General features: G+C 43.3%; 1 pseudogene; it reads left to right on the forward strand.

Moving 5' to 3' along the window:
• The first annotated feature begins 24698 nt into the window (after positions 1–24698).
• LOC121556950 lies at positions 24699–32042 on the forward strand (annotated as a pseudogene).
• The last annotated feature ends 40047 nt before the right edge of the window (positions 32043–72089 follow it).

Below are 72089 nucleotides of genomic sequence, written 5' to 3' on the forward strand. Positions count from 1 at the left end.
CGGGTGCTTGGTGAGAATTCGTCGGTGAGTGTATAATCCGCCTTTACCATCCGTCCTACTGGCGAATGTGCAATCATTGGAGAATAAACTGGATGAGCTTCTTTCGAGACTATCCTACCAAACTGTAATATCTTATGTTTCACTGAGTCGTGGCTGAACGAGGACATGGATAACATACAATTGGCTAAGTTTTCTGTGCATCGGCAAGACAGAACAGCAACCTCCGGTAAGACGAGGGGTGGTGGTCTGGTGAACAATCTCTAATATTATGGAAGTCTCAAGGTTTTGCTCACCTGAGGTAGAGTAACTCATGATAAGCTGTAGCCCACACTATTTATCAAGAGAGTTTTCATCTATATTTTTCATAGCTGTCTATTTAACACCACAAACTGATGCAGGCACTAAGACCACACTCAATGAGCTGTATAAGGCCACGGGCCGTGCCGGACTGGAGACACGCACCATTGGTCTGGTGCGGGGAGCAGGCACGGGCCGTACCGGACTGGAGACACGCACCATTGGTCTGGTGCGGGGAGCAGGCACGGGCCGTACCGGACTGGAGACACGCACCATTGGTCTGGTGCGGGGAGCAGGCACGGGCCGTACCGGATTGGAGACACGCACCATTGGTCTGGTGCGGGGAGCAGGCACGGGCCGTACTGGACTGGAGACACGCACCACTGGTCTGGTGCGGGGAGCAGGCACGGGCCGTACTGGACTGGAGACACGCACCACTGGTTTGGTGCGGGGAGCAGGCACGGGCCGTACCGGACTGGAGACACCCACCACTGGTTTGGTGCGAGGAGCAGGCACGGGCTGTGCCGGCCTGAATACCCGCACCACTGGTTTGGTGCGAGGAGCAGGCATTGGCCGTACCGGACTGGAAACACGCACCATGGGTCTGTGAAGGCACCCTGGCGGCACAGTGCGCAACGCCGGCGCATAGCCTGGTGCCTGCACGTTCACACGCTCCTCAAAGCGAGCGCGGGGAGTTGGCTCTGCTCTGCAACCTGGCCTCGCCAGCCTCTGCTCTAAGTACTGAGCTCTCTGCTGCTGAAGGGTTAACTCCTCTCTCAGCTCCTCCTGTTGCCTGGCCAACTCCTCTCTCAGTGCATCCACTGACTCCTTCTCCCTGTGAGCCTCCTGTAGCGCCTCCCTCTGAAGGGAGAACTCCTGCTCCCTCTGAGCTAACAGCCCCCGCAATGTGGTGGTCTCCTCTCTCAGACTGCTGAGCTGCAGGTCTTGGAGGGCCTCTACTATAGCGGCCTCCTCCTCCTCCACAGTCAGCCTTTTCACGGCCTACTGCTGCTTTGTCGACCACCTCGTGTGCCCCCCAAAAAAAATGTCTTGGGGTTGCCTCTCGGGCCTCCGTCGTCGTGCACTTCGGATTCGCCATTTATCCTCCGTCTGCTCCCATGGAAGGTGATCCAAACCTGCCTGGATCTCCTCCCATGTCCATGATCCTTTTCCGTCTAATATCTCCTCCCATGTCCATAATGTCTGGTCCTCTTGTTCACGCTGCTTGGTCTGTTGGTGGTGGGATCTTCTGTCACGTTCGTTGATGAACGGGTCTGACCAAGGTGCGGCGTTGTATGCGTACATGTTTAATTAAGAAGTAAACACACGACAAAACAACAAAAGCAACACAACGTGAAGTTCTAATGGGCTAAACATAAACAAGCCAAACCAGAAACAAGATCCCACAACTAAAGGTAGGCAAAATGGCTGCCTAAGTATGGTCCCCAATCAGAGACAACGACCGACAGCTGCCTCTGATTGGGAACCACACCCGGCCAACATAGATATAGATAACATAGATCTACACATAGATATTCACACCCTGACCAAACCAACTAAAGATCTCTATGTCAGGGCGTGACATTCATAAATGTGGCATAACTGTGTGACATAACCACCAATGTCAAATGTGGCATAACCCACTATGTCAAATATGACAAACCTGTGCTTTATAAACGGTGGCATAAGCACCGCTTAATAAAGGCTTTATAAATCATATTAAATTGAGGGGTTCGATTCCCGGGACCACCTATACATAAAAATGTATGCACGCATTACTGTAAGTCGCTTTGGCTAAAAGCATCTGCTAAATTGTATATATTAGATTTATCACTCTAAAACATTTCTAGGTTGGCCCAACCTCTTTCCCTCATGGGTGCATAGCCAATATTGGACCTGACCTCAACTTTCCCCAAAATGCTGTGCTGCAGGATGCCACACACAAATCAGTTTAAATGTTTTGCCTAATTCTGCTACCTAGCTAGCCAACAAAATGTAGCTAGCTAGCAGGCTCAGCTAAATAACAATCCCCCTAGAAACAGCCACGTCTCATAGTCACTGTAAGGTTCTGTATTTATTTTCTTAGTCAACCTTGTGTTCTTGAACGTAGCCCTGTTTCTTTGTGTTCTTGAACGTAGCCTTGTCTTTCATTTTTGTTCATTGATTTCACCTGTGTTTGTTACTCACCTGGTCTCATTAGCTCCTTATTTACTTCAGTTCATTCTGTTTGTGTCTTGTGAGGTATTGTTCGTTTTGACTCTACTAAGCCTTTTCCTAGCTTGTTTGTGAGAACCAGTTATAGCCTTCAGTCCTAGTTTGATTCACCTGCCTGTTTGCCTACCGGTTGTGAAGGCGAAATAAACACCTGCCGCGCTCTGCGCGTGAATCTACACCTTTTTCTCCCTGAGTATTCATTACAGATATCCTCATGTGCATCAGAATCTTCTCTTGAAATGCACAGATTGTTTGTAGCTTAAAGAATTGTGGCGTAAGGCGTCGTTATTTCTCGCTTAAAACAAAAAAGTGATTGTGGTAATTTGGTAATTATTCATTACAGTCACGTCATGAGATTTGTAAATGAAAGAGGAATATAATAATACAAATTGAATTGAGTTTCCCATCTCCCCATTTAGATTATTTCTGGTGCAGTACAGAAATGCCCTTATCCAGATGGTGTGACAAAGGCATTTCCTAACAGACCTGCTAACTTTCTTTGTTTTTACTTTTAAGGTTAACCAACATGCAGTACCTCCAGCAGGCAGAGAGTCAAGAACCATTCGTCCGGCAGCTCAGGAACAAGCTACACTATTCACAGCCATGTGTAATATTCAATGTAATTGCATTGCTGGACTTTTTTAAACGTAATGTACACTGCTCAAAAAAATTAAGGGAACACTAAAATAACACATCCTAGATCTGAATGAATGAAATAATCTTATTAACTACTTTTTTCTTTACATAGTTGAATGTGCTGACAACAAAATCACACAAAAATTATCAATGGAAATCTAATTTATCAACCCATGGAGGTCTGGATTTGGAGTCATCCTCAAAATTAAAGTGGAAAACCACACTACAGGCTGATCCAACTTTGATGTAATGTCCTTAAAACAAGTCAAAATGAGGCTCAGTAGTGTGTGTGGCCTCCACGTGCCTGTATGACCTCCCTACAACACCTGGGCATGCTCCTGATGAAGTGGCGGATGGTCTCCTGAGGGATCTCCTCCCAGACCTGGACTAAAGCATCCGCTAACTCCTGGACAGTCTGTGGTGCAACGTGGCATTGGTGGATGGAGCGAGACATGATGTCCCAGATGTGCTCAATTGGATTCAGGTCTGGGGAACAACGGGCCAGTCCATAGCATCAATGCCTTCCTCTTGCAGGAACTGCTGACACACTCCAGCCACATGAGGTCTAGCATTGTCTTGCATTAGGAGGAACCCAGGGCCAACCGCACCAGCATATGGTCTCACAAGGGGTCTGAGGATCTCATCTCGGTACCTAACGGCAGTCAGGCTACCTCTGGCGAGCACATGGAGGGCTGTGCGGCCCCCCAAAGAAATGCCACCCCACACCATGACTGACCCACCGCCAAACCGGTCATGCTGGAGGATGTTGCAGGCAGCAGAACGTTCTCCACGGCGTCTCCAGTCTCTGTCACGTCTGTCACATGTGCTCAGTGTGAACCTGCTTTCATCTGTGAAGAGCACAGGGCGCCAGTGGCGAATTTGCCAATCTTGGTGTTCTCTGGCAAATGCCAAACGTCCTGCACGGTGTTGGGCTGAAAGCACAACCCCCACCTGTGGAAGTCGGGCCCTCATACCACCCTCATGGAGTCTGTTTCTGACCGTTTGAGCAGACACATGCACATTTGTGGCCTGCTGGAGGTCATTTTGCAGGGCTCTGGCAGTGCTCCGCCTGCTCCTCCTTGCACAAAGGCGGAGGTAGCAGTCCTGCTGCTGGGTTGTTGCCCTCCTACGGCCTCCTCCACATCTCCTGATGTACTGGCCTGTCTCCTGGTAGCGCCTCCATGCTCTGGACACTACGCTGACAGACACAGCAAACCTTCTTGCCACAGCTCGCATTTATGTGCCATCCTGGATGAGCTGCACTACCTGAGCCACTTGTGTGGGTTGTAGACTCCGTCTCATGCTACCACTAGAGTGAAAGCACCGTCAGCATTCAAAAGTGACCAAAACATCAGCCAGAAAGCATAGGAACTGAGAAGTGGTCTGTGGTCACCACCTGCAAAACCAGTCCTTTATTGGGGGTGTCTTGCTAATTGCCTATAATTTCCACCTGTTGTCTATTCCATTTGCACAACAGCATGTGAAATGTATTGTCAATCAGTGTTGCTTCCTAAGTGGACAGTTTGATTTCACAGAAGTGTGATTGACTTGGAGTTACATTGTGTTGTTTAAGTGTTCCCTTTATTTTTTTGAGCAGTGTATTTTTAGTTTTAAAAATGTAAAAATAAAAGGCAATGTATGGTTTAAACTTGTTTTTAATGTTTATTTGTTTTAGCTATTAGTGATAATTCCCTAAGTGTTAATGCATTTGTGTTTACATCATTAAGTCTATATGTATGTGCTATGAATTACCAAAGGTGTCTGACTTTAAAGTAAGTACAGCGTCATGCGATATTGAGTCTTTATGGATGTGTTATGAATGACCGAAGGTGTATCACTTCAAACAAAGTATTACAGGACACTACTGTCAGCTTCCTGCTTCTCCTGTTTGTATCCTGGCCTCTAGAGGTCAGCTGTGTTCCCCTCTGCCTTTGTTCTTCCTCATGTGTCCTCATTAGTTTGATCCAGGTCACCTGTGCCTTGTTTTCCCTTTAGTATTTTAGCTGTGTGTTTTCCCCTTGTTTCTCACTTGGTTATTGCGTCCTGACTATGTGTCTCCTGCTTTGTCCCACCGTGTCAGTCCTAGTAAGTTGTTCGAAGTTATCTTTAGTTTGTTTTTCTCCCCTCGTGGAGTTGTTTTGTTTTGCCTCCTGTTTTGGAACATTAAATCTACTTGCCTGAGTATTGCCTTGGGTGTTTCATTTGGGTCCTACAACATCTCCTCTGTGGCTAAGGGTAGTACCCCCAGCTCTACACATCTGAGACCGGAGTTCGAGCCCGGCTTGTGACAGAATAACCAAGTCAATCATGGACCCAGAAACACTCAGTTCCCAGGACCTGTTGGCGGTGATCACTCGACATGAGGCTTCTTTCCAGCGCCATGAAGCCGTTCTCAGCCGACAAGAGGAGCTGATGGCTAGTCATTCTCAACTCTTGGCCGAAATGATGAGTGCCCTTCGCCAGCTCTTTGAACGCCTCCCTGGTCCTCTCCCTTCCCCCAGGTCACCCCCAGTGACGACAGGCCTTCTCGGTTGGCGGAGCCCCGACTACCACCTCCCAAGCCCTTTTCTGGGGATCCAAGCTCTTGCCAGGGTTTCCTCACCCAATGCTCCCTCACCTTCGAGCTCCAACCCTCAAGTTTTCCCACAGACCGTTCCAAGATTGCCTACATCACTACCCTTCTTTCAGAAAGGGCGCTCGCCTGGGCTTCTGCGGTGTGGCAGTCCCAGGAGGCCTGTTGTGACTCCCACGCTGCATTTGTAGAAGAGTTCAAGCGGGTGTTCGATCATCCTGTCAGTGGGCGGGAGGCTTCCAAGCGCCTACTGTCTCTCCGTCAGGGCCCCGAAGCACGGCAGATTTTGCCATTGATTTCCGGACCATAGCAGCAAGGAGCCGGATGGAATGATGAAGCGCTGAGGGTCTGCTTTCAGGGAGGGTTATCTGAGCCCCTTCAAGATGAGTTAGCCACCCGAGAACCAGCTGGAGATCTCGAGTCCCCTCATAGCCTTGGCCATCCGCCTGGACAATCGTCTAAGAGAGCGGAGAACGGCTCGCCGTCAGGTGTCTCAGTCCCAAGTTCCTCTGAGCAGCTCTGTTTCTCCTGTTTGGACTCCGTCATTCAGAGCTGCCCCGGCTCCTGAACTGCCCCAGGATTCCCCGGAGAGCATGCAGTTAGGCCGTTCCAGGCTTTCTCCCAACGAAAGGGAACGTCGCATGAGGGAGCGTCGGTGCCTCTACTGCGGGGTTGCCGGCCACTTCCGCTCCACTTGCCCCGAGCTTTGGGAAACGCCTGTCCCCGCCCAGCTACAGGAGGGTTGTGATGGGGAAAATTAGAGCTCCTCCTACTAACGCGGTCCTAGCTATTCCAGCCACTCTGTCCTGGGAGGGCCACCAGCATCGGGTCCAGGCTATGATCGATTCCGGTGCCGCAGGTGATTTTATGGATGTAACCTTGGCTAAGGAACTTAAGATCCCTACCCAACTACTTCCTCAACCCCAGGCAGTTACAGCCTTAGATGGCAGACCTCTGGAACCAGGAAAGGTTACTGAGGCGACTCAGTCCCTGCGACTTACCATCTCTCAACACCAGCAGGAGGAGACCTTCTATCTCATTGACTCTCCCGAGTATCCTATTATCCTGGGTCACCCTTGGCTATGCAGACATAATCCCCAGATCGACTGGCCTACTGGCACCATTCTAAGCTGGGGTCCCACTTGCCAACTCACCTGCATGCTTCAGAGTCCCTCAGCCCCTAGTACCCAGTTTCAAGAGTCTGTTGACGTCTCCCGAGTCCCCAGTGTTTACCATCGGTTCAAGGCAGTGTTCAGCAAGGCCCGGGCTACTGCCTTACCGCCTCATCGCACGTATGACTGTGCCATTGATCTACTCCCTGGGTGCTGCCCTCCTAGAGGTCGGATCTTTCCTTGTCCTCCCCGAGCACGCAGCTATGGACACCTACATTAAGGAGTCCTTGGCAGCCGGCCTCATCTATGCCTCTACTTCCCCGGCTGGGGCGGGCTTCTTTTTTGTTGAAAAGAAAGACGGGGGTCTTAGGCCTTGTATTGATTACCGGGACTCAACAAGATCACGGTTCGAATCGATACCCCCTTCCTCTCATGGCCACTGCTTTTGAGCTGCTTCAAGGGGCTTCCATTTTTACTAAGCTGGATCTCCGCAATGCTTACCATCTCGTGCGGATCCGGCCAGGAGACGAATGGAAGACGGCGTTCAACACGCCCACGGGGCACTATGAATATCGGGTGATGCCGTTCGGGCTCACCAATGCCCCCGCAGTATTCCAAGCCCTGATTAATGATGTTCTCCGGGATATGCTTAATCTGTTCGTCTTCGTGTACCTGGACGATATCCTCATCTTCTCGAGGTCACTGAAGGAGCATGAGGGGCATGTTAGCCGGGTTCTCCAGAGGCTCCTTGACAATCACCTCTACGTTAAGCCTGAGAAGTGTGAATTTCATGTTTCTCAGACTCAGTTTCTCGGGTTTATTGTCACTCCCGGGCACCTAGAGATGGATCCCAAAAAGGTCAAGGCGGTCCACGATTGGCCCACACCTGCCACGGTCAAGGAGGTTCAACGGTTCATTGGCTTTTCTAACTTCTATCGGAAGTTCATCAAGAATTTCAGCTCGGTGGTAGCCCCCTTGACGACGCTTACCAAGGGAGGAGGGACCAAGATTCACTGGGGTCCGGAAGCAGCAGGGGCCTTCGAGGATCTCAAGCGCCGCTTCACTTCTGCTCCGATTCTGGTGACCCCTGACCCAGAAAGACCTTTCGTGGTGGGAGGTGGACGCCTCAGAAGTGGGGGGTAGGAGCCGTCCTGTCACAGAGGGGTGCGGATGGGAGATTACACCCTTGTGCCTTCATGTCTCGCCGCCTGTCTGAGGCCGAGCGCAACTACCACGTGGGGGATCTAGAGTTGCTTGCGGTAAAACTGGCCTTGGAGGAGTGGCGCCATTGGCTTGAGGGGCTCAGCACCCTTTCCAGGTTCTCACAGACCACAAGAACCTGGAATATCTCCAACAGGCTAAGCGGATGAACCCTCGGCAAGCACGATGGTCTCTTTTCTTTAATCGATTCCAGTTCCTCCTGACTTACCGACCTGGCACCAAGAACGTCAAGCCGGATGCTCTGTCTCGAGTCTATTCTCCCGAGGTACAAGAGAAGCCCTTGGCATCGATTATTCCGAGGTCTAGGATCGTAGCACCTCTTCAGTGGGAACTAGAAAGAGGGGTACGAGAAGCTCTTGTCCAGGAGCCCGATCCAGGCGGTGGTCCTGCCGGTCGCCTGTCGTTCCTCTCTCTGTTCGGGCCCGCGTCTTGCAGTGGGGTCATGAGTCGCCCTTGACATGCCATCCAGGCAGTGCTCGCACACTGGAGTTCCTCCGACGGCGGTTTTGGTGGCCGTCCATCAAGAAGGACGTGCAGGTCTATGTTGAGGCCTGCCCTGTGTGCAACCAGGGAAAGTCGACACGCCAGCGACCCCAGGGACTGCTCCATCCCTTACCTGTTCCTCGAAGGCCATGGTCACACCTTTCTCTGGACTTTGTTACGGGACTTCCTCTATCCCAGGGCAACACCGTCATCCTAGTGGTGGTAGACCGGTTCTCTAAGGCTGCCCGGTTTATTCCCCTGCCCAAGCTGCCCTCGGCCAAGGAGACTGCTGAGCTCCTCATGAACCATGTCTTCCGGATATTTGGTATTCCCCTGGACGTGGTCTCTGACCGAGGTCCCCAATTCTCGTCCCGGTTTTGGGGGGGCCTTCTGCAGGCTTGTTGGGGCCACAGCCAGCCTATCGTCGGGGTTCCATCCAGAGTCTAATGGCCAAACGGAACGGATTAATCAGGATCTGGAGACCACCCTGCGGTGTATGGCGGCCAGTAATCCCACGTCTTGGGCCACCTATATCATTTGGGCTGAATATGCCCACAACACCCTCCAGTCCTCAGCCACCGGATTGTCCCCATTCGAATGCCAGTTCGGTTACAACCCTCCATTATTTCCAGAGGAGGAGGCGCAGGTTGGTGTTCCCTCGGCCCAGCGCTTTGTCCAACGCTGTAGGCGGACCTGGAAGAAGGCCAGGCGTGCCCTCCTTCGGACCTCCCAGAGATACCAAAGTCAGGCTAATCGCCACCGCGGACGGCCCCTAGTTTCCGAGCTGGTCAGAGAGTTTGGTTGGCCACTAAGAACCTGCCCCTCCGGGTCGAATCCAAGAAGCTTTCCCAGAGATACATCGGCCCTTTCCGCATTGCTAGAAAGGTTAACCCTGTGTCTTATCGTTTGGTTCTCCCTCGCTCCCTTCGTATTAACCCCACTTTCCATGTTTCACTTATTAAACCTGTCTTGTCTTCTCCCTTTGCCCCCCCACGCAGACCCCCGCCACCTCCCAGGATTATTGACGGCCAGCCAGCCTACACAGTCCGGGCCGGATACTGGACTCCCGGAGGGTCCAGAACTCTCTGCAGTATCTGGTGGACTGGGAGGGCTACGGGCCAGAGGAGCGCTCCTGGGTTCCAGCCAGGGACATCCTGGATCCAGGGTTGGTCCGAGATTTTCGCACCCTGAGGCCAGGGTGTTCTGGAAGGAACGTCAGGAGTCGTTCCTAGAGGAGGGGGTCCTGTCAGCTTCCTGCTTCTCCTGTTTGTATCCTGGCCTCTAGAGGTCAGCTGTGTTCCCCTCTGCCTTTGTTCTTCCTCATGTGTCCTCATTAGTTTGATCCAGGTCACCTGTGCCTTGTTTTCCCTTTAGTATTTTAGCTGTGTGTTTTCCCCTTGTTTCTCACTTGGTTATTGCGTCCTGACTATGTGTCTCCTGCTTTGTCCCACCGTGTCAGTCCTAGTAAGTTGTTCGAAGTTATCTTTAGTTTGTTTTTCTCCCCTCGTGGAGTTGTTTTGTTTTGCCTCCTGTTTTGGAACATTAAATCTACTTGCCTGGAGTATTGCCTTGGGTGTTTCATTTGGGTCCTACAACATCTCCTCTGTGGCTAAGGGGTAGTACCCCCAGCTCTACACATCTGAGACCGGAGTTCGAGCCCGGCTTGTGACAACTACATAGTGTACACAAATCGGTTATTAAAGTTCTGCTGATTTATGAAGGACAGCCACAGAGTCATAACTATGGTTATTCCCTGCCCATTTCCACAATTTATCTTCTTAAAATGTTATTCCAAACCTAACCCTAACTAATGAAGACCAAGTTTGATGAGTTGGTCCACCAGACCTTCCGCACATTTGGGCGGAAGTGTCTGGGAACGAGATTAGGTATCATGTGACTAACATGACTTCACTTTAGAGCCATCCTTCAGCACAACCTTCAGCACAACATGTCACCCTTTATAAAGCACATTATTATATCATATTCAACATAAGTGGGTTATGTCACATTTGACATTTATGATTATGTCACACAGTTATGCCACATTTATGAACCCTTTATAAAGCATGACATACGGTTATAGATGTTTGTAACAGATTAATGTAGGGCTTATGAAGGCATTATGAAGGCTGTATGAAGCCTTTATATGCTGAAAATCATTTAAAGCGGGAACCAATTTCCTTTAATAAAGTTTATATCATCATTACTTACGCTGTTTCCTGAGTGAAAACATGACAGATACATGCACAGGACTTTGCGTATAAAATTCAGATCAAGTGCTTGGGTACAAACCAGTTTCAAAGATCTCCTTACAGTAGTCTTATACACACAGTCATCATCTCTGCTGAGGCAATTTACATCACCCACAGAGCAGATTACAGAGATGCATTTATAATTATCTCTCTCTCTCTCTCTCTCTCTCTCTCTCTCTCTCTCTCTCTCTCTCTCTCTCTCTCTCTCTCTCTCTCTCTCTCTCTCTCTCTCTCTCTTCTCTCTCTCTCTCTCTCTCTACACACACACACACACATGCACACCCTCTTCTTCACAGATCCTCTGCTGCCGCACGGCAGGCGGTGCCGGAGTGCCAAGTCTAGGTCCAAAGGACTACCCCCAAGCCATAAGACTCCTGAACAGCTAATCATGGCTACCCAGACTATTTGCACTGCCCCCCCCACCCCATCTTTTTACGCTGCTGCTACTCTGTTAATTGTTTATGCATGGTCGCTTTGACTCTACCCACATGTGCATATTACCTACTACTACCTCAACTGTCCGGTGCCCCCGCGCATTGACTCTGCACCGGTACCCCCCTGTATATATAGCCTCCCTACTGTTATTTTATTTTACTTCTGCTCTTTTTATCTCAACACTTTTTTGTTGTTGTTTTATTTTAATTTTTTATTAAAAATAAATGCACTGTTGGTTAAGGGCTGTAAGTAAGCATTTCACTGTAATGTCTGCACCTGTTGTATTCGGCGCATGTGGCCAATAAAATTTGATTTGATATGATTTGAGATCCTCACTAACAAATTAGCATTACATTATTCTGATCAAACCAGCTCACTTGAATGATGAGCCCCATACAGCAAAATTGAAGCAGACTTTTGTCCAAAAACCCTCCATCTAAGATCCCGTTATCTTTAGTCTACAAATAAGGAAATCCAGAATTCCATGCTTTTCTTGTGTAGAAACCCCCACCAGTACTCTATCCTCTGGTTGGCTGTACTTGCACCTTCCAAGTAGCCGTCAATGGTTTCATCTTGGTGATTGATTCGGAGGAAACGCTGAAAGTTTCGCACATGGCCATTTTCAGTTCCAAATCTCTCCTCACAACTCTTGGACAAGCAATAAGGCCTGATGGGGTGTGGTATATGGCAAATATACCACGGCTAAGGCACAACGAAATATACCACGACTGTTCTTAGACACGATGGATTGCCTGGAGTGCCTGGATGCAGCCCTTAGCTGTGGTATAGTGGGCATATAGCACAAACCCCTGAGGTGCCTTATTGCTATTATAAACTGGTTACCAACATAAACATAACAGTAAACAAGTATTTTTGCATCATACCCATGGTATATTTAAGCAATAAGGCCTGAGGGGTGTGGTATGTGGCCAATATACCACGGCTAAGGGCTGTTCTTACGCGACGCAACGCGGAGTGCCTGGATACAGCCATTAGCCGTGGTATATTGGCCATATACGACAACCCCCCGAGGTGCCTTATTGCTATTATAAACTGGTTATCAACGTAATTAGAAGAGTAAAAAGAAATGTTTTGCCAATCAGCATTCAGGGCTCAAACCACCCAGTTTATAATGTCTGATATATCACGGCTTTCAGCCAATCAGCATCCAGGACCCAACATTTTTTAAGACAGTCCTATTACTAATAGCTTAATAAACACATGCTCTTCCACCGCTAGAGGGAACGCTTACTCTAATAATAGCTTTCTGACTGAAACACTTGAACTGACCAATCAATGCGGAGATGGGGCGTGAAGGAATTTACCAAAGAAAATGGCGATGCCCTATTATGGGATATCAAACCAGAAATCCGGGTTTAATCTGCCTTTCTACATCTCAATAAATAAATCTACACGTTTTATGCATTATACAAGCTACAGTGGGGAGAACAAGTATTTGATACACTGCCGATTTTGCAGGTTTTCCTACTTACAAAGCATGTAGAGGTCTGTAATTTTTTATCATAGGTACACTTCAACTGTGAGAGACGGAATCTAAAACAAAAATCCAGAAAATCACATTGTATGATTTTTAAGTAATTAATTTGCATTTTATTGCATGACATAAGTATTTGATACATCAGAGAAGCAGAACTTAATATTTGGTACAGAAACCTTTGTTTGCAATTACAGAGATCATACGTTTCCTGTAGGTCTTGACCAGGTTTGCACACACTGCAGCAGGGATTTTGGCCCACTCCTCCATACAGACCTTCTCCAGATCCTTCAGGTTTCGGGGCTGTCGCTGGGCAATACAGACTTTCAGCTCCTTCCAAAGATGTTCTATTGGGTTCAGGTCTGGAGACTGGCTAGGCCACTCCAGGACCTTGAGATGCTTCTTACGGAGCCACTCCTTAGTTGCCCTGGCTGTGTGTTTCGGGTCATTGTCATGCTGGAAGACCCAGCCACGACCCATCTTCAATGCTCTTACTGAGGGAAGGAGGATGTTGGCCAAGATCTCGCGATACATGGCCCCATCCATCCTCCCCTCAATACGGTGCAGTCGTCCTCTCCCCTTTGCAGAAAAGCATCCCCAAAGAATGATGTGTCCACCACCATGCTTCACGGTTGGGATGGTGTTCTTGGGGTTGTACTCATCCTTCTTCTTCCTCCAAACACGGCGAGTGGAGTTTAGACCAAAAAGCTATATTTTTGTCTCATCAGACCATATGACCTTCTCCCATTCCTCCTCTGGATCATCCAGATGGTCATTGGCAAATTTCAGACGGGCCTGGACATGCGCTGGCTTGAGCAGGGGGACCTTGCGTGCGCTGCAGGATTTTAATCCATGACGGCGTAGTGTGTTACTAATGGTTTTCTTTGAGACTGTGGTCCCAGCTCTCTTCAGGTCATTGACCAGGTCCTGCCGTGTAGTTCTGGGCTGATCCCTCACCTTCCTCATGATCATTGATGCCCCATGAGGTGAGATCTTGCATGGAGCCCCAGACCGAGGGTGATTGACCGTCATCTTGAACTTCTTCCATTTTCTAATAATTGCGCCAACAGTTGTTGCCTTCTCACCAAGCTGCTTGCCTATTGTCCTGTAGCCCATCCCAGCCTTGTGCAGGTCTACCATTTTATCCCTGATGTCCTTACACAGCTCTCTGGTCTTGGCCATTGTGGAGAGGTTGGAGTTTGTTTGATTGAGTGTGTAGACAGGTGTCTTTTATACAGGTAACGAGTTCAAACAGGTGCAGTTAATACAGGTAATGAGTGGAGAACAGGAGGGCTTCTTAAAGAAAAACTAACAGGTCTGTGAGAGCCGGAATTCTTACTGGTTGGTAGGTGATCAAATACTTATGTCATGCAATAAAATGCAAATTAATTACTTAAAAATCATACAATGTGATTTTCTGGATTTTTGTTGAAGTGTACCTATGATAAAAATTACAGACCTCTACATGCTTTGTAAGTAGGAAAACCTGCAAAATCGGCAGTGTTACAAATACTTGTTCTCCCCACTGTATTTATGAGTGTATATGTTTGAATTATTTTCAGCTGTTGTGACTAGTGCCAATGTTGGGGCACTCACAAAGCAAGCTAGCATAGACACCTGGCTAGCTAGTCATACCGAAGTGGCTAGCCAGCTGCCTAGCTAACAAGAACAGAAACTAATCGCTGGTAATAAACCCTTGTCCTACTGTCATGACTTATATCAAATGTTGATTCAACATCCTTAGATTGCCAACTAAGTATACGGTTAAATAACTCTGTGACACCTAGTAGATGAGCTATTGCTTATGCTAGCTTAAGATTTGTTAGCATTCAGTTCAGTTAGGTGGCAACCGTTAGCATAATGCAAGGTTTGATGATGAATTGTATTTATTTTATTTTTTATTTAACCTTTATTTAACCAGGTAAGCCAGTTGAGAACAAGTTCTCATTTACAACTGCGACTTGGCCAAGATAAAACAAAGTAGTGCGATAAAAACAACAACAACACAGAGTTACATATGGAATAAACAAAACGACAAAACGACAAATCAAGATCTAACATAAATATAACACTACAGTAATGATGCCCATGTCACAAAGCAACTTTACACAAGGTCCTTTCTTACCTGAATCAAGTTGACTGTGTAGCTAGGTAGCAGGGAGACACGTGCACTCGCTCTGGCATTGGCGGAAGTTCCTTCTCAAAGTTCCTTTGAGAAGGAACGCAAAACATTTTGTGAGGGAACGTAAAACATTTTGCGTGGGAACCCAAATGTTTTGTGAGGAAACTTGTGTACTAATCACATGAAATAAATTATAATCTTCAGAAGTGACTTTGTCAAAGCAGAAAAAATAACTAGGGCTTTACAATGATGGTGAAACATCACAATTGCTGATGCTCCAGATACTCAACTAGTCTCAAGAAGGCCAGTTTTATTGCTTCTTTAATCAGCACAACAGTTTTCAGCTGTGCTAACATAATTGCAAAAGGGTTTTCTAATGATCAATTACCCTTTTAAAATGATAAACTTGGATTAGCAAACACAACGTGCCATTGGAACATAGGACTGATGGTTGCTGATAATGGGCCTCTGTACGCCTATGTAGATATTCCATAAAAAATCTGCAGTTTCCAGCTACAATAGCCATTTACAACATTAACAATGTCTACACTGCATTTCTGATCAATTTGATGTTATTTTAATGGACAAAAAAATTGCTTTTCTTTCGAAATCAAGGACATTTCTAAGTGACCCCAAACGTTTGAACGGTAGTGTAAATCTACTTGAAAATCAATGGCATGTTCTGAAAATATTTGTCTAGCAATTAACAACAACCAATTTGACAGAGCTTGAAGAATTTTGAAAAGAATAATGGGCAAGTGTTGCTCAATCCAGGTGTGGAAAGCTCATAGAGACTTACCCAGAAAGACTCACAGCTGCAATCGCTGCCAAAGGTGCTTCTACAAAGTATTGACTTAGGGGTGTGAATACTTATGCAAATAATATATTCTGTATTTCATTTTCAATAAATTTGCTAAAACTTCTGAAAACATGTTTTCACTTTGTTATTATGGGGTATTGTGTGTAGATGGGTGAGATAAAAAAGCAGTTGAATCCATTTTGAATTCAGGCTGTAACACAACAAAATGTGGAATAAGTCAAGGGGTATGATTACTTTCTGAAGACACTATATATGAAGCTACTTCATATGGATTTACTTCACCGCACAGTTACCTATACTATAGCTACTGTAGCTAGCTAGCTAGCCAGCCAAATTTGTTAGTGACTCATAGGCCTACTCTTGCTACTTATGTTACTGTAGCGCTGTTGTGCATAACATGTTTCCCATCTGTGTTGACATTTGACCTGTAGGTGGTTCCAAATGACCTAAAGCCAGCCCTCGTAAGACATGTATAGTCAGAAACATACATTTTATCAGGAAACTCACATTTGATCACGAAACACACATCTGATCAGGAAACACACAGCATAGACACAGAAAAATCAGAAGAAAAAACTATTTTGACTAAAACCATACTTTGACACAAAATCCATCTCTGTGGGATTTTCTGATTTAAATATGGATTTAAATAATGGGTTTAAATAAATAATTGGCTTGATAGTAACTTCTGTTTTTTATTCCAGTTTCTGTCACAAAAGTAAGCTCGTTATCTAGCAATAGAGTTCAGAAAATATTGCGGAGACAATCAGTCCTCAGTATTAAATCCTTTGTGTTCATTGGCAGACTTTTAATGGTCATCATCCATCACCCATCTGCTGACCTGGTAAGAAAGGAAAGCAATTAATGCAGACCCCATCTCCATATTGTTTTACCTACATCATTGAAACACACTATAATATTTTAGAGCAGGGTTTCTGAAGTCCCAATCATGGAAACCCACAGGACATTTTTGTTCCAACCCAGCACCAACACACCTTATTCAACTACTCAAGGCCTTGATGATTAGTTAACCAGTGGTGAGTTTCCCATGCTCGCAGCTAATGTGCCACCACGAAAGGGTGAGAATAGTAACATTGATGTTTCAGGGGTCAATCATCTATGCGTGAAGGCATCACATTTGTCCAATGAAACACTTTGCTGTTCTATGAGTGCCTTGGCTCTAAGTCGATAGAGGAAAAAAGTACCATGTTAACTATGAGGCTTTCGGGAAACACCCTAGGTGTGTTAGTTCTGGGTTAGAGCAAAATAAGTGCAGTCCTGTGGGTCCCTGGCGTTGAGAAACAGTTTTAGAGTGGGCATACTCACATATATATAGGATACCCCCTACCAAATCCATCTGTGTGCCACCCACTACTAGAAAGAACATTACTCTCCCACTATGTTAATGTACAGATGTTTATGCTGAGTCCAATCACGCCTACACTCAATTCCATCAGTAGCAGCATAGGACAAAGGTGGTGGTGTTATTAACATTGTCTTGCTTCCACACGGTTGCTGTGTTAATGTGTTGTGGGCTGAATGATGGGTTTTTTATGTGTGGAATGCTATTTACACTGATGACTGTATGTACCCAGCCCACACAAAGAGAAAAAATAGACTGAGATAATAAAATAGTGGGGCTTGTTGAAAGCTGGCAGTCACTCATGCACACACACACATACACACACATACACACACACACACACACACACACACACACACACATAAACAAGAAGACTAGGGGCTAGATTCAATCAGATTGACATCTGCATAGCGTTATTTTGTGGAACTGTGGAACTGAGTTAGAGCTGTCAAATCCACAAGCGGCTCTTTGCGTTAGCTTATCACGGACACTGCCATTGGATACAACAAAATCACACCCAACTATAATCCAACAAATCCAACAAAGTTCATCCATCTAAATTATTATGAAAACATGCATTAGCCTAACATTAATGGTTTGACATTTGAGAGTCATTACTTATCATCGATAGAGCCTACACTTTCTATTGCCATTTTGAACTTCTAACACGGTAGGGATAATAAGAAGGAAGTGGTTTGTGACACACAAGAGCAGCCACTCACCTATTCGTCAGCTCAGTGCAATAAGTTACTCCTCCAACACTACCAAAACATCTGCTATGCGGATGTCGGCCAATGCAGGTTAATGCGCAATCTGATTGAGGGCTCAATTAAATCTGTAGCGCTGAAGAGCTGCGCTACAGCACAATAAACATTTTAAGGCAATGTTCCCGTGTTAGCGGAGACTGCATTCACGGTAAACGCTACATATGTCGGCTCAATCGGAAGTTACCTTAAAATTTCAATTGCGCTATAGCGCTGAACTTCAGCAATACAGATTTAATCGAGCCCTGAATCTAAGCCTAGATGTACTGTATCTCCACATTGCCACAGGGAGGAATTCAAAAGGCCATTCGCTTAGAGGTGAAAGAGCAGAACCACGCCTTCATGCAACTCAATTACACCTTTGTCAATATTTATCTACCATTTCCAACCTTGGATCACTGTTGTAAGGCTATTAGCCTTGTGACAGCGACAGACAGAGGTGTAATCATGACTTTATTTGTGATAGGTAATTGGATGCACCTGAGACAGAGAGTTCAGATCCTCTGTGTTCCAGAGATCCCATTCTTATCCTGAATTCCATTCAAATCATCCCCTTACCCCAACTCCCCTTGTCACTTCTGTAGATCTGAAAGGATTGGGTAGATATAAGAATTATGGTAATTACTTACCTCCAGCGGTTTTTGAACTTTTCCTGTTGAAAAGCGATATCCCAATAATTATTTTTTTAGACACAACTGCAAACTTCGTGGAGTAGTGGCTTCAATGTGTTGGTCTGATGGTCGGATGTGATGTCATCAGCCTCCCCCTTGCTTGAGGACCAATAGACAAGAAATGAGGAAAGGCACACCTCCCCCCCCCCCTTCCCCCTTGTGCCATGTCATGTCTGACCTGGACCACCTATTGAGATGTGCCTTTAGTTAAGTAAATCAGGTGTTAAAGTAACTGTCCAGTGGAAATCTCACTTTTAAAAATGTGTACTCTGTTAACTCATACCCAAATAATGTTGTTGACTCATCCTACAAAAACCCCACCTGAAACTTGTATCACAAACAGTCCATTTCAAAGCTGGCCAATCAGAAGTCTATTTCTTTATTTTATTTTAAGCTTTTTCTCCCCAATTGGTAGTTACAGTCTTGTCCCATCGCTGCAACTCCCATACGGATTTGAGAGAGGCGAAGGTGGAGAGCCATTCGTCCTCCAAAACACAACCCTGCCAAGCCGCACTGCTTCTTGACACACTGCTCGCTTAACCCAGAAGCCAGCCGCACCAATGTGTCGGAGGAAACACCGTACAACTGGCGACCATGTCAGCGTGCATGCCCCCGGCCCGCCACAGGAGTCGCGTGATGGGACAAGGACATCCCGGCTAGCCAAACCCTCCCCTAACCCGGACGACGCTGGGCCAATTGTGCGTCGCCTCATGGGTCTCCCGGTTGTGGCCAGCTGCGACACAGCCCGGGATCGAACCCAGATTTGTAATGATGCCTCAAGCACTGCAGTGCCTTAGACCGCTGTGCCACTCCGGAGGCCACCTCTCATGAATTTTTTTAATGACCGGAATACGTCCACACCATTCTGTTGTTGGGGTACACCCACACAATTCCAACACAGAAAAGCTGCTTTTTAACATACTTAATTATAATTTTTTGGAAGGAAAACAGTTTCACTCATATTGTAATTAATTATAGGTCGAAATCTGAAACACTGGACAGCTACTTTAAATTAGGTGAAAAGGAGACTGGAGGAGGACTTTAATCTTGCCTTCATATGATTGATTGAAAAGGTGGAAATGTTGTCATATTGCTTCCACCCATCCAGTCCTCTTAGATCTATATTTGGCTAGAGAGTAGGAGCTAGCGGTCCATTTGAAATTTGGACCTGGGCCTTGATTCAATAATAATAATCAGATATGAGTCTTTTGTTTGGATAAATCTACACTGTAAAAAAAAAGAAGAAGAAAAACACTAATCTAGTTGTTTCAACTAATTACACTGAATAAAAATATAAATGCAACGTGCAACAATTTCAAAGATTTTACTAAGTTACAGTTCATATAAGGAAATCAGTCAATTTAAATAAATAAATTAGACCCTAATCTATGGATTTCACATGACTGGGAATACAGATAGGTAGGGGTGTGGATCAGAAAACCAGTCAGTATCTGGTGTGACCACTATTTGCCTCATGCAGCGCGACACATCTCCTTAGAGTTGATCAGGCTGTTGATTGTGGCATGTGGAATGTTGTCCCACTCCTCTTCCATGGCTGTGAGAAGTTGCTGGATATTGGCAGGAACTGGAACACGCTGTCGTAAACGTCAATCCAGTGTATCCCAAACATGCTCAATGGTTGACATGTCTGGTGAGTATGCAGGCCATGGAAGAACTGGTACATTTTCATCTTCTAGGAGTTGTGTACAGATCCTTGGGCTGTGCATTCATGCTGAAACATGAGGTGATGGAGGCGGTTCTACGGCACGACAATGGGCCTTAGGATCTCGTCACGGTATCTCTGTGCATTTAAATTGCCATAGATAAAATGCAATTGTGTTCGTTGTCCATAGCTTATGCAGGCTGTGGAACCAGTTACTTAATAATATTTCATTTAAACAGCAGGATATTGCCTCCCGAGTGGCGCAGCGGTCTAAGGCAGTGCTTGGCGCATCACTACAGACCTGGGTTCGATCCCAGGATGTGTCGTAACCAGGAGTCCCATAGGGTGGTGTACAATTGGCCCAGCATCGTCCGGGTTAGGAGAGGGTTTGGCCGGAGGGGCAATACTTGGCTCATCATGCTCTAGTGACTCCTTGTGGCAGGCCGGGCGCCTGCAGGCTGACTTCGGTCGTCAGTTGGACAGTGTTTCATCCAACACATTGGAGCGGGCGGTGTTAAGAAGCGCGGTTTGGTGGGTCATGTTTCGGAGGACGCATTACTCGACCTTCGCCTCTCCCGAGCCCGTTGGGGAGTTGCAGTGATGAGACAAGATCGTAATTGGATACCACGAAAAAAGGGGTAAAAAAAACAGCAAGATATTTTTTTACAGTGTATTAAAGGCCCAGTGCAGTCAAAATATTGTATTTCTAGTGTTTTATATCACAACAGCTGATGAAGCTAACACTGTAAAAGTGTGAAAATGTGATCAGTGCTATTTCCTGATAGTTGCTGGTTGAAAATACAATCCACACAGGACCTTCTAATCAGCAGGTTTGCATGGGAGGGAATTTCGGCTTTCCATGGTGATATCACCATGCGGTAAATTGGTTAATAGACCAATAACAAAGAAAGTTCCAAACCTCTCTGCCAATAACAGCTAGTTTTCATTTTTCTAGTCCCTACTCAGTCCACTCACAGACAGTCCTAGCAAAATTCTTGTTTGAGAAATAGTTTTTTGCTTAAAAGCTATTTTTGCCCATTTTAATATAAATCTATCACAGTAAGGTACTTAACTGTTACTCAGAAATAATTTTATATTGATATAAAAACGTCTGCATTGAGCCTTTAACAAGAGCAAAATGTACTTAAGTGGCAGTGAGGATGGTGGGCAAAAAACTATTTGGGCAGTAATTGTGCAGTAATAGGCCAAATTACCATATTTTGCAACATAATTACATCATGGAATATTTATGATAGTGTTTATAGGGCTATATAATATGAATCATAATAATGATGGACAGAAAATGTAATATGCACCCTAATGTTAGTTATCCAGCCACATTGAAGGACACAAATGTGACCTGTGTACCCTATTGCTTCATCTATAAGTTAAAACTGACATTCATTTTTAAGATAGGCCCTTATACCAAATTCTGTTTAGCATACTGACAAGAAAATACAGAGACATTTTACTTTTAAAATGGTTAATTATTTATTATAGATAAGATAAGGTACACTATAGTAATGCTATTCTAAAAATAAAAATAAAAGGATAAATTATCCAGTATATATTAATCTGGGGCAAAAAGCTAAACAATGGCAGGGATTTCACTGTACTGAGACCTGTAGGCTAATACGGAACTACTGTAGAATGCCTCTTTAAGAACACAACTATCACTATTGATATACAGAACATTGAACAAAACAAGAGTATACCCACACCAACATCGGCATTTGTATGCTAACAGTCCACAAACTATATAGGACAAAGGAATATGTTTATACCTGACTAGCATGGCAAAAACAGCATTTATGGTAAAATAGCTACTATTGCAAAAAATATTTATAGCCTACTTCATTGGGAAATCTATATGGCTGTTATGATCCCTAAAGTAAAAAGCATTGTAGCGCTATGAAAAAAACTGGAAGTGAACAGAAGCAAACACGAAAGGGGGCGAATTTTTCCAATAGAAACTCTCGTTTTCGTTGCAAAACGTTTTGCACCTATAAAAACGTTTTGCAACCGCGTCCGAATAATGAATACACCTCGTTGCCTCAACCTTTCAGCACTTCTGACATTCGACAGGGAGAACCACTTCAGCTCATCGCTGCGATGAACGCTGTCCAGTGCTGAAATGCACGATAACACCTTCAGCCCCCTTCTTCACATTACAACACTTCACCGGTATTATATGACTATAGATCTATGTTCAGCACATCACCCAATTTAGAATGATCATATTTATACAATTCCATGTATACAATTCCATTTACTTAATCCAGGTCGACTCCTGTAACAACCATCTAAGCTGGTGGTTTGTCTTTCTTGTCATTCAGTGATAAAAAGGCCAATTGTGACAAAAAACAACAACCTTTTGGTAGTCCCATATTATGTAGGTTAGCCTACTTGAGCTGTACAGAGTTAAACCATCGCCGTCAAAGGGTACCACTCTTCCCGGTGATCCTTGGTAGTAAATTATAATGAAGACTGTTCATGTTTGTGGAACTGCATCTATATCTCTAGTAATAATATGAATATACTGTAGTTATTTACAAGTTATTCAACGAACGAACTGTGCATTATCACCGAGACACCAATGGGTGTTGTTCAGTTGGCTTGTGTTTTCTGGGTTAGGTGTGACACTGGAGTCTTCATTAAACGGCGTGATCTGTTCATTTTTCTGGACTGCAGCGGGGGGGGGTCTAACCATGATACAATGCCTGGTTGCTTGCTTCCCTTTGGCCGTTTTAGGGCTGCAGTTATCCCGCTCATACTCCTCCTGCGCCTTTCGAATCTTGCCCTTTTTCATCTTCCTTTTGTGTAAATGGAAAGTCGCGAGAGAAACAATTATGATCCCAATGATAACCACCATGAGGACGATGAGCACCACAGTGGACGAGAATGCCTGAAACAACTGATTTGCTTTGGTCGATGCATGTCCCATTTGTCTGAGTAGTCCCGTTGAAGGTACAGTGTGGTATGGAAAGCTCCAAATTCTCCGATGTCCTGGCACTCATTTAGTAGGCTTCTACTGATTATGTCTTTATACCTGGAATACAATAAACCGGGGAATATAACTTTACACTTCTTTATATGTCAATAGCACAGTACTGCAACCATTCCACTTGATTGAAATGTAATGTATTTCCAATGTAGGAGTCACCTGAAAATTGAGCCAACAGAAAATCTGATATTAGTAATGCAAGCAGTCAGGTAGGCTACACATCGATGACCATAATACATTCATAGATATTAATAAATCATGCAATCACCTTTCACTAAAATACAATTTTGGTTTAAGAAAATACCAGTATATATAGTTTACTTAAAAATGTGCCTACATAGGCTACATGTTTGTTTCGTAGCCTACATTAAATTAACGCCTATGACTGGACTTGTAGTAGGCTAGTAGGCTGCAGAAATAGAATAAAGAAGTTCTGCTGTAAAAGGAGAGAGGTACAGCTGTAGCATAACTAAATGCTGGAGCCTATGGAATAGGTTTGAAATTATGGCTATTCATAGCCTATGTGATTGTTTATCTCAGACAAAACACTATTAATACAACATTTGAATGAAAAAAACAAACATCCTTCGAGAGAGTTGGAAAATTATAATTTAGTATATGAAACGCATCTATGATTATCTGTTTAACTAATCGCCTTTTATCAACATTTGCAGTATGAGAATAGAAATATATAGTTTACCTGCCGCTATAGTATAATTATTGCTGCTGTCGGGGACTGGTCGAAGTAGCAGAATCCTGAGGGAAAGGCATAGAATCCAGCAAATCCCTGCAATGACGTATCGTGTATGATCATCCAAAAGCTTCTGTGACTAGCCGCCTCATTCATACATATTTCCAGATGACACACCCTATAGTTCCTTAGGAATTCAAATTTATAGAAATCTGCAACGACGTCCTTTCATTGTTTTATTTTAGCACATAATTCATGGAATGTCTCAGTGTTGCTCTGGGGGCAGATGTCTGAATCTCTCCGTTAACCCCATGACTGTAAAATATATAGGCTACATTTGTAAAACTAATAGGGTAACTTGGGGGAAAACGCCCCCATTAAGAGAAATGTTCAGGCCAAAACATACTCACTTTAAATTTGACCACTTTATTAAAAACTGGTAACATTTTTCTCTGTAACCAAATGGCTCCCTTAATGGTATATATAAAAACGTTTATAAATGTAACTTCATTAGATAATATATATATATTAGATCTATGTATCTCAAAATCGTTTTGTTGGAGTGACTTAAAAAGTTGAGATGAGACCAATTACATTTGTTGTTGTTCAAGACTAGTGGCATCCAAGTAAAGTGTTTAAACAAATTTGTGACATAAAGTGGTTTCTGTGAGAATTACAGGAGGGAGGAATTTAACCCTGGGGGGCATAGATGCAGGAAGTAGGGGTGCTGAGGATGCGGCATCTGCTGAATAAAAAATAAAAAAAAGATTTAAACCAAAGTAGAACAGACAAACCTCAATTAACTTGGGTATTCTACCCCATCAGTTTCTTTTAAGTGCATATTTCTATCGACAAAGAAAGATGCAGTCATTCGATTTTGACAATGTCGGTAAGTCCTTCCATATACAGTGCCTTCGGAAAGTATTCAGACCCCTTGACATTTTCCACATTTTGTTACGTTACAGCCTAATTCTAAAATTGATTAAATCATTTTTTCCCCTCAGCAATACCCCATAATGACAAAGTGAAAACAGGTTTTTAGAAATACCCCATAATAACGAAGTGAAAACAGGTTTTTAGAAAACTTTGCAAATGCATTAAAAATAAAAAACTGAAATACCTTATTTCCCCAAGAACACAGTGGCCTCCATCATTTTTAAATGGAAGAGGTTAGCTGTTGTGTAAGAAGATAGATAGCTAGCTAATTGATGTTGACATTAACGTTCCCGAAGAGTACAAGTCAAATGCCACGAGGCTGTAGTCGGTCAGCTGATGTACGCTAGAGATTTTAAACTGATTTCAACTGTAGCTAATTAGATTAAGTTGTACACTGTCATCAGCATTTTGTGCCAACTGTATTTTGTATTCGCTACAAGACAAACATATGAAATACTAAGGCATCTGTTGTATGCATTATCCTGACAGTGCTTTGATATGTGCATATGGTGATAATGTTTACATCCCTCACTCGGCAGGATGTTATGGTACTAAAGTCGGGTATAGATCCTGAAGCTGTGCACAGTGCCGAAACACAGGACTGTACAGCTGAAACGTTTTGCGAAGAAATGGTCAGCAAATGATTCAACTATTGTGACTCATTTACAGAGTGAAAATAAAACAGTGGTGAGATATGGAGGTATGGGGTCACTTTACATAATATGATGATGTGTATGCCTAAAGCTATTTTACTGTGTTTATTTAAAGGGGCAATCTGGGATTGGTGCTACAAATTTGTGGACTGTAAAATTATTGATATACACGAGTGTACAAAACATTAGGAACACGACATAGACTGACATGGACTGACCAGGTGAATCCAGATGAACGCTATGATCCCTTTTTAATGTCAGCTGTTGAATCCACTTCAATAAGTGTAGATGAAGGGGAGGAGACCGGTTAAAGAAGGATTTTTAAGCCTTGATACAATTGAGACATGGATATGTGTATGTGTGCCATTCAGAGGGTGAATGGGCAAGACAAAATATGTAAGTGTCTTTGAACGGGTTATGGTAGTAGGTGCCAGGTGGACCATTTTGAATGTGTCATGAACTGCAACGCTGCTGGGTTTCTCATGCTAAACAGTTTCCCATGTGTATCAAGAACAGTCCACCACCCAAAGGACATCCAGCCAACTTAACACAACTGTGGGATACATTGGAGTCAACATGGGCCAGCATCTCTGTGGAATGCTTTTGAAACCTTGTAGAGTCCATGCCCCGACGAATTGAGGCTGTCCTGTGGGCAACATCAGGAAGGTGTTCCTAATTTTTGGTAAACTCAGTGCATAGACATTGATTCTTGAACAATGTAACTTATAAATGCTTCATTAGCTTATCAATTGTCTTACCCCATCAGAACCCAAAATATAATTTGATTACTCCATTGTTTGTAAACAAAGTAATTGTAAAAAAAACAATGTATAGCTTCAAAACATGGTTAAAACTATAATGTTGATATCATGGATGGTCAGTCCTTGCATCCATAGCTCTATGTCTATGAATTTGAGAATGGTTACATTTCTCCAGGCCCATCCCTCAGCTTCTAACAGAGGCAAAGTTAGTGTTTCAATGAAGGACTCTAGCTTTACGTTTAGGATTTAGGGAAGATACATTCTCACTGTGAAGACTACTTTCTCAGTGTGTGTGTGTGTGTGTGTGTGTGTGTGTGTGTGTTGTGACGTCACGAGAGGCTACACAGCTTTCAGCGGGATTGCTCAAGTAGTGCAAGGAGACAAGGTTCAAACAAAACAAGGATTTTATTATAGGTCTTGGGAAATGAACGAAAATATAACAAAATTCTGTTCTCTTGTGGCTCTTTAAGGGTTAACAGTTCAGGGATGTCTCTTCCACATCCAAAATCATAATTCTCACTCGCTCAGATAACTTTTCCCCAGCCTTACTGTAGTCCACGTTGCAGCTAGTGGCCAACCCAGCAAAAAGTCCTTCCAAATGTCTCTCACGTATTTCCACAGGTGCATATATCCAAAGGTGAGTATTTCCCAAAGGTAAGTATCTCCAAATCCTTATATTCCTCATGGAAGTGGACGTGCAGCACTCTTGTCCTCCAGAGAGCCCAGGTTGGAGACTGTGTCTCTTCACCCCCCACACACTCCCTCAGTGTGTCTCTTCCCTTCCCAAACCTTCAGCTCATCAGCTCCTCATTTGTTTCAGCTGCGTGGGAAGATTGGCCATAGAGGGGTGGAGTTCCCGACCATACCAGCAGATGGAGCCATAGCTGTCTGGGTTTGCAGCCACCTCAGGGGGATGTAACGTCCCTCCAGGACACAGCCTCTCGTGACATCACAGTGTCTACAGGTTCCATTGGGGGCAGGTGTGGCCCTAGTCTGTCAGTACCAGGGCAAAAACCAGGTGTGTGTAATGATGTATGGAGATGGAGCAGCCAACCAGGTGAGACTTGTTCTATCTATGTAATGTTCTATATTTGTCCTATCTATTGTTCTATCTATTTATCGAATCATCATCATCGACTCTCTTCCTCTTGTCCAATCACGGCCAGATCTTTTGAGTCTTTCAACATGGCGGCTCTGTAGAACCTGCTGTGTATCTTCATATGTGAGAACAACATGTTCGGCATGGGGACGTCTGTAGAGAGGTCCTCTGCTAGCACTGGCCTCAATGTAGGACACACACAATGGACATTCTGTGTGTGAGGGAGGCCATCAAGATCGCTGCAGACCACTGCAGAGCCTGGAAGGTTAGCTATGATTGGTTGTAGAGCTGGAGAAGAGGAGTTCTGATTGGTGCAGAGATGGGAAAGTTATAACTGTTTTAAGAGCTTGAAGAGTGTTTAACCACTCCTGGTACTCCTGGTGTGCTGCAGGGCCAGAGAGCATAGATTTAGGAAGATGCTGAGAAACTGCTGCTCCAAAATAAATCCCTGATCAGGCTATTCAGCAGTGTCAAGGCGGTGTTGGCTACCTTCTTGAGTCTCTTCGTTTGGAAACCTCTCTGGCAGGGTCCTATTGTCATGGAGCTGGAGACCTAACGTTACCATGGACAGAGCATGAGCGGTAAGAAGTGATCTCTGACCCTGTGACTGTCACCTGACCCCCAGTCCCTCTCTACCCCTTTACTCACTCACTCCCCACCCACCCAAACCAATACCTCCTCTCTCAAATTCAAATTCAAGCTGCTTTTTGGCATGAAAAACATTGTGTCAATATTGCCAAAGCAACAATGTATACAATATACATTGTAATAAAATAATAAAGAATAACAAATAATAATATAAAATGGTAGTAAATAATAATAATAAAAAAATAAAAACAATAACAACAATGACATGGTAACAGTAAATAGTATAAATATAATAAATATAAAAGGCTAAACATGGAAAATGAAACTATAACTAACTTATAACTAACTGTCATCCTCACCATTACATCAGTACTACAACTACCATCATCATTACTACTACTACCACCACCACCATCATTAAACTGCTATCAGTACCATCACCCCTACTACCCGTACCACTACTATTTAGAATAATAATCGCAACCATAATAATAATAGTAATAACAATAGTAATAGTAATAACAATAATAATAATAATAATAGTAATAACAACAATAATAATAATTATAATAATAAGTAAGTTACTGTTTACTATGCAGATGTTATTATTCAGTGTCCCTCAGGCTATGGCATGCAAATACATATTTGGCTGCAAGAGGAGCCGTTGCTCCTTTGCCCATGACTATTTTTTGTTTTAATAAGTTAAAATTTGAAATAAATGTAGTAATTTCTGTGAATATTTTATATTTATCACAGTAAAGGAGAAAGTGCATCTCTGTTTCTACCTCCCCTGTCTTGCAGTGACCACATACACGCTCCTCTTTGGGTAGCCATGTCTTTTTATGTCTGCCGGTTTCTATTGCCAATTGGTGGTCAGAGTAGAGATAATCAGCCAATTCATATTCTATGTTCAGAGCCTGATAGCAATTTAGTCGGCTTTGGGATTTTGTTTAGTTTTTCCAATGTTGTAAATATGAGTCCTTTGATTGGTTCATGATTTTGTTTATTTGAATTATTTATTTTGAAGCAGTGCTGGTGTCTGCTTGGTTGGTTAGGTCCAACACCAGCTGACTGAGAGGACTCGTTTCTGGGCTCAGCTCTTGGGTTTGAAGTGCTTTAAATTTGAGACTTGAATTTGGATTTTAATTTAGGTGTAGGCAAAAATGTTATGATCTTTTTTGTACTTTCATTACCATTGGAAAGCAGTCCAATTCTGCCCTACATGCATTAGTTGGTGTATTTCTTTGGACTTGTAGAATTTTCCCACAGAATTCTGCATGTAGGGCTTCAATTGGATGTTTGTCCCACATTTTAAAGTCCAGTTTATTGAGTGGCCCCCAAACCTTAGTTCTGTAAAGAGCTATTGGTAGGATTACGCTGTCAAATATTTTGGTCCAAATTCTAATTGGGATGTTGATTTTGAATAATTTCATTTTAATTGCATACAATGCTCTGCAGGCTTTTTCTTTGTGTGCATTCACTGCCATATTAAAGTTTCTCGATGCAGATATGATCAGACCAATGTATGAGTAATTTTTAGTGTGTTCAATTATGGTGTTGTTCAGGGTGAATTTATATTTGTGTTTCTGACATCTGGGTTTTTTCTGGAAAATCATGATGTTCGTAAAAAAAATTTTTTACAGCCAGGGCCCAATTATGGCATTATTTCTGTAGAATGTTAAGGTTCTGTTGAAGACATTCTTTTGTTGGTGTTCTGTTCTTTCATTTAAATTTTTTATTGCACACTTGTTTTCTGTGTGCATACATTTGATTAAGTCATACACCTTACGACCAAGCCCACTTTGGAGAATTTTGAAGAATAGCCCTTCGTGCCAAATAGAATCGAATGCTTATTTAAAGTCAATAAGATGTTGCACTCTTTCTTTTGGTGGACGTGTTTATTAATTCGTGTGTGTAAGGTGTATATATGGTCAGTAGTGTGATGGATGGGGAGAAAGCCAATTTGACATTTACTTATTACATTTTTTTATTGAAGAAAGGTTTGAATTCTTGAATTCAAAATGCTACAGAAAACCTTTCCCAAGTTGCTGTTTACGCATATTCCCCTGTAATTATTGGGGTCTGATTTGTCTCCACTTTTGTGGATAGGGAAGATGAGCCCCTGGTTCCAGACATCAGGAAAGCAGCCAGAAGTTAGTACCATGTTGAACAATTTAAGCATAGCATTTTGCAACTCAGGTGTGCTGTTTTTCAGCATTTCATTTCTGATGTTATCTAGACCACAAGCCTTCTTTGGTTTGATAGATTTTAGCTTTTCATGTAGTTCTTGTTGGGTTATTGGGTAATCTAATGGATTTTGGTTGTTTTTGATGACTAATTCAAGGATGTTCAATTTTTCTTGAATTTCTAATTGGTTATGTTGTAAGTCTTGTAAGTTTTCCAAATTCCTTCATCTTGTATGGCTAATTATTGTGGCTTTGTCGTGCTTAAATTGTTCCACATGTCCCAGAAATGATTTTGGTCAATTCAATTGCGTTTTCAAGCCCTCTTCTCTCCTGGGGATCATTTTTTCAGCAGCAGCTGCTACTCAATCTCTCTCTATCTCTGTTTTGTTTTAGCCTTACCCACCTCCCTATTATAGCCTGTCTAGACACCCCTCAGTGTAGTGCAGTGTTGCTTTGGGATGCATCCCAATACTCTAGTACCACTTCCTTTCCAGGGCTCTGTCTCTCTCTCTCTCTCTCTTTCATCGACCAAGGGCTAGAGCTGAATCCTGTTAATCAGGTCTAATCCCTCTTCCTGTGTGTGATGTACAGTGGCTTGCGAAAGTATTCACCACCCTTGGCATTTTTCCTATTTTGTTGCCTTACAACCTGGAATTAAAATTGATTTTTGGGGTTTTTGTATCATTTGATTTTTCACAACATGCCTACCACTTTGAAGATGCAAAATATTTTTTCTTGTGAAACAAACAAGAAATAAGACCAAAAAACAGAAAACTTGAGCTAAATTTTTGTCTCATCTGACCAGAGTACCTTCTTCCATATGTTTGGGGAATCTCCCACATGCTTTTTGGCGAACACTAAACGTGTTTGCTTAATTGTTTCTTTAACCAATGGCTTTTTTCTGGCCACTCTTCCGTAAAGCCCAGCTCTGTGGAGTGTATGGCTTAAAGTGGTCCTATGGACAGATACTCCAATCTCCGCTGTGGAGCTTTGCAGCCCCTTCACGGTTATCTTTGGTCTCTTTGTTGCCTCTCTGATTAATGCCCTCCTTGCCTGGTCCGTGAGCTTTGGTGGGTGGCCCTCTCTTGGCAGGTTTGTTGTGGTGCCATATTCTTTCAATTTTTTAATAATGGATTTAATGGTGCTCCGTGGTATGTTCAAAGTTTCAGATATTTTTTTATAACCCAACCCTGATCTGTACTTCTCCACAATTGTGTCCCTGACCTGTTTGGCGAGCTCCTTGGTCTTCATGGTGCCGCTTGATTGGTGGTGCCCCTTGCTTAGTGGTGTTGCAGATACTGAGATCATGTGACAGATCATGTGACACTTAGATTGCACACAGGTGGACTTTATTTAACTAATTATGTGACTTCTGAAGGTAATTGGTTGCATCAGATCTTATTTTGGGGCTTCATAGCAAAGGGGGTGAATACATATGCACGCACCACTTTTCTATTATTTATTTTTTAGAATTTTTTGAAACAAATTATTTTTTTCATTTCACTTCACCAATTTGGACTATTTTGTGTATGTCCATTACATGAAATCCAAATAAAAATCCATTTAAATTACAGGTTGTAATGCAACAAAATAGGAAAAACGCCAAGGGGGGTGAATACTTTTGCAAGGCACTGTAACTTCCTGTAGATACCGTACCCATGAGGAGATCCAGGAAGTGCAGAGTAAGAGTGACCCCATCACTATGGTAAAGGAATGCGTGTTGTCCAACAACATTGCTTCTGTGGAGGAGATCAAGGTACACACATCTTCACCAACACACACACACACAAAGGTGGTCCAAGTTCTCAAATAAATGTTTTATTTTGTCTTTCTTCTTCCTTCCCTTATTTTCTTTCTAACGTCCTTCCTCCCTCCTCTTCTCCTCTCATTCCCTTCTCTCATTAGTTCTCTAAACATTCAATAGGATATGAGATCGTGGCCCTGTTGGTCAGAGTTCAGTCTGTAGCAGCATTCCAAACCAGTTCATCACCTCTGACCCTGTGATGTCACTGGTGTTTATTCACAATACGTACTGCATAGCGTATAATATGTCGTTTTAGGTCAGTTGTTGGTATGTATTCTCCTGATACTGAGCGATCTATCTGTGAATGGGAGCTTGGGGAGTGTGTGGGGGGTCTGGGCTAAACCAAATACATCTCTCTGTTTTGAAGGTTATGACTGTTTTGTATGTATTACGTTCCTCTGATCCAGATGCTATTGTTGCACTTTGACTAGATACACCTAAGAGACACCAGACTGCAAGCAATAACGTCATCATAGGAAAAGGGAACAGCAATGGTAGTCTATGTGTCTCTCCTTCTCTCTTCCTCTTTCTCTGACTCCCTCCCTCTCTCCGTGAGGAGGGGATACTGATCCAAGCGTCTGTGTGAACTGATTGCAGTTTGACGTGATTTGACTGAAGTAATAAAGTTGGCTGAGCCTTTTGGTGTCAAGTGACTTTGGTTGTCTTGAAAAGCCCTTAAAATAAAATGTATTATACAGTATATAATAATACTAATGTGTTTGTTTGTTTCTGATGACACTAGAGAGGTCTGTATGCATGAGAGCTAATAATGTACCATGCCAGGTAGGTGAGTGCATTTTCTGGCTCCCTGCGTCACCACGAATCTCAGTATTAGTCATAACTAGTGCTTATAGTGTATATATCAGTGGTGTAGTGGAGGGTAAACACAGTTTACGTACCTTTTGTATTTTGTGAGAATGTTTACACACCTTTTGTGGAAAAATACATTGAAAGTATAGGGAGAGTTACTTTATTCGCCATGGATGGCGATCAGAGTTTACCACTACATCACTGGTAGAGATCATGTTTTAAGATTGTGAGGTTTCTAGCTGAGGATAGCTGAAGCCACCAGAGTTATAACCTCTCATTTTCCAGAAATTCACTAATTTTAGTTTAGTTTTGTCAGTGTTAGACTGTGGTAATGTTTTAAACTTTGAATGGTCATTCAATAAACTTGATTACTGTCAACTCTGTTGACTATTTTTACAGTCGAATATGTTTGTTGTAGGCTATGCAATACCATTTTGAGGTGTTGGACAAGAGTAAATGTCTAGTTTATTAGTGCTGTTTCATGGCGGTACAAAATGCTCATTCTGATAAATAGTTTTGCATCATGTGCCATCCACAGCCAGTCATGCAAAGTAAAATGCAATTCCTATCTTATCTAAAGCATTCCTTTAAAATTAGTGCTTTTTCAACATTGGAAAAGGAGCTGATCGTGGACTATAGGAGAAAGAGGGGAGAGCACGCCCCCATCCACATCGACGTCAAACGCTACTTAGTGCTTTTTCAACATTGGAAAACGAGCTGATCGTGGACTACAGGAGAAAGAGGGGAGAGCACGCCCCCATCCACATCAACGTCAAACGCTACAGAGGGTGGTGCAGACAGCCCAGTACATGTCGTATCAGAGAAAGGCCCGAAAATTGCCAAAGACTCCAGCCACCCAAGCCATAGACTGTTCACTCTGCTACTGTCCGGCAAACGGTACCGGAGCATTGGCTCTCGGACCAACAGGCTCCGAGACAGCTTCTACCCACAAGCCATAAGACTGCTAAATAGCCAGACTGCTAAATAGTCAATTAATTTTACTCAAACTATCTGCATTGACTCTATCTTGCACTGACCCTACGCACATTCACTAGACTATATATACACACCATATACATGCTGATATTATTGCCGTATTTTTATACAGTATTTGTTAATGTCTTTGACCTTATGAGCAGCATAAGGATTGGGAGGATGAGGAAATTCCATGTAATTATTTCTGTCACTGGTGGGTGCCAGAAGGTCTGCGTGCCAAGATAGCTTGGGGGCCACTTGGGTTAATCTTAGAATGAGTATGTGATGGAATATCCTTATTAGGGTGCGAGCTGACTGGGTTGCAAGATGATACTATTGTTGTTGGGAGTGACACTCAATAATGGTTGGCAACTGTTGGATGGAATTAGCTTGCAAAGCCGTATATAAACTGAGTGGTTTTCTATGTAAGTCATTCGGATGACAATAGGCTACGCCCGTACCGCTTGTCATGCGAATCCAGTACTGTAATAATTAAATGACTCTGAACCAACTCTCCATCTAAGTGGATCCTGAAGTATTAGATACCAGAGAAACTCGTCATAACACCCGCTCACTCATATACACTACATTGACACTCACACACAAAATCCACACACATTCACATACACTACATACACATAAAACACACACACGCATACCAACACAACACAAACACACATGCATACACATTACACACACGCACACTCACACACACACACACACAGACTTTAACACTCATAATTTTCTGCTGTCACTCTGTTCTTTATTTTACTCTTATTATGATCTATCCTGATGCCTAGTCACTTTACCCTGCCTTCATGTACATATCTACCTCAGATACCTTGTACCTCTGCACATTGATCTGGTACTGGTACTCCCGGTATAAATTATCCATTCTTGTGTATGTTATATTTATTATTATTTTTAATCTCTGCATCGTTGGGAAGGGCTCTTAAGCAAGCATTTAACTGTAAAGTCTACACCAGTTGTATTTGGCGCATGTGACAAATAAAATTATATTTGAAATCCGGAAGACTTGTTGATATAATCAGTGTGGAACTGACCAATAGCAGGTATCAATGGACCGACCAATGGCAGGCACCAATGGGAATACCCATATCAAGAATACCCATATCAAGAAACGCCCTGAATTACGGTGTGCAATTACACCATATTGTTCTAAATAGCAACAGGGGTTGGCTTTCATTTGAAACATGCCTTAACCCTCAAATCCATGAATTCATGTGAGGCTTTTTATGGGAGGAGAGCACAACTGCGCTCTAAGTCCCACTACGGACTGGCACGTATGACAAAAACACTGGATTTTGATGTGTTTTAAGCAATCGATTTTGTGAGATCATGATGACCATAAACTTTAATAGTGACATCACCAATCTCAGGTAAAAAGGATGTGCATTTCCTGTAATTCTTGAGTGGTGAAAACGTTAGTCTATGTAATGTGGTAACACGTTCTGTCCACCATAGGGAACTTAGCGTAATATAACATAATTAAATATGTCAAAGTAATTCAATATTTTAATATATGATGATAGTAAATGTAGCACACTAAAGACTGTGTGATCAATTTCATCAAGACTGCTGTGATCAATTTGACTGTATTTTGTGTACAAGCATTTCTGTTTACCCTGAATAAAATAAAATCACTATACATTCTAAAAAGAAAAGGTTCCTGGAGTATCCTTTATGGGTGCTTCAAATTGAAACTGTGGGGGAACCCCTATAAGTTCTTCGAAGAACCCTTTGTATGGATCCTCGAAGAACCTTTTGAAGAACCTTTTGGAGTTCATTTTTGAACTACCCTCCCCCCTAATAGTTGTATTATTATTATTAATAATACGCATAACAATAACACAATATTTGAGTTGTCAGTGTTTATTATGATTTTAGTAGCAAAGCAGAATTAAAAAATCAAAATATGAGGTAAACTCCCAGCAGAGCCCCAAGTCCAATGGGTATATCCTCTGGCATGTTGGTGTTAATGTGTTGATGTTCTCCGTATCCATAGCCAGAATTATTTTTCAGTGCATGGTGATCAAACAGGTTTCCTGTTATATTCAGAGGTGTAGGGAGGGTGACGTCTGTGAATCCAAAAAAAATGTAATTATATAGATGATTAACAAAACATGTATTCATACAGTATTCATACCTTGGTTTTTGTGGTAAATGTGAATGAAAAAAACTGTTTTGAGAATGGTTTTCATACACATACCATGTCCATAATGTAGAGGCCTATGGGATTTTCATTGAAGAGGTAAGGGAGGAGGATGGTACATGTGATCTACATAACATACCAATACCAATTGACATACCTTTGTATGCCTCCTCGTCTGTATACCTGCAGACACAGACACAAAAGTGAGCAGTTCAGTCATCTGCACCCCCATACAGCTAGCCTTCAACATATTCTTATAGCATATATATTCTTACCTCTTTATTGATTGATATCCATGGAATTGTGTCCATTTTCTGTTTTAGTAAGATTTGCACAAATATGAAAAGATAGATGGTATCATCATAAAACAATATCAATTTAGATCATACAAGGGACAAACCTTACCTTAAATTGAGGAGATCTTTACATTTTTCAGTTAAGTGCCTGCACCTGCTGTCCTTTGAAATTCAAATCCAAATGTTTCAGTTGGGCAGTTAGGTTCCTGCAAGAACCCCCACCTCCTATGGGGTTCTTAGAAGCACCTTTTGGGGGCAATTTTCAGTGTCAAGAACCGTAAGGTTCTTCAAAGATCTTTGAGGATCTTAGAAGAACCCTTGTTGAACCCCTAGTTTTTAGAGTGTAGTACATGGTAATTGAGGTAGATATGTACATATAACTAGGAATAAAGTGACTAGGCAACTGGATAGCTAATAAACAGTAGCAGCAGCTTGAGTCAAAAAAGTTAGTGCAAAAAGGGTCAATGCAGATAATTAAATAGTTTACCAAATAGCTACCTGGATTAACTACTTAGTAGTCTTGTGGCTTGGGGTTCGAAGCTGTTCAGGGTTCTGTTGGTTCCAGACTTGGTACATCGGTACCGCTTGCTGTGCAGTAGCAGAGAGAACAGTCTATGACTAGGTGGTATAGAGGTCCTGGATGGCAGGGAGCTCGGCCCTGTCGATGTGAATGGGGGGCGGGCTCGGCCCTCCGTTTACGATCAGCTCCTTTGTCTTGCACCCTAGGATCCAGGATCCAGATGCAGAGGGAGGTGTTCAGTTCATGTATAAATTCAAATGCTTTTAAACAATTGTGAAGCATTGCCAATTTCCCTTATGCTGTAATGCTGAAATCATGTCATTGTGAGAAAGCATGGGTAGGAAATACAAACTTATTTTAATTGTCACAGAAAGGTAACGTATAATGTGCAGCCAAAGTTAATATAGCCAACAACAGGTTCTAAAGGGATAGGTTAGCAAAACTAATAGGTTTGTCTGAGGGAAACAACATGATGAAGGCAGATTTCCAGTGAAACCAATTTAGGTAAAAGAGTAATTCAAAAGATAAATGGCAATTTGATAGCTCCATGGTTTTTCAATAGAGTCCCTTGAAAAGTGAGAAAATATATCTTTGTTACGCTGCGGTAGGTAGCTCGTTTTTTTACATTTCCGTTTTTCATCCTCTCAGAACACTGTGCCATTCGCTTTGTCTCTTTTTCACTGTGACAATACATCTCTGGGAACACATAAAAACACCAGTGAAAGATCGCATTACTGTTGTGCATTGATGCCAACTGTTAGAGAGAAATTGGATTGCCTGAGCGCAGGATTAGATCAATGGGCATGAGGGATTGAAACAGTCATGGTAATTAAGTATACTGTTGGGCTGCGAAAAGAGAAAATGAGCAAGACAGACACAAAGGAAGGCACAGTCAGTCAGTTACGAATGTACTGTAAGCACGCACAGACACACAAATAAAAAGATTCCCTTTATAATAAACCATTGCATGCATCTATAATCTAATTTGCATAGTGGCATAAAGTTGAGAAAACGCATTTTTAGGATTTCCACACATGGATTTTTTTTTGTGCAGGATCTATTTTGTTTTGCCTTTTATAAACGCATTGCACACAAATGACCAAAATCAGTGGCTACTCTGTCAGTGACAAACTGATAGCAATAAAAAAAAACTGGCCTTAAATGCAAACAATAGCCCAGGCCAATGAAGAGACACACGGATGGTACAATATTTGGAGGAATATACAGTATAGGCTACAGTGGGCTATTAAATAAACTGTTCAGTGGCACTGACTCAGCCAATGATGAAGATGAAGCCTACCTACTCACGGGTGATGGCCGATGCCAAGGGCGAAATTGTGGTGTAGATATTGTGGGGGATTTATTTTTTATAATTGTATTATTTATACACAGTTTGACATTACTTATTATGCCTCTATTGAGGGGTATTTTGAGGGGTAGACGGAGGGGTATTTTGAGGGGTAGACGGAGAGGTATTTTGAGGGGTAGACGGAGGGGTATTTTCAAAACACAGTGTAAGTGCTTGTTTTGTTTTTGGTGGAATAACAACTAACTTCCTGAATTTCAACTAATTTTGCCATGGGGCAGAGAGAAAAATATGCAGTTTTATAATCCTATTCTACACATTTTGTCATACGTCAGAGAAAATCTGGCAGTTTTAAAGCTAATGTGCTGCAATTCTGCACATTTTCCCATGACTCTGAGAGAAAATGTGCTCTTAAAGTAACTGTCCAGTGAAAATCTCACTTTTAAAAGTTCATATTCTGTTAACTCATACCCAAATAATGTTGTTGACTCATCCTGTACTCGTATTTGTGGCCAAAGCATAAATTGGAGAAAAACACTTCAAAAACCGTATCTCAAACAGAGATGCTATTTCCTCATAGAGGATTAGGTCATCCTCCAGAGCAGTATGAGCTGGCCAATAAGCAGTCTACTCACATGAATATTGTTAATAACCGGTGTACACCGACACCATTCTGTTGTTGGGGTACACCCACACCATTGCTACACAGAAAAGCTGCTTTTGTTACGTTACAGCCTTATTCTAAAATTGATTACATCGTTTTTTCCCTCATCAATCTACACACAATACCCCACAATGACAAAGCAAAAACAGATTTTTAGATTTTTTTTTAAACCCGGAAATATCACATTTACGTAAGTATTCAGACCCTTTACTCAGTACTTTGTTGAAGCACCTTTGGTCGTGATTACAGCTTAAAGTCTTCTTGGGTATGACGCTACAAGCTTGGCACACCTGTTTCTGGGGAGTTTCTCCCATGCTTTTCTGCAGATCCTCTCAAGCTCTGTCAGGTTGGATGGGGAGCGTCGCTGCACAGCTATTTTCAGGTCTCTCCAGAGATATTCGATCGGGTTCAAGTCAGGCAACACAACGTATGATGCAACAAACGCGTCTAAACAGCATTGTTGTCTGAAAAGCATCTAAACAATGTTTTGCACTGATGTGAAATAATGGTCTTCAAAACTGTATTCCTCAATTTCACCTTTTATTGTAAAAGATAAATGTGAACTTCATCATCCAAATATCACACAGAACACATCCAAAGCCATGCTCATTCCATAAACCAGTCTAAGTAACAGGTTGTGCTGACAAAAAACAAAACATAAGTAAGCGACCTAATAGCTAGACTTTACAATGTACCACATCTCTGGTGAGCACAAGGGAGAAATGTAATATTGTTTAGAAAAGAGATGCGTGTCAGCTAAGCTAACAGCAGCTACATTTTTTATGATGGCAGCCAGGTTTGTTTATGTTTGACAAGCAAAATCTCTGTAAACCCAGAATGCCATTCGCTATAAAACACAAATAAACAAAGCCAAAGTCAAAGATGGCTGCGCCCATTGCCTGAAAATATTACAAATCTTCGATGCACTTGTTACAGTGTATACAAGAACCGGAGCACATGACTTGACAAGTAATTTACAGTTTTTGACAAATAAAATAAAATGTTAGCACCTCACAGATCATCACCCCAAATACAAGCCTACATCCTAGTCTAACCGTAGCACGAAAGCTAAATAGGGATGATACTATTTTAGTTTTTTGGGGTGTCATTTCATTCGTGGGGGGTTTTCAAGTCCATGGGGGGTAGAAATGGTGGAAGGTATCATGGGGGGATATGATGCAGGAAATATTATCATGAAGGGGGATTTATTGATAAAATATTTGTGTACAGTCATCCAACAAGAAATTCCAACTCGGGAACTCAGATCTCTTTCTAGAGTTATGACTTTCCAACCTGAAAATCACTGACGTCATGATTTGACCTCGTATTTTTCTGAGTTCCCAGTTGTCAAGTGAACTATCCCTTCACCTCGTTTTGTTATAACATCTTTGGCCATGACAAGCAGATTGCATTGTTTGATGTCAACAAACATGGCGCCACACAGAGCCGGCAAATACAGTGAGGGAAAAAAGTATTTGATCCCCTGCTGATTTTGTACGTTTGCCCACTGACAAATACATGATCAGTCTATAATTTTAATGGTAGGTGTATTTGAACAGTGAGAGACAGAATAACAACAACAAAAATCCAGAAAAACGCATGTCAAGAATGTTATAAATTGATTTGCATTTTAATGAGGGAAATAAGTATTTGACCCCCTCTCAATCAGAAAGATTTCTGGCTCCCAGGTGGGAGCTCCTAATCTCAGTTTGTTACCTGTATAAAAGACACCTGTCCACAGAAGCAATCAATCAATCAGATTCCAAACTCTCCACCATGGCCAAGACCAAAGAGCTCTCCAAGGATGTCAGGGACAAGATTGTAGACCTACACAAGGCTGGAATGGGCTACAAGGTCCCCCTGCTCGCAAGGTCCCCCTGCTCAAGAAAGCACATATACAGGCCCGTCTGAAGTTTGCCAATTAACATCTGAATGATTCAGAGGAGAACTGGGTGAAAGTGTTGTGGTCAGATGAGACCAAAATGGAGCTCTTTGGCATCAACTCAACTCGCCGTGTTTGGAGGAGGAGGAATGCTGCCTTTGACCCCAAGAACACCATCCCCACCGTCAAACATGGAGGTGGAAACATTATGCTTTGGGGGTGTTTTTCTGCTAAGGGGACAGGACAACTTCACCGCATCAAAGGGACGATGGATGGGGCCATGTACCGTCAAATCTTGGGAGAGAACCTCCTTCCCTCAGCCAGGGCATTGAAAATGGGTCGTGGATGGGTATTCCAGCATGACAATGACCCAAAACACACGGCCAAGTCAACAAAGGAGTGGCTCAAGAAGAAGCACATTAAGGTCCTGGAGTGGCCTAGCCAGTCTCCAGACCTTAATCCCATAGAAAATCTGTGGAGGGAGCTGAAGGTTCGAGTTGCCAAACGTCAGCCTCGAAACCTTAATGACTGCAAAGAGGAGTGGGACAAAGCCCTCCTGAGATGTGTGCAAACCTGGTGGCCAACTGCAAGAAACGTCTGACCTCTGTGATTGCCAACAAGGGTTTTGCCACCAAGTACTAAGTCATGTTTTGCAGAGGGGTCAAATACTTATTTCCCTCATTAAAATGAAAATCAATTTATAACATTTTTGACATGCGTTTTTCTGGATTTTTTTGTTGTTATTCTGTCTCTCACTGTTCAAATAAACCTACCATTAAAATTATAGACTGATCATGTCTTTGTCAGTGGGCAAAGGTACAAAATCAGCAGGGGATCAAATACTTTCTTCCCTCACTGTAGCTTAGCATTAGCTCATCATAATCTGTACAACCTTCCAAAAAGTATTTTACAGACATATGTGTCCATTACAATCTATGCAAGAATCAGAATGCATGATTTGTCACGAGTACTTGAAAATATGTGAATAAAACAGTAAATACATTATGCTCCATACATACATACAGTATGCTACAGTAGAAACGACAACACGATATACAGAAAATAAGGCAATTACTTCGATAGGAACACACACGTCCAAAGTTATTATTTGTAAGGAAAACAACAATGAAGGCAATGCGGGTGCCAGCCAGACAATATGCTAGGGGGAAAAAGTTTGTTCTCTGACTACAGATGCGCAATGTCTTCATACTTGATCAGGAGAAACACTAGGGAAGTGCTTGGTCTCTCTTTGAAGAGAGAAGTTTGTCCTCATTAAAGCCGCAAACATAAATTGTCCGCAACAGTGAAATGAGCTACTTCTTATGTGAATTAATGAGGAGGCGGGACACACCTCAATTCAAACTGTTGTTAGAAAATAAAACTTGTTAGAAAATAATTTGAAATTGTCAAGTTGAAACATAGCCTATAGATAATCAGCAGGCAGCGTGCCTTGGTTTGAGGGCAGCGCAGGTTAACTGTCCTGTTCCGTAACAATCACATTTTGGAACAGTGAGTGCATTCTGACAGTATCTGACTGAACAAAAGAAACAAACAATTTAAACAATTACTACATCTAAAATCCCACACTCACTCCAGTACTCACTCGCTCCGCACACACCAGCAGTTCTACCGCCAGCTAATAGTAGGCTACTACAGCAAATCTTGGCCTTGTCTTCTTCAATTACATTTGCCTCCACACTCAATGTTTGGACAAGTTCACCAGATGCCCAGGAGTTGACGGGACCTGTTGAACTCCCAGTGTGGTGTTGCGCCTTGTGGAGTATACGTGGACGCGTCTGCTTCTTTCCGTCTGTTTCTATTCATCTACTTCTCATCCATGCTTGCTTCGTCGCTGGTTCTGTTAGATTGGTAGCTAGCTGGTAGCGTGTGGTTTCAGCATGGCTGTGCCAGAGTGTGGAGCTGAAGCTCTGGCTGGTAGCGAGTGTGGAAGGAGAGCGAGAGAATATAATCCTTCATTATAAAGGGATCCGCGCAAGTGCACCTGTTCAGGCTATCAGAGGCAACATAACATTCTTTGGGCTCACAAAGATGAGTATTTAAACATGCTGACTTCAGCAGGGGGTCAACATGTTGTACCTCAGTTGTCTTTGAGATTTTGATGTAGTCAGAACCCAGCCTCATTAAAACCAAATCATCCGGCTGGACTTGAGCTGGAAATACATGGCTTTTGTAGAGCAAACAACAGTACTTGGAATTAGTTCTTGGTTTGTACCCATGAATAAGTTATTTTTAATTGAGCAAAGTTGTGCCCAGTGTTAGAAGAGACTTTAAAGCTGTTGGTAGAAGTCAGAGAAATTTCTTGACTGCTACCGTGAGGATGCGATTGTATTCTTCCGGGAGGATAGAACCAATTACTATATCCACAAAGCTAATGATTCCCTATAACAGTGAGCATAAATGTACAGTTGGGTTTCTTACCTCGTTTATTAGTAGTGTGTCTTTATGTGTGAATACCTCACTGCAGTTAATTAACTAGCTTATTATCTCTAGGGAGATGCCTCCTATTACCTTCATGACAAACAGGAACAAATGCAAACCACTTCAGTAAATTGCATAGGAGAAAAATACAGCCAGTCTCACGTAGAAGGCATAAAAGATAATAATTTGGAGGATAAACTGGTTAAAACCATTCTCACTTACAAGAGGGTAATGACGAAGAACAAAGAGATTTACTGTCAGACATTGCATTAGGGAATAATTACTTCCAGAGATGAAAAACCACAAACATAACTGTCAACCGGCCATGTTTCACTGCAGTGATTCTTGCAACTTTTTCTCCCCAATTTCGATCTTGTCTCAACGCTGGCGGGTCACGCGTCCTCCGAAACATGACCCGCCAAACCACTCTTCTTAACTCACGCCCGAACCAATGTGACGGAGAAAACATTGTTCAACTGACAACCGAGGTCAGCCTGCAGGCACCCGACACGCCACAAGAAGTCTCTAGAGCGCGATTAGCCAAGTAAAGCCCCCCCGGAGAAACCCTCCCCTAACTCGGACTAAGCTGGACCAATTGTGCACTGCCCTATTTTACTGTGATACAGCCTGGTATCGAACCCGGGTCTGTAGTGACACCTCTAGCACTAACATGCAGTACCTTAGACCACTGTGCCACTCGGGAGGCAGCAATTCTTGCTTCTAATCCAATATTTGAGAAAAAAATATAATTTGAGAAAATGCATGAAATGGTATATAATATAAGAAAGATAACGATCTCACATTGTCTTTCAATGCAAATTAGATAATTACTGTCTATCAAATTAATTAGTGAAGAGAAATATGATAGACACACACATACTATATTTACAGTGCATTCGGGAAAGTATTCAGACCCCTTTACTTTTACCACATTTTGTTACGTTACAGCCTTATTCTAACATGGATTAAATCGTTTTTTCCCTCATCAATCTACACACAATACCCCATAATGACAAAGCAAAAACAGATTTTTTGAATTTTTTGCAAATGTATTAAAAAGAAAAAACGGAAATATCACATTTACGTAAGTATTCAGACCCTTTACTCAGTACTTTGTTGAAGCACCTTTGGCCGCGATTACAGCTTCAAGTCTTCTTGGGTATGACGCTACAAGCTTGGCACACCTGTTTTTGGGGAGTTTCTCCCATGCTTCTCTGCAGATCCTCTCAAGCTCTGTCAGGTTGGATGGGGAGCGTCGCTGCACAGCTATTTTCAGGTCTCTCCACAGAAATTCGATCGGGTTCATGTCCGGGCTCTGGCTGGGCCACTCAAGGACATTCAGAGGCCTGATTGGTGGAGTGCTGCAGAGATGGCTGTCCTTCTGGAAGGTTAACCCATCTCCACAGAGGAACTCTGAAGCTCTGTCAGAGTGACCATCGGGTTCTTGATCACCTCCCAGACCAAGGTCCTTCTCGCCCGATTGCTCAGTTTGGCCGGGTGGCCAGCTCTAGGAAGAGTCTTCTTGGTTCCAAACGTCTTCCATTTAAGAACGATGGAGGCCACTGTGTTCTTAGGGACCTTCAATGCTGCAGACATTTTTTGGTACCCTTCCCCAGATCTGTGCCTTGACACAGTCCTGTCTCGGAGCTCTACAGACAATTCTTTCGACCTCATGGCTTGGTTTTTGCTCTGACATGCACTGTCAACTGTGGGACCTTATATAGACAGGTGTGCCTTTCCAAATCATGTCCAATCAATTGAATTTACCACAGTTGGACTACAATCAAGTTGTAGAAATTATGATGATCAATGGAAACAGGATGCACCTGAGCTCAATTTAGAGTCTCATAGCAAAGGGTCTGAATACTTACGTAAATAAGGTATTTCTGTTTTTTTGGTTTAATAAATTTGCTAATAATTCTGAAAACCTGTTTTCGCTTTGTAATTATGGAGTATTGTGTGTCGATTGAGGAGGGAAAAACACAATTTAATCAATTTTATAGTAAGGCTGTCACCATTTGGCAAGAAACAATACACACTTTAAATGCTTTACTACCATGGATATCATTGACATCTACTAATAGCACTACGTGGCTCATACAATTACTAATATATTCAGAGGATAGCCTATGCAATTTAACTCACAACATCACTACATTTAGAAAATGGTTTCTCTAAAGCGTGGTTGCTATATTAGGAATCATGCTCATTAAAGAGGACTTAGATTGGCTACTCTGACATTTACCATTGTCTTCAATGTCATTGTTGTGTTAATGACACTCCTGGGAATATGAGCTGTCTTCTTAATGATTTAGAAGAGGCTAAGCTTAGCTACTACAGGTCAGCCTCACGCTGTAAAAAAGCCAATTTAACCAATTGCTTAATCAGCGTTATTCTGGGAGTTTAGTGGACTTCAAATGGACATGAATTTGACCTAATGTGTTAAAGTTTGTTCAGTTTGTTCACAGCTTGATGAGTAAAATTACAAATTAATGTTTGCCTTTGGAAGGTGGTGCAGCTATATGCCCAAATGTTGAGAAAACTCACAATCCTATTGCAGCTGGTTGCCTTACAACTGCTCGAAGTGAGCTGAATTTGAACAAGCTTGTTGAGTAAAATTACAAATTTATTTTTGCTCAAAACCACTCAAAACCATGCCCATCCTTGTCATATGTGACCCGTTTGAAGAAGATAGGCGTATGTCGCACATCACTACTTCACAGGAGAGGCATTAGAATGTTAATTTTATTTTTGTATCAAAATGTGTTTTTGGGCAGAAATGTGAACTTTCATGTGCCTTAATAACAAACTTGTATGCCATATGTAAATAAGAATACCATTGTTAAATTATGAGCTGTTGGTTTAGCCACGGAAAAAGACAGGAACCTTCCTGCTAGCCATGATTGGCTGAGATAATGGATGGGCAGGACATGCCGAGAGATGAGTTCGGGGTCTGCCATGTAGCGTGCTTCTGTCTTTAACATGAGCTGCTCAGTATGTATAGATAATCCTTGCTACCGCAGCTTTTTTGAAAGCATTACTCCTGCTCTCATCAACATTCCCCAGAATTTAGCAGGTGCTATCAACAAAGATCAGTGGGAAAAAGTTGTGATGGACTACTTTCTGCACACGGTCAGTGTGAACCGAAGTGACTTGACACAACAACGGGAAAGACACGCTGTTTCGAAGTGTTCATCCATGTATACGGGTAAGAGTCTAGCTACATTTTCAGATATTATACGTTTCTAATTTTGTCTGAAAGTCATTTTCATTGCAAGTTAAAGCGTACTGTTCGCCAGCTAGTAAACGTTAGCTTGCTGGCTCGCTAGCTAACGTTACGTGTATGATCTGTGTAGTAATATTATTTGTATCTCAGAAAGCCATTTGCATTACTAGTTATAGCCTAATGTTAGCTAGCTAGCTAACAATTAACCTAGTTGGTTAGCTTTAGCTACCTGCAGATTCATACTCTAGCATTTCATGGTGGCTAGCTATGACAATCCGTTTGTACTGTAGCTGGTTGGGATTATGGTTAATTGTTTAGCTAGCTAGATAGATAGCTACATGTCTAAACAAAAGACTCCACTTCGCAAAGAATGATTACATGACCCATCAAATTAGCCAGGTGTGTCTGGGGGTGATAACGGCCATCTACTGTATGTATTGACAATAGTGACCCATCCACTTAGCTAGATGTGGCTGGGGGGTGGTTATAGCATTTCGTTCACATCAATTTAGACAAGTGTCTGGGTAAGCATAATCGAAAATTATAAAATATGTATAAAATATTTTTATATGGACACTTTCAAAGTCAGATTAGGATATAGTCCAAGGACTAGATAAAGTGTATTTTTACCTGGATAATTTTTTTTAACTACTTTTAGTCTTGAAATCTCACACGAATCCTTAGAGAGGTGTGTGGGGTTTAGGCTTAAGAGGGTGTGAATGACGCTGAATAGCTGTAGACAAAGAAGAGCTCTCCAGTAGGTGTACCAAAACATTCAAGATCCATTTCCTCAAAAGACGGCTTACAAGTTTATCAACCTTCATAGCAGAATTACTTTCCCATTGTTCCTCAACTGCAGTGTATGATATACGATTTTGTAGCTCTGAGTCTCTACTTTTGTCCAATGTAAAAAAAAAATTTTGTTTTAAAATGTTGCTACAAATTTCTGCAATGTACCTTTTCACAGGAATTACGAAGCAGGATGCAGCACTCATGACTGCCATTGTATATGTGCAATTGTGCCTGCATTGTCCCTGCATTGTCCCATTAAATCATGTTCAACCTGGGTGGCTGATGAATTATTTAAGCTGTCTTTCTCCGTATCCACTCAGGTGGTTGCAGTATATAATGTATGTGTGTGAAGTAGAGGAAACATAACATCCTGTATTCATCAACTTTTGTTTTTACAGCTTAGTACTCAATGTAACCTGGGGTGACATATGGGTAGGAGTAGGGTTACCAATAGTCCAGCTTAACCTTGGGTTAACCAGAATGAGTTTGGTCTGAATTGGCAACCTTATGGGCCCTGTCCTGATTTTTTATTTTTCATCCCTGTTTTCATGAAAGTTAAGGCACATATTCTTGTCTGCTGGAAGGTTGCCAAGCTGGCCACTCCACCCTGACCACCCAGCTATTGGGTGTGTGAAAACATTACCCCTCGAGCCACAGTGATAGAGCAAGGCCATGAGCTGGAGTTCAGTGACAATTGTGGTACTAGTTCATGTGCCTATATGCACAGGTAATGTGTTATTGCCCTATAAGGGGCCAACAGTGTTCTGTTATACTGTATTTATAAGAGATTAAACAGGATTTGTGGTCCTGTGTCAGTCTTCTCTCTATCCCAACATGGTATCGGAAGTGACAGGTTATTTTGTTTTTTTTGTTTTTTCCCAAACATTTTTTAAACCAGGTAAGCCAGTTGAGTTCTGATTTACAACTGCGACCTGGCCAAGATAAAGCAAAGCAGTGCGATAAAAACAACAACACAGAGTTACATATGGGGAAAACAAAACATAAAGTCCAAAATACAACAGAAAATATAGATACAGTGTGTTCAAATGTAGCAAGTTATGGAGGTAAGGCAATAAATAGGCCATAATGCAAAATAATTACAATTAGTATTAACACTGGAATGATAGATATGCAAGAGATGATGTGCAAATAGAGATACTGGGGTGCAAATGAGCAAAATAAATAACAATATGGGGATGAGGTAGTTGGGTGGGCTAATTTTAGATGGGCTGTGTACAGGTGCAGTGATCGGTAAGGTGCTCTGACAACTGATGCTTAAAGTTAGTGAGGGAGATAAGAGTCTCCAGCTTCAGAGATTTTTGCAATTCGTTCCAGTCATTGGCAGCAGAGAACTGGAAGGAATGGCGGCCAAAGGAGGTGTTGGCTTTGTGGATGACCAGTGAGATATACCTGCTGGAGCGCATACTACGGGTGGGTGTTGCTATGGTGACCAATGAGCTAAGATAAGGCGGGGATTTGCCTAGCAGTGATTTATAGATGGCCTGGAGCCAGTGGGTTTGGCGACGAATATGTAGTGAGGACCAGCCAACAAGAGCGTACAGGTCACAATGGTGGGTAGTATATGGGGCTTTGGTGACAAAACGGATGGCACTGTGATAGACTACATCCAAGTAGAGTGTTGGAGGCTATTTTGTAAATGACATCGCCGAAGTCAAGGATCGGTAGGATAGTCAGTTTTACGAGGGCATTTTTGGCAGCATGAGTGAAGGAGGCTTTGTTGCGAAATAGTAAGCCGATTCTAGATTTAACTTTGGATTGGAGATGCTTAATGTGAGTCTGGAAGGAGAGTTTACAGTCTAACCAGACACCTAGGTATTTGTAGTTGTCCACATACTCTAGGTCAGACCCGTCGAGAGTAGTGATTCTAGTCGGGTGGGCGGGTGCCAGCAGCGTTCGATTGAAGAGCATGCATTTAGATTTACTAGTGTTTAAGAGCAGTTGGAGGCTACTGAAGGAGTGTTGTATTCCATTGAAGCTCATTTGGAGGTTTGTTAACACAGTGTCCAATGAAGGGCCAGATGTATACAAAATGGTGTCGTCTGCGTAGAGGTGGATCTGAGAGTCACCAGCAGCAAGAGCGACATCATTGATAATAACACTATAACACTATAACCCACCTCCAATGTTAGCGAAAACAATGCTAACAATCTAGTACACAGTTCGCTTCCCGATTGGGTGAGTAAAAACTCAAGAAACGATGCGATACAACAATGCTATCAGACTACTCTAGCTCAGCTAACTTTAGCTAGCTGGCAACGTAATGTTAGCTTATGAAGAGACTCAGCCACATTGAAGAAAACCTAGCTAATTACCACCCGAGAGAGATATTATCAAGAGACAGTCACAGTGAAGAAAACGTAGAAACGTACCATTCGATATCACCAATAGTAAATACATGTACGTCCTTGAGAGACATGGCCAACAACGACAATCAAGTATTTTTATTTTATTTCTCCCCCCTCTGAATTTGATTTCAAAACGACCGGAAGAATGGCCGTTGTGGCTCAGAAGATTCCAGCACTTCAGACAGGCCTCGTGGCTAGATAAACAGTGTGTTTACTTGTTCAAGAGAAATAAGTAAGCACACTACTATACGCAATGGGGCCGGAGGCGAAGTCTATCGACCACAGAAGGGACATTACGGCAGAACAATAGACAAGCTTTGACAAAGTCACAACGGAGCTCACAAAGCATTTCATACCACGGCAAAATCTAATATTTGAGCACGCCAGATTCCACAAATGTATACAAGAGAGGGGAGACTCCATTGACAGCTTAAATTAAAGCCCTAAATGAGCTGATTGAATATTCTGAATATGGTAACATGCATGATTAACTTATTGGAGATAGATTAGTGGTTGGACTCGGAGATCCCAAACTAGACTACAGATGGACCCATACCTTCAAAACGAAACCATGAAGAAACAACAATCTGTCCTCCAAAATGGCACTCAAACTGAACAATCAGTGGAAGCAGTAGCTTTTAAAATCCCAGAACTCAAACCTTCTCAGAACCACCTCACAGGTCTGAGACAGGACAGAGAACACAGCACATGAAACAGTGTCCGTGTCCGAAAACCCATACTAGCGTACTAAATAGTATGTGAAAAAATAACGTTTTATAGTATGAGACATTTGGAAAATAGTACTCAGAATCCGTCATCTAATGTGCGATTGCGTTGACTCCCACCATTCGTTCATTTTGGTCAATTTATCTGATTATCAGCTGTTGTCAAACAAGTGAGTCGGAAAAGACGAGTGAATTATACTAGAGCAAACGCCAAAATGAGTATGCAGTTTAAGTATGTAGTATGCTTGTATGGGTATTCGGACACGGCCAGTGTGTGTGGTGTGGCAAGAGCTCTCACAGTAGGCTGTTGAGCCCAGCAAAGGACACCACCTGCAGGAAGTGCCAAAAAAGGGGGCATTTCGCCGCAGTTTGTTAGTCAAAATCAGCGGTTTTAGAAATATCAGAGGATGTAGAGAATGAGATAGTGTTTCTGGGCTTACTTGAACAGCCATTGACTACCACACTCAGCCTATGTGGTCACAGCGCTGAATTTAAAATTGACACAGGCTGACGTGTTTCCAGAGTATCTTTGTCAAGAGCTGCATACACGCCCACTCCAGCACACAAACAAAATACTCCAAGGACCCAATCATATCCCATTGGACGTTAAGTGTAAATTCTCAGCCCCCCCCCTACCACAGGTCAGAACTCAGCACAACAGAATGCGTATGCAGTCCGTGGCCTAAGAACGGCCCTATTTGGCCGCCCTGCCATCACAGCTCTGAAGCTGGTGACAAGAGCAGATCAGAAGACTGTCAATGCTGTCTCTTGTGGTCCAGAACAGGAAATGAAACAGAGCTTCCCCACAGAGGGGATTGGAAAACTGGAAGGGGATGATCATATACTGTCCGTCTCAAGCCTGACGCAAAACCTTTCATCCTGTCCACGCCCAGACGGGTTTCCCTCCCCCTTATGGTTAAAGTGAAGGCAAAGCTTGGCCAGATGGAGCAGGAGGACATCGTCGAAAGAGTCGAGGAGCCAACTGCTTGGTGTGCGGTAATGGTGGTGGTTCCTAAGGCCGATGGGGACCTGAGGATCAGCATAGACCTCACTAACCTGAACAAATGCGTCCGCCGTGAACTGCACATGCTTCCCTGTGTGGAACACATGCTCGGTCAACTAAAAGACGTAAAGATCTTTACAAAACTGAACGCACAATCAGGGTTTTGGCAGATCCCCCTTCTTCTTACAACATTCATCACTCCTTTTGGTTTCTGTTGCTTCAAGAGATTGACCTTTGGAACAAGAGGTTGCCCAAACACTTTCATGTCCCAGCTCCTGGAAGGACTGGAGAGCATCCTCTGTCAAATAGACGACATCCTCGTGTTTGCAGCAACACATGAACAACACGACAAACGACTCAAGGCAGTTCTGGAATGGCTGCAGCAAGCTGAGTTCTCAAAAAAGCAGGTCAAGGTCCTCTGCAAAATCATCGACAGGGAGGGTGTCAGAGCTGACCCAGACAAGGTCAAGTCCCTCAGTCAGATGTCGGAGCCACAAACTGTGACCAAGGTGCATCGATTCATGGGCCTGGTAAACCACTTAGGCAAGGACGTCCCACACCTGGCAGATGTTTGACTACTTCTCTAGGTTTATCGAGATTGCCAAGCTGCTCTCCACAACCTCACAAGCAGTAGTGGAGTGCATGAAGTCCTGGTTTGCATGCAGGGGGGTGCCCCTCCAGGTTTGCTCCGACATAGACCCTAATTCTCCTCTGACACATTCCGCAAATTTGCAGAGACTTGGGACTTTACCCATGTGACTTCTAGCCCTTTGTATCCTCAAAGTAAATGGAGGAACTGCGCAGGCTGTTCAGATGGCAAAAAAGCTCCTTAAGAAATAGTCTGTCCATAAAATAGTCTGTCCATAACTTGCACTCCTGGCGTATTGCTCTGCTGAGCGCCTTCAAGGCAAAACATTTTGTGTTGCGCCAACACATCCCTCACTCTTGGTGCCGGGGTGACCTGACCTCCCAGCCTTCAATAAAAACTAAAACAGAAGGCACACTACGACTCTCGCTACAGAGCAAAGACCTTGCCCACACTACGCCCTGGTGGCTGTGTCTGGGTGAGAGACTCTCAACAAAAAGGAATCATGCACACACACCACACTTCTACCACGTGCACTCACAGGGGTGCACAATTAGGAGAAACTGAAGACACCTCACACTCACTGAACACAATGAAGACATCAGTATCCACCCAGAGACAATGCCTGAGCCTGTCCCCGCTTCCCAAGGGAGGCTTCACCAGCCCCAAGGCGGTACCCAGTTAGAGTCAGGCAACCCCACCCCACCCCACACCCACCCTCTTACCTACAAGACTTTGACATAGCCAAGTCCAACACTGGGGTGTCTTATGGGGAAGAATCATCCTCAACACCTTCAGTGGAAGGCACAGGTAGTCTCAAGCAGGTCACCCATGATACAAGTCAGTATTCAACGTCCATCCATGTCTGAGGACGTCGGGAGATGACGTAGAAACCGACCACTAGGGGCAACAGTGACAGCTTTGCTAGGGCATTGTAGACGGGGATGGTGGATGGGTTTAAGCATCTGCATCTGGTTTGAAAGGTTGCATGTTCGAATCCGGCAATAGAAAGTTGTTTTTGATATTTTTGTTTTAAGCCTATCCCAAACCTTAACCCTTACCTTAACCATTCTGAGTTAGTGCGTCATCTTATATGCTAAGACAGGTCACGTATGCTCAGACATGCCTACCAATTAAGTATTTCTCCCTTTTCCCATGACGATTTAAGCCCCACTGGCAACAAAAATAGGTCTCATACATTGTAACATATTCAAGAGTACAAATACAACATTTCTCAACGCTACGTGCATATTTAGTGATATAAATACGGCCTCACTTCTACATGTGACCAAATGTACAGTTTAAGCTTGTGACTACCGGCTCCTGCCAGCTCCTCACTCGTCACCTCGAAAATCTCTCTCCATTTAGGTCATGGAAGCTAGCATTTGTTGATTTAGTTGCCATGACACCCATACCTACAGCATGAAAGCCAACGAGGATCAAATTAAGAAATTAGTTTTCCTGCTGGTAGACGAAGATCCTTAGCAGAATGACAAAATGCGTTTCTCTGCTGGTGGATTTGGAATCATATTCAGACATTGCGATGCGATTCATGATCAATAAATGGATTCAAGATCAATAAATGTTGTTGACACATTAAACCAATAGAAATTAAATGCAAATTATTTCCATTTGATTTGATTGATTCCCTCTTGTTTAAATACTTTTCATGGTGCAGTAGACACCTTTTAACTTTAAAAATGACCAGAAGTTGGCAATATTTACCTGATATGAGAAGTTGACACCCTCAGGTCAGTGCAATTCGCCATTCATTAATAAAACAGAAAGAAAATTAGAGACCTCTGCAAGGGTCCGAGGTTAGATAACCGTTCGCATTTGTGTCCAGCAGCTGACCACGCGTCAAATATGATAATACAGTAAGAAAATACCACAACAGAGAAAATTGGCACTTGGCACTATTATAGAACACCTTCAGCTAAACAAACAGGAATGCAGTGGGCAGTAAAGAGCGTCTCATTTTTTAAATCCACATTAATTTACTTCGATTTCACGTAAATAGCGTCTGAGAATAGCCGACGTTGCGCTAATGCCTAACCTTAAAAATTTGGATTTAATGCCTACACTTAACCTTAAACACTTTGACGTTTGGACAACTTCTAAATTTGACGTTTGAGAAACATGGATGAACATCTAATTCTGATGTGAGACTGTGAGAGCTTGTTGGGTAGCCTACCCCGTCCTTGGTAGCCTTCAGTTCCTTTACCAAAAAAAAGGGAGAAATGGTATTAGCTCATGTGCCTATATGCAAAGGTTATGTTTTCTGTAATACTGTATTTACTACAAAGGTGATTAAAAGGACTCGAGGTCCCATGTTCAACGCAACATGCTATGTCAGTCTTCTCTCTATCCCAACACAAATAGGGTCATTATAAGACACCAGGGGTAGATCTAGTGATTCATTAACCAGAGAGCAGAGTAACGTCTAGACCCTTGAGCAGATCAGCACAGTAAGTGGATGTGCTGCAGATTTACAATGCCCTGTTGCCCATCGCACATGCAGTGAGTGTTGTGTTGCAGCACTCGCCATGAGCTGAGGTATACATAAAGTATCAATCAGCAGGATTGCTCTCCAGGCAATGACAGGGAGAAGCATAGTCACCACCCTCTCCTCGCTCTCCTTCACCCCTCTCTGTGCACACACAAAGGCAGGCATATGTGCACGCACGCACAACGACCCACCCACACACAAAATCTCCGGCCTACTGATGCAGTACCATCAAAACAACAACCGGCACCAACTACACAACAACAATAACAACAACCCTCCAGTTTTACAATGCAACACGTTCTTGACTGCCCTCATTTTCTTTCATGTAAACATATAATAAGACCGTGTTCCAGCAAGGACGATAATTGATCTCTGAACAGGTAATACGGTTGTACATTTCTCCAGCATGTTTTTCAGTAGCAGAGTAACGCAGAATAGAAAGGCATGTAATAATGTTCTGCTACGGTGTCTTGGACAAGGTCTCTCCTGCAAAATAGTTTTATCACAATAAGACTAATCTGGATAAATAAATGTTGAACAAGATCAAATGGATTGTTACTTCAAAGTCTTGGAGAGGGTTAGCTACACAAACAAAAGATATTCAGTGCATATGACGTATTGTTAGGAGAACAGAACCAACCCTTTCTTCTACTTTATCTGATTGTGCCTGACTGTGGCACTTACATAATCACATTCAAGAGGATAAATCATATTCACATTGATTAGAAAGTAGAACCACACATAATCCTATCTGTCAAAGAGCCAAGGAGCTCTTCAGAAGATTATCTCATTGAAAACCCAGTTTCTTGCCCTCCATTAGAAGGTGTATGCCACTCATACTGTCTATTTTAGTCAGAGTTAAATTAAGCAATAAAGCATGAGAACCCGGTGATTATCGTGTGAAAACTCCCGACTAAAGGTTGTTTTTAGGCCAGAGGCGAAGCCTCTGGCCTAAAAGGTGACACGTGTCCCTAAGACAGAGTAAAACATTAGTAAAATGGAGCCTGAGATGTTTGAGAAGTGAGATACAGCCCCTACATACACCTCCCTTCTGTGGAGTTGGACAACTGCCAAGTTAATATTCTAAGGTACCAAGCAGCCAATATCACAAGCCTCCTGCTACCCAGTGAGGCTATAATTCAAGGTGTTGCCCATACTGAGAAAAATACTAAAGTGATGAATTTTTTTTTTTCATTTGGCATTTAAAAGTTTTAATGTCAAGTGCACAGGTACAGCGAAATTCCTTTCTTGCAAACCCAACAATGCAGTAATCAACAGCAATGTAGCACTAAAAATAACATACGGTAGAACAAAACACACAAGAAATAAAAATAAGAAATAAGAAGAACATGAGAAAGTAAGTAAGCTGTATACAGGGTCAGTTCCAAAACCATATTTACAATGTGCTGGGATACTGGAGTGATAGAAGTAGATATGTATAGGGGTAAGATGACTAAGCATCAGGATATACAGTGAATTCGGAAAGTATTCAGACCCCTTGACTTTTTCCACATTTTGATACATTACAGCCTTATTCTAAAATTGATTAAATTAATTTTTTCCTCATCAATCTACACACAATACCCAATAATGACAAAGTGAAAACAGGTTTTTAGAAATGTTTGCAAAAAAAAAAAAAAATACCTCATTTACATAGGTATTTAGACCCTTTGCTATGAGACTTGAGATTGAGCTCAGGTGCATCCTGTTTCCATTGATCATCCTTAGGTCCCACAGTTAACAGTGCATGTCAGAGCAAAAACCAAGCCATGAGGTCAAAGGAATTGTCCGTAGAGCTCAGAGACAGGACTGTGTCGAGGCACAGATCTGGGGAAGGGTACCAAAAAATTTCTGCAGCATTGAAGGTCCCTAAGAACACAGTGGCCTCCATCATTCTTAAATGGAAGAAGTTTGGAACCACCAAGACTCTTCCTAGAGCTGGCCACCCGGCCAAACTGAGCAATCGGGGGAGAAGGGCCTTGGTCAGGGAGGTGACCAAGAACCCGATGGTCACTCTGACAGAACTCCAGAGTTCCTCTGTGGAGATGGGAGAACCTTCCAGAAGGACAACCATCTCTGCAGCACTCCACCAATCAGGCCTTTATGGTAGAGTGGCCAGACAGAAGCCGCTCCTCATTAAAAGGCACATGACAGCCCGCTTGGAATTTGCCAAAAGGCATCTAAAGGACTCTCAGACCATGAGAAACAAGATTCTCTGGTCTGATGAAACCAAGATTGAACTCGTTGGCCTGAATGCCAAGCATCACATATGGAGGAAACCTGGCAACATCCCTACAGTGAAGCATGGTGGTGGCATCATCATGCTGTGGGGATGTTTATCGGCGGCAGTGACTGGGAGACTAGTCAGGATCGAGGGACAAATGAACGGAGCAAAGTACAGAGAGATCCTTGATGAAAACCTGCTCCAGAGCGCTCAGGACCTCAGACTGGGGCGAAGGTTCACCTTCCAACAGGTCAACTACCCTAAGCACACAGCCAAGACAACGCAGGAGTGGCATCTGGACAAGTCTCAAGTCTCCTTGAGTGGCCCAGCCAGAGCCGGGACTTGAACCTGATCGAACATCTCTGGAGAGACCAGAAAATAGCTGTGCAGCGACGCTCCCCATCCAACCTGACAGAGCTTGAGAGGATCTGCAGACAGCAATGGGAGAAACTCCCGAAGTACAGGTGTGCAAAGCTTGTAGCGCCATACCCAAGAAGAGGCTGTAATCGTTGCCAAAGGTGCTTCAACAAAGTACTGCGTAAAGGGTCTGAACACTTATGTAAATTTGATATTTCCTTTTTTTAAATCCTTTTTTTATTAGGAAACATTTCAAAAAACCTGTTTTTGCTTTGTCATTATGGGGTATTGTGTGTAGATTGATGAGGAAAAAATTAACTTAATCAATTTTAGAATAAGGCTGTAACGTAATTTTTTGGGGAAAAAGTCAAGGGGTCTGAATACTTTCCGAAGGCACTGTACATATCGCCTGACACAAGATAAGAACTCAAGGAGTGATAGTGGCAGAGCAACCAGTCCATTCTTCAGGGACCTCAACAAATGTCTTGTTAGGATCTTCATTATGATATCTTGGCAAAGACAGAAGATCTCTATGTTGAAAAGACTGAATGAACAGCTGCAATTCAAGTGGTAGTCACAATTTTCCAGGAGTATACAGGATATAGTCTTTTCATGACTTGATAGTTAGTTCAGGACTTCTCAGCTTTTGACTTGCTGCCACAATAAAGACCAGCACTTCACACAGTGAACGCAATGGCAGACCTTTCCCCCTACTCTACTCAAGGACCCAGGCAGAGAAGTCTGTTTTGAACAACTGGCAGCAGTCAATGGCCTTTTGCTTTTAGCGTTTTGTTTATGTTAGTCGCTGCCAGTTGTTATATTTAACAGAGTGGAACTTTGGGTTTTACAACTTGATGTTAGATGGTTCCTGAACTTCCCCTGTAAGGGGAGCGGAACAATTAATAAACTTTAATGATTCATTCGATTGTGAGAGCTAAAAACAGCAGTCTGAAACTAACTATGCCCCCGTCAAAGTCATTATTCCAACCTAAATCAACATGATTCAGTTTGTCTGGAAGGAGAAATGAGTTAATAATGAAAAACAACAAACTGCCATTTTTTCTCTTTCTCAAAATGACAGTAGAAAAACAGTGTTTAGTGAAGAAGAAAAAACACAGATGAAGGAAAATGTGTGTGTTGTTGAGGGAGAAGGGAGAGAGGGAGGAATGTTGAGCTGTTCGGTTTTCTTTCTTCTCTAAGACTCTTTGAATTTATAAGAGGGATTTGCACGATACTCTAAGGACAGTCTTAACGAGAGTTCCATGCTCTCTGCTCCACACTTTTTAATTCAAGTCAATAGTCATTCCAACCACAGAGGAGCACATTCTCCATTTTCCATCTACAATAATTAAAATATAATCTTGCTTGCACAGGGCCAGTAAGACTACTGAAGGGAGGGGGGATGGTGGTGTCTATAAATAACAACTGGAATAATTACCATTGAGATAGTAGAGATCCGTCTTGGATTTCTCCCCTCTATTAAGACAATATAAAATATCCACTACACAGAGTTTGCACTGATAAAAAACAAAAATGTAGGCTTTCAAATCACTTTTTTTCTCTCCAGAATTTAGTAGCCCTTTCCAGCAGTCAATTACCAAAAGTGCCCTCTTTGGCATCATGGTTGGAATGTTATTAATAAAGATTTGTTTTGTTTGCATGTGGACAGGGTGAGACAGGATGTGGTGGAACATGCTAAAGAGGACATTATCTGTCATTAATGACATGCTGCACTAATCAGCACCTCCGGGGTGACACATCTCCTTGCGGGTTGAATAGGGTTGCGTCCCTACCATGAACACAGTCGTTGTCTCAAGGGCTCACAGTCCCCAACCCTGTCCATTGCATGGAGGACGACATGCTTTGTGCATGTCAACCATCTTCAAGACAGGCACGTTTATTTTGTTCCAGTGTTCGCCTATCACATCGTGGTTCAGCTTGGCCCTAGGTACATTTAGCATCTCACATTTGTTAATGCCTACACACACCAGCACCCATGCACTTTATGTCACACTGTGGACATTTCTATATTGTGTGTTGTATGAAAATAAGTATTTCTACCGGTAAATGTGTGCTTTCATATTGTTTTCTTTGGCAACTGTGGTATAGGTGGGATAAACGCCTCCATTCTGTACATTACCTTGGTAATGAACTCGGCTCATCCTCGTCCCGCTGCGTCTTCCATTATTTCCAAGGTAATGTACAGAACGCCGGTGTTTATCCCTTACAAATCCTTTGCCTATCAGTTGATGTTTTTTAAATCTGGGACTTTGTCTGATATTGTATATTATTGTGCATTTTGCTAAATGATTTGCTTCATTGAGGACATTAACGTTTTAAAATATTGAATTATCTTATTACATCTGGCTGTTTGCAACTTTTTCACTGCTAGTCTGCCAATACCTGTGCTGTTATTAAGCATCCAATATTAGGTGCATTAAACAGATCTAGTTGAATTGTAGCTATGCCCCCACACACAATCAAATTGTTCTTCTCTCTCTCTATTGCATGAGTCAGGGAATTGATTCAAATGTAGGACCACGCAGTCAGCTCAGTACCCAGCTCTGACGCCTATGAAATACTGTATAGGATCAACCCTATCCTCCATAAAGCAATACCTCAATATGAAATTCCATCCAAAGGGGCAATGGCATGTACAATATGTAGTTAATGAACACCGGATATATCAATTAACGTTGTACTCCACTTCCACTTCCAACCCCAAACATCAGCATAATAGAATGCCAGATAACACACAGCCTTACATCATTACACAAACAGAGAGAGATAATTGATTCTGGCAGCAGGAACGTTGCTCTGGGAGAAGAACGCAAACTGTTTCCTGACCCAGTTTCACAGCTTTGAATAGGCATAAATGACAAATCATTGTTGCAAAAACAAAGAATAACTTTTCCTGGCTACTCCAACATGAAAAAATACTATAGTATACTATGGTATAAATACTTTAGTATTCACTGTAGTGTTTTTTCAGACCTAAAGTCCACAAAAACACTACAGTGAATACTGTAGTATTTACTGTAGGGTTGCAGACATGACTGTAGTATACTGTAGTATTAGCAGTTTACTATAGTATAAATACTGTAGTAAAAAAACGGTTGTATATAGTATAGTAATTACTGTAGTGTTTTTATGGACTGTAGTATACTGTAGTATTTACTGTAGTGTTTTTGCAGACATTACTGTAGTATTTACTATAATGTTTTTGTTTTATTATTTTTGATATAGCAGTGGGGGTGTTCTGCTTGAGGAAACCTACTAGACAAAATACTCAAAAAGCACATTTTCCATGACCTGTAGGTAGGTAGGTAGGACTGACGTCTGAACGGATAGTTCAGAGCTGCTCTTTCTATAACCTGTAGGAACACACTATATGGTATATACAGGGTAAATGCAAATTCAATACTGTAGTATGTACTATAGTAATTACTTTAGTGTTTTTGTGGACATTACTGTAGTATTTACTGTAGTGTTTTTGCAGTCTGTAGTATACTGTAGTATTTACTACAGAATACTACAAAATGTTATAGTAAGTACTACACATGATTGAGGGATACTACAGTTTGTAGTATAGTATTCTACAGTATACTACATTTACATTTAAGTCATTTAGCAGACGCTCTTATCCAGAGCGACTTACAAATTGGTGCATTCAACTTAGGATAGTGGGACAACCACCCTTTTTTTTCTTTTTTTATGGAGGGGTGGGGGAGGGGGGGGGGGTAGAAGGATTACTGTTATACTATTCCAGGTATTCCTTAAAGAGGTAGGGTTTCAAATGTCTCCGGAAGGTGGTCAGTGACTCCGCTGTCCTGGCGTCGTGGGGGAGCTTGTTCCACCATTGGGGTGCCAGAGCAGCGAATAGCTTTGACTGGGCTGAGCAGGAACTGTGCTTCCGTAGAGGTAGGGGGGCTAGCAGGCCAGAGGTGGATGAATGTAGTGCCCTCGTTTGGGTGTAGGGTCTGATCAGAGCCTGAAGGTAAGGAGGTGCCGTTCCCCTCACAGCTCCGTAGGCAAGCACCATGGTTTTGTAGTAGATGCGAGCTTCAACTGGAAGCCAGTGGAGTGTGCAGAGGAGCGGGGTGACATGAGAGGACTTGGGAAGGTTGTACACCAGACGGGCTGCAGCGTTCTGGATAAGTTGTAGGGGTTTAATGGCACAGACAGGGAGCCCAGCCAACAGCGAGTTGCAGTAATCCAGACGGGAGATGACAAGTGCCTGGATTAGGCCCTGTGCTGCTTTCTGTGTAAGGTAGGGTCGTAGTCTGCAAATGTTGTAGAGCATGAACCTGCAGGATCGGGTCACCGCTTTGATGTTAGCGGAGAACGACAAGGTGTTGTCCAGGGTCACGCCAAGGTTCTTTGCACTCTGGGAAGAGGACACAATGGAGTTGTCAACCGTGATGGCGAGATCATGGAGCGGGCAGTCCTTCCCCGGGAGGAAGAGCAGCTCCGTCTTGCCGAGGTTCAGCTTGAGGTGGTGATCCGACATCCACACTGGTATGTCTGCCAGACATGCAGAGATGCGATTCTCCACCTGGTGTGTCGTCTGCGTAGCAATGATAGGAGAGACCATGTGAGGATATGACAGAGCCAAGTGACTTGGTGTATAGAGAGAATAGGAGAGGGCCTAGAACTGAGCCCTGGGGGACACCAGTGGTGAGAGCATGTGGTGCGGAGATAGATTCTCGCCACGCCACCTGGTAGGAGCGACCTGTCAGGTAGGACGCAATCCAAGAGTGAGCAGCGCCGGAGATGCCCAACTCGGAGAGGGTGGAGAGGAGGATCTGATGGTTCACAGTATCAAAGGCAGCAGATAGGTCTAGAAGGATAAGAGCAGAGGAGAGAGAGTTAGCTTTAGCAGTGCAGAAAGCCTCTGTGACACAGAGAAGAGCAGGCTCAGTTGAATGACCAGTCTTGAAACCTGACTGGTTTGGATCAAGAAGGTCATTCTGAGAGAGATAGCAGGAGAGTTGGCTAGAGACGGCACACTCAAGAGTTTTGGAGAGAAAAGAAAGAAGGGATACTGGTCTGTAGTTGTTGACATCGGAGGGATCGATTGTAGGCTTTTTGAGGAGGGGTGCAACTCTCGCTCTCTTGAAGATGGAAGGGACATAGCCAGCGGTCAAGGATGAGTTGATGAGCGAGGTGAGGTATGGGAGAAGGTCTCCGGAAATGGTCTGGAGAAGAGAGGAGGGGATAGGGTCAAGCGGGCAGGTTGTTGGGCGGCCGGCCATCACAAGTCGCAAGATTTCATCTGGAGAGAGAGGTGAGAAAGAAGTCAAAGCATAGGGTAGGGCAGTGTGAGCAGGACCTATTTGACAACCATTTGACTTAATAAATGAGGATCGGATGTCGTCAACCTTCTTTTCAAAATGGTTGATGAAGTCATCCACAGAGAAGGAGGAGGGAGGGGGAGGAGGAAGAGGATTCAGCAGGGAGGAGAAGGTGGCAAAGAGCATCCTAGGGTTAGAGGCAGAGGCTTGAAATTTAGAATGGTAGAAAGTGGCTTTAGCAGCAGAAACAGAGGAAGAAAATGTAGAGAGGAGGGAGTGAAAAGATGACAGGTCCGCAGGGAGTCTAGTTTTCCTCCATTTCCGCTCGGCTGCCCGGAGCCCTGTTCTGTAAGCTCACAATGAGTCGTCAAGCCACGGAGCAGGAGGGGAGGACCGAGCCGGCCGGGAGGATAGGGGACGTAGAGAGTCAAAAGATGCAGAAAGGGAGGAGAGGAGGGTTGAGGAGGCAGAATCAGGAGATCGGAGGGAGAAGGATTTAGCAGAGGGAAGAGATGATAGGATGGAAGAGGAGAGAGTAGCGGGAGAGAGAAAGTGAAGGTTGCGACGGCACATTACCATCTAAGTAGGGGCAGAGTGAGTAGTGTTGGAGGAGAGCGAAAGAGAAAAGGATACAAAGTAGTGGTCGGAGACTTGGAGGGGAGTTACAGTGAGTTTAGTAGAAGAACAGCATCTAGTAAAGATGAGGTCAAGTGTATTGCCTGCCTTGTGAGTAGGGGGGGACGGTGAGAGGGTGAGGTCAAAAGAGGAAAGGAGTGGAAAGAAGGAGGAAGAGAGAAATCAGTCAAAGGCAGACGTAGGGAGGTTAAAGTCACACAGAACTGTGAGGGGTGAGCCATCCTCAGGAAAGGAACTTATCAAGGCGTCAAGCTCATTGATGAACTCTCCAAGGGAACCTGGAGGGCGATAAATGATAAGGATGTTTAGCTTGAATGGGCAAGCGACTGTGGCAGCATGGAATTCAAATGAGGAGATAGACAGATGGGTCAGGGGGAAAAGAGAGAATGTCCACTTGGGAGAAATGAGGATTCCTGTGCCACCGCTGCACTGACCAGATGCTCTCGGGGTATGCGAGAACACATGATCAGACAAGGAAAGAGCAGTAGGAGTAGCAGTGTTTTCTGTGGTAATCCATGTTTCCGTCAGCGCCAAGAAGTCGAGGGACTGGAGGGTAGCTGAGATTAACTCTGCCTTGTTGGCCGCAGAACGGCAGTTCCAGAGGCTGCCGGAGACCTGGAACTCCACGTGGGTCGTGCGCGCAGGGACCACCAGATTAGAGTGGCAGCACCCACGCGGTGTGAAGCGTTTGTATGGCGGCCTGTGCAGAGAGGAGAGAACAGGGATAGACAGACACAGTTGACAGGCTACAGAAAAGGCTACAATAATGCAAAAGACTTCAGACGGCCCTGTATATGTGCTTTCTTGAGCAGGGGGACCTTGCGGGCGCTGCAGGATTTCAGTCCTTCACAGCGTAGTATGTTACCAATTGTTTTCTTGGTGACTATGGTCCCAGCTGCCTTGAGATCATTGACAATATCCTCTCGTGTAGTTCTGGGCTGATTCCTCACCGTTCTCATGATCATTGCAACTCCACGAGGTGAGAAGCGTTTGTATGGCGGCAGTGGCGGCTCCTGAAAAAATTCTCAGGAGGGGCAATTTTTCTGATGATTTAGGTGTCCTACACACATTTAAAAAAAGATATGTCCAGCAACAACATGAAGACAGGGGCAGCATATAAGTCAATACCAGAAGCATTTATTGACTGATCTGGGGAGATGGATTCCAGTTTCTGTGACAGATTATAAATAATCTCTGATGCCTTTGTTATATTAGCTTTTTGGTTGAATGTACTGTCGTAGTAAATATATAATGTTATAGCTTGGTCTGACTAAAATCTTGTGCATGACCCATTTTGTGTTGGGCGTTTGTTTTCAATCAATGCTGTTCCTATCCTATAACAATGGACAAAAGAGTCCTATCGTGTCAGCCTTGTCAGCAGGTGGCCAAGGACAACACCCACGCCATAGGTCTCTCAGTTCTTCCAACTCACGAGTTCTTGCTCTGAGGACACACACACACACACACACACACATCATCACTGATAACACACACACACACACACATCATCACTGTTAAACACACACACACACACACACACACATCATCACTGTTAAACACACACACACACACACACAAAAATCCCCTCTCTTTAGGCTGAACATTTGAAGACAGAGAACCCGACTCAGAGCCAATGCAACAGTGGAGGGGACCTCGCCCAACTCATCAGGACCAATCAGAAGATCAGAACTACTAGATTCAACCTACATCATTTATTGTATAAAATGTCAGCACACAATGTTTTCGGGGCTCTCTTCAGATAGCTCCCTAAGAGTTTGACGAACGAGTCCGTGCACGCGATTCCAGATATCTTTACCTCTGAATAAACTGCCTTTATTATACCATATCCACCCTGTCCAAAGTCTCTACTTGGTCTCAGTTCTCCAGTAAACTTGTGATTATCAACAGTACACAACGGTAACAAACAATTGGGGGAACTCACGGGGCAGATAGTAAGGTCACAGTGACACAGAAAGCAGTTCAATGTCGGGGCTCGGGGGTACAGAGTCGCTCTCTTACCAGGATCGATTTTCCCTGTGACTGTCAGATCGAGGTCCGCTCCGACCAGGGTGAAGCCGGCCGGCTCCACTTCTCTGTCCGGGACTCTGTCATCCAGCCAAGTCTCCCAGCTGTATTGGATTCCGCTGCCAGCAACGTTTTCATTATTTAGTCCGTTCGTAGCGGGTATGTACCACGATCAACAAGATCAGTCCAAAACCCACCACTCGAAATCCATGGTTGGCAGAATGTTTGTAAACTAAGTGTACAAATTAAAAACATAAAATAACGCCACTAAGTGTACAAATTAAAAACATAAAATAACGCCACACTGCAGGTCGCAAAGAGACGCTGCCAGCCGCTATTTGCTTAGTTACGTTCATGGTTACGTCACGTATGACGAAAGCGGTAAGTGCAAGCCCACAGACACCCATAGAGAATGTATTGAAAGCTTTGAAATTTGAAAAAATAGATTTTACATGACAGGCTATGAGAGACTTCTGGGCGATTTTCAACCTGACTGAAATCGCCCCAAAAACGGGCGGGGCCATTTGAAGCACGACTTTAGCCTGATTTGACATTTAGTGGCAGTCAGATCAGATTACAACACTGATAACTACTGTTGCCGTGATATAATTGATTAGAAAAAAAATCCCTTCCTTTTCCCGTTTGGCAGTGCGTCGCCCATATCGCCCTATTGAACAGGCCGTCCCTGTATGGCGGCCTGTGCAGAGAGGAGAGGACAGGGATAGACAGACACATAGTTGACAGGCTACAGAAAAGGCTACAATAATGCAAAAGACTTCAGACGGCCCTGTATATGTGCTTTCTTGAGCAGGGGGACCTTGCGGGCGCTGCAGGATTTCAGTCCTTCACAGCGTAGTATGTTACCAATTGTTTTCTTGGTGACTATGGTCCCAGCTGCCTTGAGATCATTGACAATATCCTCCCGTGTAGTTCTGGGCTGATTCCTCACCGTTCTCATGATCATTGCAACTCCACGAGGTGAGATCTTGCATGGAGCCCCAGGCCCAGGCTGACAGATCTTTTGTGTTTCTTCCATTTGCGAATAATCGCACCAACTGTTGTCACCTTCTCACCAAGCTTCTTGGCGATGGTCTTGTAGCCCATTCCAGCCATGTGTAGGTCTACAATCTTGTCCCTGACATCCTTGGAGAGCTCTTTAGTCTTGGCCATGGTGGAGAGTTTGGAATCTGATTGATTGCTTCTGTGGACAGGTGTATTTTATACAGGTAACAAGCTGTAAGAGTGTGCTCCTAATCTCAGCTCATTACCTGTATAAAAGACACCTGGGAGCCAGAAATCTTTCTGATTGAGAGGGGGTCAAATACTTATTTCCCTCATTAAAATGCAAGTCAATTTATAACGTTTTTGACATGCTTTTTTCTGGATTTTTGTTGTTGTTATTCTATCTCTCACTGTTCAAATAAACCTACCATTAAAATTATAGACTGATCATTTCTTTGTCAGTGGGCAAACGTACAAAATCAGCAGGGGATCAATTACTTTTTTCCCTCACTGTATATAGACAGGTGTGTTTATTTCTAAATCATGTCCAAACAATTGAATTGGCCACAGGTGGACTCCAATCTAGTTGTAGTGACATCTCAAGGATTATCAAAGGAAATTGGATGCACCTGAGCTCAATTTGGAGTGTCATAGCAAAGGTGAATGAATACTTATGTAAATTAGATATTTCTTTATTTCATTTTCAATACATTTGCAAACATTTCTAAAGACATGTTTTCACTTCGTCATTATGGGGTATTGTGTGTAGATGGGTGAGAAAAATAATCTATTTTGAATTCAGGCTGTAACACAACCAAATGTGGAATAAGTCAAGGGGTATGAATACTGTCTGAAGGCACTGTAGATAAAGATATTGGGGAGGTGGTGATATGATTTATTTTCTACAGGGATTGAGTAACGTACATATCCAAAAACGTTTTGATACAGTCTAGGGCAGCAATAATTGACAGTAAAAGCCCTAAAATCCAATGTCCATTACTTTTGAGGGAGTTTTTTTCTTATTTTTCTTCAAGTTCATAATGCATTTGTCGTATCGAGTAAATGCTGGCAATTATTGCTGATGAACAAAGGAGTCCGCTCATACTGAACCTCTGATCATGTTTATTCATATCACAAGCTTTCAGCATGAGTTACAGACTTGCAGGGTCTGGAGAAACAGCGTCCCAAACATAATCTGTCTGTTTCTGCCCCCTCTTTGACTAGCCCATACTTATAAACAAAGCAGAATATGGGTGGCTCCCTCTTTCGTCCAATCACCTATCCCCCCTGGGGCGTCATCCTACAACTGCTACATTTAAACTAAGATAAACATCTTTTCTTTGTCCCTCTAGACTAGTCATAATCTTCATACACGACACATTACTAAAGCATGGAGTTGCAGCTCCATAAATCACTTTGCATTCCCTACCGAGACACGATTCAAACAGGCTGTCATACCTTTGAAAAGTTACTCAACAAATCTCCAAGGTACTGCTGTACACACAGAGACTTCCCTGGGACGCCTTGGAATTTAAAAATACATTATGTCCCCAAAAAAAGGAATAAACAAAAAAGGAATCGAAAGAATTAGTGTCTGCATCATCTCCGTGCTGATATCACCGGAAAATAATTAGGTTTCTCCAGGGAGACCAGCTACAGCTTGTTAGCTAGCTTTTTTGTTTGTAGCGATATCCAACTCAGCAGTGCCTGTTGAATGAGTAAAACATCACTGCATAATCAGGCCAAGCCATGCTGCTGAAATTGGTAAAATCCCTCCTCCCAGAAAACAAATTCTGCCGAGCATACACACAGCTATATAACGCCTAAACATGCACAGGGAGGAGAAATTACCCTGAAGGGATGAATGAACATATATATTACACAGTGACTCAATAAACAGGACAGAAAAGGAAAGTCTGTGGTGGCAAAGGAAATCCATCTTAGTTTCATTTTCGTTTCTGTGAGCAAAGCTCCGGTGTCGCCAACAGATGCTCTCCTTTAACAAGACAACAGGCAATATTTCTCCAAAAGCAACATGACTGCCAGATGGGCGTTCATGGTCTCAGTAATGACAGCTCCGCTGCTGGTTCCTCCTCGACATACTTTTGCCATGCTGTCTAATGAAAAGCTGTGCGACAGTGGGCTGGAGCGACAGATTGCGAGCTGACAGACTGAGCTCATAAGCTAGTGGGTAACACAGATGATTTATGAAACATCAATTCTGGAACATGACAAACATGTGCCTGGGGTACTGGAGCAACAATCACATTGCACATTGCACCCTATCGCTTCTAATGCCCTTTACAGAATGCGCTTATCTTCATTAGGAAGGTAAAAAGTATCATAGGCTCAATAGTTTTCATAAATGTTTACATTGTTGTCATAATAAATAGTCTATTCCCTATTGTATAGGAAGTGCAAATGTCATTCTTAATGTCACTTTTAACCAGGGGTGGGCAATCTTACCTGGAGAGGGCCAGTGTGAGTGAAAGCTTTTGTTTCAGCCAAGCAGTAACACATCCGATTTGACGCATAATCAATAGTCTTCAAAACATTTATAGAATGAAAGCCTGCATCCATTTTCGGGTAGGAATGCCTACCCCATAACTGTATTTACAACTCAGGAAAGCAAAGTGCTTCCTTCGAGACTATTACCTTGCTATTAGAGGAAACAAATTATTGTACTGCATGATGTGACATCATCAGAATGTTATAGCTTTACAGTGGGCTGGTGGGCACACATACAGTATAACTGACACATCCCACTGGGCACAGACGTCAATTCAACACCTATTCCACATTAGTTAAACGTAATTTAGTTGAAATGACATGGAAACAACGTTGATTCAACCAGTGTGTGCCCAGTGGGTTTAGCATCTGAGGCATTTCAGCATGTTGGTTCCTTATTAAGACAGAGGGTTGTCTTTTAAGTATAGTATGGAAAAAGTACACCAAATAGACATCCCAAGCTTTCATAGTTTCTGTTACATTAAGGAAATCAATCTCTCTCAAGTTTTGAAATGGAAAACTAAAACAAAGTTTGGCACCGATCCTGGGTTTTCATACACCTATTATGGATGTTTCATTAGGGCTGTTTCTCAAATGGGTGCTTTATGCGTTTTGCAGCTATTTTTAAATTGTGTGGTTTTCTGTAGCCAAAATGATGTAATATCCTCAGAAGAAAGAATATGTTTGTGTTGAACTCAAACATATTCATAACATACAGTCCATTTTATCCCATTATGTGTGTGTTGTGGGAGCAGAACAGAAGAAGCAATTCCATCTCATAAGAGCTGGACTAATAAAGTACTATTTATTCTAAGTTAAAAATCACTATTATTTATGTATACTGTATCTATGGCTTGTATCCATTCATGCATCAGTCAGGTAAGATTAAAGATAGTATCTGCCTCTTGCTCGTCCAAGAGAGCCTTTTGGTCGTTTAAAGGTCTCTCTCATCTCCAGAGGACGAGGCAGGAGTGTAGAGCTGAGGAGGCAGCATTAGATATGCTCCATGGCATCTCCTTATTAATTGAAGCTAACCAGAGTTCACATCAGTAGGAGGATAGACCCTGTTATACAGGAGACAACATGTCTGCAGTCTCACTTAAGTGGCCTTGGGGCTTTGTTGAGGTCAAGAGCCCTTGAGAGTAGAGAACAGAACATGTAAATACATGGAAACATAACATTCTTTCTCTATACCAACTACGATACAGGAATTTACTGCACTTGTGAGGAGGACGTCATAAAGAACTACAAGGTTCGTGTCATGATATCACAAGTTAATGACAAGTGGAACACAAATAAACATGTTCTGAACTGCAAAACCATTTATTCATAAACATCGGTCTAGACTAGACTAAACTGGACCGAACAGAATAGATCTTTGGTATTGTCCTTAGGATAATATATATTTTTTTGCTTTCCCAGTACCTAATCTGGGATTTATCAAATCAGCACCCCACCTCAACCTTCACATGCTAATTGGAGCAAAAGGGCTGGAGGAGAGATGTAGAGGGAGATTGAGAGGGTTAAGGAGAGTGTGGATGCAAAGATTAAGGAATACACTGTGGAGGCTCTCTGTGAACTGCTGGAGAAGATCCAAAAGGACAGCGAGAGAAGATAAAAATTAAGGAGAAGGTGTTGGAGAATGGAGTGGAGAGCATAAAGATATGGCTCTGATTGATTGGAGATACACAGAAGAGGCGGGTCACCAACCGGAGGGTCGCCAGTTCAAATCCCAGGATTGACGGGGAAATCTGGTCAGGAGCGAGTCGGCAACTGGAGGTGTGGGTGACATGAGCCCGTATATTTTGGTTCTCACAGAGACTTGGCTAAATGGCTGAATTTCCATTGCCACCACACACACACTCACTATTTCTGAGTGTTTAACACCTTTTCTGTCATCTGAATTAGTCGTCTTAAGGGATTTCTTTACTTAGATTGGTTTACCCCGGCCTCAGACCATTTTAAGAATATTTGTCTTGACTTTAACCTGACTCAATTGATTGCAAAACTCACATGGATTAATGAACACCTCACCTATTGACCTAATTCTGACAAATAGCTCCCACAAGTACTTCTCCAGTGGTGTCTTTTCTAATGATCTCAGTGATCACTGTCCTATTACATGTATTACGAATACCAAACAGATTAATCAACATTTTATCTCTGCAGGCCTTTTAATTGAAAGAAGTGAATTAGTGAATATGTCATACCTACTCCCGCTCCGGCGCTCGACGTCGCCGGTTCCCTAACCACCGGCCCTGGCAACCCATCATTATGAACACCTGGCAACCATCATGACGCACACCTGTGCCCCATCATTATGCACACCTGGGCTTTATCACTACCATGATTACTTCCCCTTTATCTAGCACTCTGCAGCCTCACTCATCAGGCAGTATTGGTTCTGTTTTCTTGTCCAGACGCGTCTCTTGTTTTGTATCTCTCTATGTTTGTTATTATTAAACTCACCACCTGCTTCCTGCGTCTCCGTTACAGAATACTGCCTCAACAAATGGAAGCAGCAAGTAATCAAGACATCTCCCAGATGGTCGGCGAACAGGGACACCTACTTCGTCAACACCATGACCAGCTGGCGCAATGGGGGACGGCTATGGATGAGGTCCTCTGCGTTCTTCAACGCCTCGACATTACCCGAGGGGCGTCACCTCCAACTAGCGGAGGATCCTCTGCCACAAGTCGACCCAGCGAGCCAGCACCCCAGCCCATCCAACAGTCCGTCCAGGTCAGCGACGCCCGATTGTCCCTCCCGGACAAATATGACGGGACCCCATCTAAATGCCGTGGCTTCCTACTCCAGTGCTCCCTTTATTTCGCCCATCAGATGGGAGCCCCCACCACTGAGAGGTCCAAGGTTGCCACGGTTATTTCCCTGCTGACCGGATGAGCGTTGGAGTGGGCTACGGCCATCTGGGAGAGGAGGAGCTGGGTTCCTATGAGAGGTTAATGGCTCTGTTCAGGGGCGTCTTCGATCATCCACCGGAGGGCAGAGAAGTGGGTGAGTGCCTACTCCAACTTAGGCGGGAAGCCCAGACCATTGCAGAGTACGCCCTCACCTTCCTGACAGTGGCAGCATCCAGCAGATGGAATGATCCGGCGTTCCGCACCCTATTCAGAAGAGGACTGCGCGAAGAGGTCCAGACAGAGCTGGCGTGCCGAGATGACACCCTGTGTCCAAGGAGAGGGTGTCATCTCGGCGATGGCTATTCGTCTGGATAACCTTCTTCGGGAGCGTCGGCACCCCCATCGCCTCTCTCCCTTCACCGTTCTGAGTCAGAGCCTGAATCCATGGCGGTAGGGGCCACACGCCTCCCCGCAGCTGAGCGACGCCGTTGGCGACAGCTGGGGCTCTGTCCCTATTGCGGTCAGGAGGGGCACCAGATTCAACAGTGTCAAGTACGTTCCAACCCGGGGTCCACGAGAGTAGAGGGATGGCCCCGTGATCATCCGTCTCCTGGGTTAGGCATGAGTACTCTATCATCATCACTTTCTGCCAAACCCTTTCCAGTATCGATCTCACTAGCTGGCTGTCTCTCATGTGTTGTTTCTACAGCCCTAGTGGACTCCGATGCCGCGGATAACTTTATTGACCAGGCCTTTGCCTCCTTCCTGAACCTCACCTCATACCCGCTCTCCTCTCCGTTTCCGGTTCAAGCGCTGGATAGTCGACCACTGGGATCCGGGACTATATCACACATCACAGAACCACTCACCGTCCATACATCAAGAAACCCTTCCCTTCCTCATCATCAGTGCACCCGTACACAAGATCCTCCTCGGCCTTCCATGGCTCCAACGTCATGACCCCACCATCTCATGGTTGAGGATGACAATCACGGACTGGGCACCTGAATGCCAGAGGACCTGCTTTCCCTTCCCCTATGGTTCCACATCGGTCGAGAATCCTGTGG

The sequence above is a fragment of the Coregonus clupeaformis genome, chromosome 5 (assembly GCF_020615455.1).
Source record: "Coregonus clupeaformis isolate EN_2021a chromosome 5, ASM2061545v1, whole genome shotgun sequence".
Classification (NCBI taxonomy): domain Eukaryota; kingdom Metazoa; phylum Chordata; class Actinopteri; order Salmoniformes; family Salmonidae; genus Coregonus; species Coregonus clupeaformis.